General features: G+C 47.8%; 1 protein-coding gene across 3 annotated transcripts; it reads right to left on the bottom strand.

Moving 5' to 3' along the window:
* Positions 1-33,742: 33,742 nt before the first annotated feature.
* On the bottom strand, positions 33,743-69,781 carry ZNF395 (zinc finger protein 395). Of its 3 annotated transcripts, none has more exons than XM_026656339.1 (9): positions 69,527-69,781; positions 60,848-61,107; positions 58,808-58,920; positions 53,962-54,197; positions 53,019-53,119; positions 48,710-48,968; positions 46,055-46,147; positions 45,563-45,666; positions 33,743-41,452 (listed from the first exon to the last, which is right to left on the bottom strand). In XM_026656339.1, exons 1-9 carry the CDS (start codon positions 69,773-69,775, stop codon positions 41,341-41,343), a joined length of 1,527 nt encoding a protein of 508 aa, XP_026512124.1. In that variant the 5' UTR covers positions 69,776-69,781; the 3' UTR covers positions 33,743-41,340. The 3 variants fall into 3 exon arrangements, with proteins under 3 accessions (XP_026512124.1, XP_026512123.1, XP_026512122.1); XM_026656338.2 differs by having other exon boundaries at positions 48,908-48,968; positions 69,527-69,775; XM_026656337.2 differs by having other exon boundaries at positions 60,848-61,083; positions 69,527-69,775.
* Between the last annotated feature and the right edge of the window lie 2,062 nt (positions 69,782-71,843).

Below are 71,843 nucleotides of genomic sequence, written 5' to 3'. Positions count from 1 at the left end.
GTGTGCTCAAAGTACACCGACAGGATTGGATCCCGCTGGCCAGATATGCACTCTCCTGCCTAGTTTGAGAATCCAACTTCATCTTGAGCTAGGGCTCTGAGCAGCTTATTGTCAGCACTAGGTGGCTTTGTGAATGCTGACTGGTGGAAGCTTAGGTACCTAGGGAACTCAGGTACAGCTGTTTTGAGAATGCTAGTGGCACTTAAATTGTGAACTTACATGCCTAAAGACCTTTTCAGATGTGGTCCTAAGTGATTTGTCCAAGTCTGTGGCAGAGCAAGCACCCTAACCATTGAGCAATTCTTCCTCCCTACAGCAGGATGAACCAATACCATGGATCTGACCCCCACCCACTTTAGGACAGCTTGGGTCCATCTCTGCTGGAATCACATATTCAACTCCCAGCAGGGTCAGCTCAGCCTTTTGTCTTTCTGAGGTAAAGTGATAACCAGGAAGATGGCTATGGGAGTCTTTTGGATGAGACTTTAAAGATCCAGTGGGATTTTTACAAGAGTAAAATAAAATTGAAGAACACCATGTCACGTGGTGTGGGTTCACTTCCACCGGCTGTGGTCAAGCTATGCATTATGAAAGTGACTACCTGAGGCAAAGCTCTTCATGAAAGGATTACATGTAAAGACCACAACCAAAGAACTGAAGGTGCCCCAGGCATGGTAGTGACAGGCATGAGAACTAGACACATGTAAATAGATTGAGCCAACGGATCCACTTCAGGCAATGAGGTAGAGTAGTTGAACATTTGCCCACCAATTCTCAGTAAGCAGAAGCACCATTCACACAGAAACACAGCAATTGCCTTGCTGAATCAGTGGCCCCTCTAGTCTGGAATCAAAGGCTTCAGAGAAACATACAAGAATCCATATGATAGACAAGCATTCCATAAATACATACAGATACACACACTATCTAATGTAACTGTGGAGGTTCTCATTAGACATAGAAACGTCCAATCCCTTTTGGAATCCTACTAAGCTCTCGGACATTACAGTGAAGAGATGCTGCAGCTCAAGCCTGAGGTACAATGGCAGATCAATGCTGGTGGAGGGCCGGGCTGGAAAAACAGGAAGCTGTTGCAGATCAGGACTAAGGTGTGGTGACAGAGCTGTGCAGGGGTCTCCAGTACTGCAATAGAAGGAGTGCTTCTGATGAGGACTCCAGTGCATTGGCAGATCTGTGTGGAGGAAGCTTTAGAGTGGCTGCCTAACACTATTAGGCAGATGCTTCTGCTAATACTGCAGCATTTTTATCATCCTGAAGTTGAAATTAATCCACAAGTCTTAAGAAAAGAATTGTTTCCCATTGCCTAAATGAAAAAGGAAATAAAGCAGCCGACAAGCAGGTTGGCAACATAACGAAGAGCTCAATGATTCAGAACGAGTTTATTTTGCATAACCAGCAGCAACTCTTGTCGTCAGCATTCATAAAACAAGCCCTGGAAGTATTTAGTTTTGAATGACGTTCCAGCCTTTTGTCAAACTGCAATTCCTAGTCACACTTGGTAGGTTGAGTGATTGTCATAAAGCCAGCCCAACAGAGAGAGACATGGAAATTAAGCAGTTTGGAGTAATTTATGTTTTACAGACTGAGGGGGTGAAAAGGCCAACAGCCGCCAACTTTGAAGTTGGTCATTTTCTCAAAGGGTGTTAGTTTTATTTGTATAACTAGCTATGACACACTTCAGAAAAGAGCTGCAGGACTTCCACATCACCTTGAGCAGTGACCTTATCTGATCTCACAAGGTTAGTGGAGGTTTGTGAGTTGGTATTTAGAAGGCAAACTCATGCACCACAGGAAGAGGTGATGATGATGATGATTCAATCAGTGGCATTTAAAGCATGTCAAAAGTTTTACGATGGAATCGTTTTCCCCACCAGAAAACATTGATTCAGCAAAACTGAAACATTCCACAGGAACATGCTGTCAAAACGTTTGCCGGAAACCAAGCAGACAGGCTGGCCATTCTGCCTGCTTTCCTGGCCCACCCACCTCTCCAGCAGCTCATCTGGGAGGGAGGCTGCTTGGGTTCATGGGCTCTTAATCAACTACTCAGCTGCCCAACAGGAACAGGCAGGCAGCCAGGAAGCTGGCCAGTGAAGGAACCAGGCAGCCCACCCACCCAGTGGGCTGCCAGGGAGCCAGGGACCCTGCCCACCCCCCAGATGAGTGTCTAGGGAGCCAAAACGTGCCATTTCAGCTCTGCCAAAATGGAAGCAGAGATGGATGATTAATTACTGATTAAGTATGTACAATCCATTCATCAGAAATGGCCCTTAGTTTTCTGTTCATGAACTGTCCACATGCCAATGAGGATTCTCCCAAAATCATCCATTCATAACAGACCAAACGTCATACGCGCACATTTTTGAACTCCTGGGGTTTTGCGAATGGTTCCGAGAAGCATTAATTCAGTGTTCTGGATTCGGTTTGCAGTTGGGTTTTTGGAATCAGATGACATAGTTACAGTGCTATGATTGACTGTCCGAACCTTTACAAACAGAAGCAGCACCTACAGAAATCACTGGTAAATTGACTTGCAAGAAGAGGGTGGGAAAAGATATAGAAAGAAATGAGCAGATCTAGGAAATCTTAGAACATTTTAGATCTTTGTGTTCTCTTTGGCTACATACATGAACCCTGGACTTAAAAATTCTAACAAATTTATTTGAGCTCAAATAAATTTGTTAGTCTCTAAGGTGCCACAAGTACTCCTGTTCTTTTTGCGGATACAGACTAACATGGCTGCTACTCTGAAACCTTAAAAATTCTAGGCAGAGATGGGCGGCAGGGGACAGAGGCAATATATATGGGCTATTATCTAGCGCACTTTGCATTCTTTTTCTCTTAAACATTGACACCAAGTAACCATGTCTATATATTCCATTTGTGAAGAACGCAGCCAGATCCTTGTCTGACTCATTTAATTCACAGAGTGCGAGGGCTCTGGCCAGGGAGTCTCAGGGAGCTGCTGTTTATTCCCACACACAATCTGCCATGTGCATGGATTGAATCCATGGGTGTTCATTTTATGCCATGCTATCATTCGCTTCCGACAGTTACTAACTGTATTTCAGTGTGAAGTGAAGTGTGTACTGACTCATTGGATTGACTTCCAGGGCTCTGCATAGCAGGCTTGGCACTTACCATATATGTTTTAAAGGTGACCTTCAGTCGAGAAAATAATTGGCCTCTGCCCTTTTTCCCTTCTTTTTGGGAGTGTAAAGGTGGCTTCAAAGTCATTTTTAAAATTTCTGTCTGCCTTTACATTAGAAATTCAGGGCCTGTCAATCCTAGAGGATTCTATGGACAACTGGTCAAAAAATGGAGAACATCTCTGTCTCCTGCCCCCCCAAACTCCCTCTTTCCCTTTCCACCTTTTCACAAATATGAATTAATGGGCAGCTCTCTGAATAGTCTCAGAGAGCGAGTCCCTGCAAGTGATGCTAATTTGCTAGTGTCATTTGCCAAAGTGCTAGTAAAGAAACACATAAAAATAACTATTTGCTGAGCTCTAAAGATAAGACAAGTTCTGGGGAAAATTCCACACTTAAAATTCAGTTGTAAACCTAGATGTCATATGCTATCAATTTGTGTTAACGTTACTTTTACAAGAATGATGAGTATCCAGGAAGAGTGGTCACTGCTGAAGGTAGATTTGCTTTAATTTGTTTGAAGTCCTAGGTTTTTATAGTCACAAGAGAAAAGCAATTTTGATGTGTGATCTAGGGCCCAGATCCTCCAGGGTATTTAACCTCTTAAACTTCCATTTTTCCCATTACCTTTGATGATCTCAGCCTAGGAGACTACTATTGTGTGATTTGATCCTGCATTCCTTGGGAACTCCAACCTCCAAGCATTCAAAATGAATGGAGCCAGGCACCCCAGAATCACAAGATTAACCAATTAGAACAGTTTGCTGCCTGCCTTCTGATTCAAGAGGAAGCTTTCCATTCCCGATTTGTGTGAGATCATTTTCAGGTTCAAAATTCAACATTAAGTGTACGCACAAAAATGTGAGTCTCCATGCCGGCTGTTTTTGATAGGAGGCTCCACTTACCCTTTAACCTTTGGGGTGGTGGAGCTGCCATTTTTATCCCTCCCCACTTCCTCTACCTCTCCATCCAGACTGCTTCTTCCCTTCCTGTCTCATTCTCTGCCCTCAGCCCCCAACCCCGGCCCACCAAATGTGCAGTATCACCACTACTGGAGCCAATCAATGGTTCCCACCATTCTGGGACAAAAACCTGCATTTCGCAGATTCTGCATTTGTCTGTGTCCCGTAATAGAAACCATCAACAGCATCTGCCTCTCCTCACTCCTCCACTCCCAGCCTCAGCAGCAGGGGCCATCCAAGCAGGAGATAGGTGTAGGGCCATGGCAGGACAAAGCCACCCTTTAGTATTAGGGTTTACTCATGCAGAGCATAGTGATATTCACATTGATCGGAGAAGTGGGTCTAACACAAGGGTGCAGCAAGTGTTTTGGTCAAAGGGCAAGTTAAAATGGAAGGTACAGTTCCAGACTGGGCCGTAAGGAGGAGCTGCTCACCAGGGCCTCCATCTGTCATGCTTGGAAGTAGGAGAGTGGGGTGGGGGACAGGAGAGCCAGCCCAGGAAGGAAAAAAGAAAAAACACAGTGGGCCCTGCCCGTCCCACTTTTGTTGGGCTGTCAGAGAAGCCCAATCCAGAGTGGGTTCAGGAAGAGCTCTGCACAGAAAGGAGAACCCCACCGAGGGAAGGAAGCACCAGGAACACTTACGGACCACAAGAGTTGCAGTCTCGTCACTGTCAAACTGCTGTGTCCAGTTTCTCAGGCGTTTGAGCCTGTGGTCTCCTCATCTCAAAAAAGATATACTGGCACTAGAAAAGGTTCAGAGAAGGGCAACTAAAATGATTAGGGGTTTGGAACGGGTCCCTGTAGTAGGGTCGCGCCGGGGCTCTACCCTCCGGGACGGAGGGGCGCCACGCCGACTCACTACAGCCCAGACAGTCAAAGCTCAGGCCCCTTTACGCAGGGGCTGAGCGACCCACAGTTCAGGGAGCTCAGGCCCTCAGGCAGGGCTGAGCAAACACTCAGCTAGCTCAGGCCCTTTGGTGCAGGGGCTGAGTAACAACCAACAGTTTAAAGCAGGCCCAGGCCCTGGACCAGGGCGGGGCAGAAACAGTCACAGCTCAGGCCCTTTGGGGCAGGGCTGAGCGAGCAGTCAGTCAAGGAGCTCAGGCCCTTGGATGCAGGGGCTGGGCACACAAGCAGTTAGGGAGCCCAGGTTCCTACCTGAGCGTTGGGTGAGGGGGAAGCCTGCCACCCGTGAGTGGGAGTGGCAGGGGGGGACGCAGGCCCACCCACTCCACTGCGTCCCAGCCCGGGGCCCTAGCAGCGGTTACTGCCGCTGCTGGTCAGTGGGGTGTCCTGACCGAAACACACTGACATCGGCTCACAGGTCTCTGCAGCCTGACCGGGGTCGGCTACCCCTGGGCTACTTCCGTGTTCCCCCTCGGGGCCTACCTCGTTGGCGACACCGGGTTTGGGCCAGTCCAGCAGCATCGGTTCCTTGGGTGCGGGGCTTGGGGGCTGGTCCGGCAGCTCTCCACCAGGGTAGCTGGCCCGGGGCAGGCTTGGCTCCTCCTCGGGGTAGCTGGCCCGGGGCAGGCTTGTCCAGTCCTCCTCGGGGTAGTTGGTCCGGGGCAGGCTTGTCCAGTCCTCCTCAGGGTAGCTGGTCCGGGGCAGGCTTGGCCAGTCCTCCTCGGGGTAGCTGGTCCGGGGCAGGCTTGGCCAGTCCTCCTCGGGGTAGCTGGCGAGAGGTAGGCTCGACCGGCGCGGTGGGGTAGCTCGCGGCCTGCGGCTGTCTCCCAAGCGGGAGCTCGGCCCGGGACATCTGCTCTCTCTGCCGGCCTGGGCTCCACTGAGCTCTGCCGGCGGGCTTTTATACTTCCGGGTCGGGGCCGTGACCTCGGAGGGGCGGGCGCCGGATCCGGTGGCTCCGCCCATGTTGGGGTTGGGGGAAGTTCGGCCCGATGTGGGACGGAGGGGCGCCATACCGGCTCACTACAGTCCCATATGAGGAGAGATTAAAGAGGCTAGGACTTTTCAGCTTGGAAAAGAGGCGACTAAGGGGGGATATGATAGAGGTAAATAAAATCATGAGTGATGTGAAGAAAGTAGATAAGGAAAAGTTATTTACTTATTCCCATAATACAAGAACTAGGGGTCACCAAATGAAATGAATGGGCAGCAGGTTTAAAACAAATAAAAGGAAGTTCTTCTTCACAGAGCACACAGTCAACCTGTGGAACTCCTTGCCTGAGGAGGTTGTGAAGGCTAGGACTATAACAGCATTTAAAAGAGAACTGGATATATTCGTGGAGGTTAAGTCCATTAATGGCTATTAGCCAGGATGGGTAAGGAATGGCGTCCCTAGCCTCTGTTTGTCAGAGGGTGGAGATGGATGGCAGGAGAGAGATCACTTGATCATTACCTGTTAGGTTCACTCCCTCTGGGACACCTGGCATTGGCCACTGTCAGAAGACCGGATACTGGGCTAGATGGACCTTTGGTCTGACCCAGTACGGCCGTTCTTATGTTCTTATGCATTCCTCCCAGCCAATCAGAGCACAGCACCGGGAAGGGGCAGAGGCTGGACATTGGTGTAACATACCCAGCCTTACCAGCCCAGCTCGAGCAATCCGTATGCCTTTAAGAGCAAGTCTGCTGATGTGCATCACCACCACATAGCTTGTAAAAATCAGTTATTGGGCTTGTGGGCATGAGGTGTAGATTAAACACATGATTTTTTCATTGAAAACGTTCTCTCCACCACTCATTCTCCACACTCCCTTGCTGTCCAAGGTCACACTAGTAAATCCTTTCCTCGCTGATGTTAGCTAATTAACTCCATGCCAACTTCTGGCCGCTAGTGCGTCAGAGGCACCCACGTGAGCAAGACAGAAAAGCTGCCAGTGCACGTTAGTTTTCATCCTGATGCTGGATTAGGGAGAGTTCCCTGCAGTACAGGAAAGAGAAGGCATATTTTGCACCTTCTTGTTAACACTTACGTTTAATTTTTCTATCATTTCGTGTTTCTGCAACACAGAGATGGAGCCCTTAGAAAAGGCCTAAGGGAGAGTTTATACCTCTAGATTAATGCAGTTTGCTTAGAATTAAATCACTAAGAGTATGTCTACAAAGAAAAAAAAACGTGCAGCAGCAAGTCTCAGAGCTTGGGTCAACTGACTTGGGCTCATGGGGCTTACGCTGTGGGGCTAGAAATAGCAGTGTAGACTTTCAGGCTCAGGCTGGAGCTCAGGCGCTGAAACCCAGTGAAGGGGGAGGGTCTCAGAGCTCAGGCTCCAGCCTGAGTGGGAATGTCTGCAGAGTTATTTTTAGCCCCGCCCAAATCAGTTGACCCAGGCTCTGAGACTTACTGCTGTGGGTCTTCTTTTGTTGTGTAGATTGTAGACATACCCTTTGATGCAGATCCTCAGTCCCTTGCTGCAGGGCAGGACTCTGGGAACTTGTGAAAGAGATCCCAATCCACCGCTCTTGCATGCTTCAGAGCACAGCTCCATGGGATCACTGCCGCCCCCCCCCAAAAAGACTTATAGGCCAGGGGCTCTCCTGTCTCTCACTTTTAGTCCCTCCTTTATTTTCCATTGTGGTTTCTTTCCTCTTCATTTCTCTTTTCCCACCTGGTTTCATCCCTCAATGTCTTACCCTCAGTCCCCTTCAACTCTTCTCCCTCCCACCTTAACCTCATTGGACTCGCCACACTTCCCATAAAAGACAGAGATTTTTACCAAGCTTTTCTTATCTAGAGACAGCTTTTATATCCAAACATTGAAAGTGTGATTTTCTAGGTGATACAGACTCCACAGTCATGGACAAGTCTTTCAGAGAAGGAACATGAGGTTGGAAATCTAGACTGGTGTGGGAGGTGGGATGGAGAGCTCTCCAGAAATGTAAGACATTGCTCATTTTCCTGTTATGACACAGATCCAGATTTTAAAAGGCAGAAGGGGCCATGATGCTCATCTAGACTGTTCTCCTGTGTGAGACAGGCCACAGAATGTCAGCCAGTTACTTCTGCATTAGATTTGGCCAAAGCAACTCTTCCACAAAGGGACCAAGTCTTGATTTGACATCAAGAGTTGGAGAATCCACCGCTTCTTTTGGTAGCTTGTGTGATGCTGGCAAACCAGGTGCCAGATCTTGCCAAGGCTTTAGGCCTCCACTGAGCATTGGCAAATTCATTGGTGGAAATCAGTCTGTTTTACCTGTGTGTTAATATGGGTTAAGAGGAGTACTGGACTTCGAACAGCGTGTTTACTGTTTAGACTTTATGAAATGCTTGTAAGTTGCTGCATGCATTAATCGCACTTACCATCTAGCATGTGATAAAGAAATTGTAATATTAAAGTTTTTGCTTTTTAACTGTAAAAAATGTTTGCTATGAAACTGTGAACCCAGTCAGGAGTGATCATCTCCTGCCCATCAATAAGCCTATCAAAACTAAATGGGCCATTGTGGGATGTTACAATACCAAGACTTTGTTAATTACACGTATGTGCAAACGGGCTTGTCCCATCAGCTTGAATTCTGGAAGAGGGAAATACAAATAGCTGACAAGAAAAATGTTCATCTCTTTTGCTGTTTGGACTTGGAGTTACGAAACAGAAGCAGAGATCCCCTGGGTCTACTTGGGTTAGCCCTAAAAGACATTCAGAGCTGACAGATTACAATAACTCCATCACCCTTTGAATCCATAGACTAACTCATGTGTGTATGTTTGTTTGCCTGCTTTAACCTTGTAAGAATTCATTTCTTTTCTTAGGCCAGGTCTACACTACAAACTTGTATCAGTATAACTATGTCGCTCAAGGGTGTGAAAAATCCACACCCCATGAGAGGTGGAGCTATACCGACCTAACCCCCAGTGTAAACAGCACTAAACTGATGGGAGAGCTTCTCCTGTCGCCATAGCTACCATCTCTTGGGGAGGCGGATAACTACACCAATAGGAGAAGCTCTCCCCTTGGCATAGTAGTGTCTTCACTGAAGTGCTGCAGCAGTGCGGCTGCACTGATGCCGCTGTAGTGCTGTACATGAAGACAAGCCCTTGGTTATTAAATCCTTAGATAGTTTATTATAGGACTGGCTACAAACAGTGCCTTTGGTGTGAGATCTAAGCTACAAATTGACCTGGGGTAAGTGACTGGTCCTTTGGGACTGGGAGTAACCTGAGTCTTTTGTGATGTTTGGTGTACAGCAACCATCTATCACTAAGACCAGCTTGCCTGGGTGGCAAGATAGACTGGAATGCCCAAGGGGCCTGTCTGTGACTCCATGGTAAGACTGGTCCAGGGCTCTTGGAGTTCACACTTGTTACTGGGTTGGTGGAATCTAATTCTAGAACATACAACCAGTTCGGGATCTCTGTCCTGCTTCTTGACAGTCTGCCCTGAGATTGGCTCTCACAATCATGAGTCACTTCAGACAGCATAATAGTTTGTTCTGGTGCTAATCTGCCTCGCTGCTGGAAATTTGACATGGATGACAGCCAGTTTTAAAGCACAAGACTAGAGACTTTTGTCTTTTACTAAAATCCCTGTGGTTTTAGGCTATTCAGGAGTCACATAGATTGTTCTGTAGGAGGTAGTGAAGGGAGAGTGCCTGGAGACTACCCTGCCGTGGATTGGGGGTCAAAGAGTACAGGTTGTAGTCAGTCATTGGCTGCATGTGTGTTCTTTCTGTGTGCTGCACTAACGCTGGCCAGATTGCCCATACAGCAGGCTCCGATCAAACTGCCCAAAAACACCATAGACTCAGTTCGGTAGTGAAGGCACTCTGCCAGGTTAATTGCCGACGAAGCACGGTCCTAGCTTCCCAGATAAATGTCTACAGCTAGTACGTGCAGGCCGATGACAATGGACTTGGCTCAGTGAATGGAGGGACTTTTCATCCCCCCCTTGGCTGGACAAAGACACCCCCTCTCAGACTCCTCTTTATACACCAATACAAACAAGTTACGTATTGTCCCTCTGACTTGGTTAGTTACCACCCTTTACTTTGTACATGTTGGTTCGATCAAAACATCTCTATCCGTCACCCTGTCATCCTGACCTTATCTTTAAGAGGGGTCAGTGTGTCCCTGTTATCTTCGGGGAGTGTGTTTACACCATAACCTTGTATCGGGGTGTTGTGGTGCTACCCTTCTGGAATGTGTTTATGTGAATATTTAGTGCCTAGAAGTGCTTGTGTTTGTGCAACACCAGCCCTGGTCTTGCCAAGTTCATGTATTGGGCTGTGAACCTGCAAGCAGGCATCTGCTTTGTAACAGGGCCTGACTTTTGCTCAGAGCTTGACTCTTGCTAACTTTGCTTTATCTCAACAGGACCTGACTTTAGTGCAATCCTTAGGCCTTATACCAGGCCTCATGTCTCAGGCTCGCCTTCTACTGTCCGGCATATGGCTGCGAGGACTTGGATTCTAATAATGCATGGGAAATACCCAATGACCACACATGAGAACCTCTTTGACACCTGAGGAACTTGTCACTTTTACTCTTTAGGAACACATATAGTTTACCACATCCACAAAGTATTTTTGCTCCTTGGAATGAGCAGTTAATCAATATTCAAGGCCTTGCTGGATTGTTTCCAATAGGAAGAGAAATTGATTATATGATTCTTTGATCCAATCCTATTTGTTTACAATGAATGTGTACAGAATCCTGTTTCCCAGGACAGTATCATACTCATATGGTGCCCCTTACTACATTGTCTGAGCACCTCAATCTGTAATGTATTTATCCTCACAACACTCTTGGAGATAGGGTAGTGTTGTTATCCCTATTTCATAGATGGGGAACTGAGGCAGAGAGAAGCTAAATAACATGTCCAAAGTCACACAGACGGTGTCTGGAGGAACAGGGATTTTAACACAGGTCTCTCAAGTCCTAGAATAGTGCCCTAACCACTAGGCCCTCCTTCCTCATGCGGGAACAAACAGCAGGCAGTTTCCTTGCTCACAATTTCCAAGCCTGCCTTTCCAGCCAGTCCTGTGCCCGAAGGAGCTCCATCTGTGCTCCTTCTCAGAGCCACATTCACAACTGCTTCTGTGGCTTTCTGTTTACTTTCTCCTGGCTTTCCAGGTGCTTTCTGTCTCTGACACCCACAGACAAACACAGCTGCGATCACTCAGTTCCTGTCTCAGACCTTGTGTTTGCAATCAGTCCCCAGGGAAACCCTTCTTATTTTCTCCAAGTTCTTGCTCAGGCCTTCCCATATGGCCCAGTCCCTTGGGCGGGGGCTTCTGTTGTTTCAGCTGTCTTACTCCATAACGGAGTTTAATTGTTTCTCCTATTTAGCCTGAATGAAAGGCAACTAGCATGACCCTCTGCTTTGATGGCGGTCTGTTATTTCCCATAGATCAAAGACAAGATGACAGCCATTAACCCCTTCCAGCATAACAGTATAATGGAACTGAAGGTACTGCTCCTGAAACTACCAAAAATTATTATGCTTCCCTTCCAGTGTATCATGTAGGGAGCTAAAGAAGTTCTGGCCCATCTCATAGACTTTAAGGTTAGAAGGGACCATCACGATCACCTAGTCTGACCTCCTGCACATTGCAGGCCACAGAACCTCATTCACCCACTCCTGTAATAGGCCCCTTAACCTCTGGCTGAGTTACTGACGTCCTCAAATCATGATTTAAAGAGTTCAGGTTTCAGAGACTCCACCATTTACACGAGTTTAAACCTGCCAGTGACCCATGCCCCTTGCGGCAGAGGAAGGCAAAAAACCCTAGGGTCTCTGCCAATCTGATCCGGGGGAAATTCCTTCCCAAACCCACATATGGTGATCAATTAGACCTTGAGCATGTGGGCAAGACCCACCAGCCAGGGACCTGGGAAAGAATTCTCTGTAATAACTCAGAGACCTCCCCATCTAGGTGTCTCATCACCAGCCACTGGAAATATCTGAGGCTAGCAGTCGCAGATTGGCTATATAGGCAGTCTCATCATACCATCCCCTCCATAAACTTATCAAGCTCAGTCTTGAAGCCAGTTAGTTTTTTTGCCCCCACGGCTCCCCTTGGAAGCCTGTTACAGAGTTTCACTCCTCTGATGGTTAGAAACCTTCTTCTAATTTCAAGCCCAAAAACTTGCTGATGGCCAGTTTATATCTATTTGTTCTTGTGTCCACATTGGCACTTAACTTAAATAACTCCTCTCCCTCCCTTGTATTTATCCCTTTGATGAATTTATAGAGAGCAATCATCTCTCTCTTCAGCCTTCTTTTGGTTAGCTAAACAAGCCAAGTTCTTTGAGTCTCCTCTCATGAAAGGGAGCTTGGGATGTGGTGAAAGATTGGGGAAGGCAATTTGCTAATGTCAATATTTCTTTCCAATTTCTGAAACTCTGCTTGAGTACAGATCAGAGCTTAGTCTTTTCATGACTTGGAGTGAGGGAGGTAGAAAATATACAGTTAAATCTCTGATAGAAGCAGTGTGACAAAATCCTTAATGAAAATTGTTTACTGAATCTCTAGGTGAATGAATACATAGCAGTTTACTTGTAACCCTTGAAGCAAATGGGGGTATTGTCATAACAGATCTTGAAAGAGAATACTTTCCTGGGGTTCCCCACAAGCTTCTGGCAGAGCTCTCAAGACCTTACACTCAACAGCATTTCTTTGTGATAACTTTTGAATACTGCATCCACACAATTCCAAGATTTTAGGGAATGTTCTTGGCATCGATGGCCAGAATCATATTGATTTTGGGGACAATCCGTACATTGAAAGAGGGAAAAGGGGGTACACATGGAGCCACTGTCATCTAGTCATGGCACCTACTAACACCTGGCAGCAAACACCACCCCAGCACATCCTCCCACTAGAGTTTAACATGTTCAAATCCTAAACAAGGGAAATAATTGCTCTCCCCGTGAGGCGGATACTCAGCCAGCAGGGACAGCCAGAGGGAGAAAAGAAAGAAGTGTCTTTCATTCCTTCTTAATGCCCTACCTCCTCAAAGCCTGCTCCAAATGGGGAGGAGAGGGCACCAAATGTCTACTCCTCTCTTCCAATCTGGAGGGAAGAAAGGTGGGGATGTGGGGGGGAGGGGGGGAAGAATGACACACAGATCCCTTGACCTATGGTGTAGACAATGAGGGGCCACGCTAGTGGGCACACAGAACCCGTGGTAGGCAGATTGGAGGACCCTGCCATGGGGGGAAGGAGGGGCACACAGAGCCCCTACCATTGAGGAAAAGGGTATGGGGGCACCCTGCCACTGGAGGAAAGGGGGAAATGGAGAGAAGGGGGGGGGCGTGGGAATTAGGGCACACAGAACCGCTGGGGAGAGAGAATAGGGACCCTAGTATGGGAGGTGCACATAAACCTGGCAGGGGGCTTTGGGAGGAATTTCAGGGACTCCCTGAAATAGAGGGGGATGGGAGGTGGCACACAGGGAGCTTGTGCAGGCGAATGGAGGAATGCAAGGAGTCAGTGGTATGTGTAATGAGCTCAGCTGACACAAGCTACAAAGCATGCAACACTTCCCCCCCCCCCAGTAGTACCTGTTACTGTCACAAGTTCAAATGCAAAATATTACCTGCGTGTACATACAATGCTCCCCCTAGGACTCTTCTCTGGGCAGACTTACCTCTCTCAGTTGCTGTGGGATGGTGTCAGCTCTTTAAAATTGGGAATAAGTGTTAGTTCCACCAACTCCTTCACGCTCCTTTTGGGTCTCTACCACTATAGCCTGCAATTAGTTAAGCCTGCAGCAATTCTAGTCCTCTTTCTTCCTCAGTGGGCTGAGGGAACCTGCTGTCCAAATCCAAACTGTCAAAGTCCTTGAACACAATCCTAACGCTTACAGCAAACCCCGGTGGTCCTTGCACTGCTCCACAGCTGAGTCCTCCTGTCAGTCTGGCTCCCTCTCTTTATAAACTCCTCCTCCTACCCTTGCACTCCCATTGGTTCCACTCTCAGAGAGTGACTCTGGGTGTGTCCTGCCAGGCTGCATGCCCACAATGGAAATCACCTAAATAGCTTCAAACAGCTAATGAGCACTTCCAGTTTCTGGGTGATTCTTGCCCAGCCAGCAGAGTCACCGTATCCAGCTCTGGCAAATCTGTGGGCACACATCATTCCCTGAAACAAAAACAAGAGCAGAAGTATCCTCCCTGCTTTTTCTTCCCTTATTTACACCACTAAATGCTGCAGTACAAGTATGTGAGATAGACACCAATGGACAATGCATCCGGTAATAATTCCTGTTAGGTGGCAGGGCTCCCAGGTGTCATGCACCTGCCTGCAGCTCAGTCGGAATTGCATACACCCTGCTGAGCTGTGAGCAGAAACCCTTTTTGACTGCTGGAGGTCATCAAGCCTGGCTTCATACAGTCAGATTACCTCTCTTCTGGCTGCTTTTCCTGCTACATCTCAGAAGGGAAGGAGGCAGTGGCACCCGCCCGTTGGCTTGTCAGCACACAAACTGAGGGAGTCCAATACTAGCCCCGCAGGCCCCCACGCTGACTCCCACCCCCTCCCAACCCTCAGGAAGAGTCCTTGCCTCCCAGCCAGGGGTGCCATTTCAGATTTTGGTAAACGGGGGCGGGGGCAACTTTAACCGTGATTCTAGGGGCTACTGAAGCACTTGAAAGATCTATTTTTTTTTTTGGCAGATAACTTAGCAATAGCTGACAGGAGCATTGCATCTAATTCCTATATAAAAGGAATAAAATTAAATAAATATTAGACCCACTCAGCTCTAATACTAACATGTGGTTCATCCTCTATCGCCCACTCCCAGCTTCTAGCAAACAAAGGCTAGGGGCACGCAGAACATGTTGCATCCCTGCCCTCCTAGCTAAAAGCCATTGATGGACCTATCCTCCACGAACTTCTTTAGTTCTTATTGGAACCCTGTTATAGTTCTGGCCTTCACAAAGAGTTCCACAGGTTGACTATGAAGAAATACTTCCTTTTGTTTGTTTTAAATCTGCTGCCTATTAATTTCAATGGGTGACCCCTAGTTCTTGTGTTATGCGAAGGAGTAAATAACATTTCCTTATTCCACTTTTCCACATCATTCGTGATTTTATAGACCTATATCATATCCCCCCTCGGTCATCTCTTTTCCAAGCTGAAAAGTCCCAGTCTTTTTAATCTCTCCTCATACGTAAGGTGTTCCATACCCCTAATCATTTCTGTTGCCCTTCTTTGTATCTTTTCCAAATCCAATATATCTTTTTTGAGATGGGGTGACCCCATCTGCATGCAGTATTCAATATGTGGGCGTACCATGGATTTATATAGAGACAATATGCTATTTTCAATCTTATCATCTATCCCTTTCCTAATGAGCCCCAACATTCTGTTCGCTTTTTTGACTGCCGCTGCACATTGAACAGACGTTTTCAGAGAACTATCCACAATGACTCCAAGAGCTCTTTCTTGGCAGGTAACAGCTAATTTAGACCCCATCATTTTGTATGTATAGTTGGGATTATATTTTGCCATGTGCATTACTTTGCATTTATCAACATTGAATTTCATCTGCCATTGTGTTGCCCAGTCACCCAGTTTTGTGAGATCTCTTTGTAGTCAGCTTTGGACTTAACTATCTTAAGTAATTTTGTAACATCTGCAAATTTTGCCGCCTCACTGTTTACCCCTTTTTCCAGATCATTTATGAATATGTGGAACAGCACTGGCCCCTGTACAGACCCCTGGGGGGACACCACTGTTTACCTCTCTCCATTCTCATTTATTCCTACCCTTTGTTTCCTATCTTTTAACTGGAGTGCCCGACAATGCTTTCAGGATCATCTAACAATCCTTAATTTAATTTAATGACAAGCCTTTATAAACAAACTCCCTGCCCCAAAGATGAAGCTGGGAACAGCACAGAACTCATCGGGCTGCATTAGGAGGAGCATTGCCAGCAGATCGAGGGAAGTGATTATTCCCCTCTATTCGGCACGAGTGAGGACACATCTGGAGTATTACATCCAGTTTTGGGCCCCCCACTACAGAAAGGATGTGGACAAATTGGAGAGAGTCCAGCAGAGGGCAACAAAAATGATTAGGGGGCTAGGGCACATGGCTTCGAGGAGAGGCTGAGGGAACTGGGCTTATTTAGTCTGCAGAAGAGAAGAGTGAGGGGGGGATTTGACACTAGCCTTCAACTACCTGAAGGGGAGTTCCAAAGAGGATGGAGCTCGGCTGTTCTCAGTGGTGGCAGATGACAGAACAAGAAGCAATGGTCTCAAGTGGCAGTGGGGGAGGTCTAGGTTGGATATTAGGAAAAACTATTTCACTAGCAGGGTGGTGAAGCACTGGAATGGGTTACCGAGGGAGATGGTGGAATCTCCATCCTTAGAGGTTTTTAAGGCCCGGCTTGACAAAGCCCTGGCTGGGATGATTTAGTGGGGTTGGTCCTGCTTTGAGCAGGGGGTTGGACTAGATGATCTCTTGAGGTCTCTTCCAACCCTAATCTTCCATGATTCTAGGATTCATCACTAAGGCTCAGATTTTGTCACGGATATTTTTAGTAAAAATCATGAACAGGTCATGGGCAATAAACAAAAATTCATGGAAGCCCGTGACCTGTCTGATTTTTTCTAAAAATATCCCAGACAGAATGGGGAGGGAGGAGGGTCCAGCACCAACAGCAGCTGCGGGCTCTGGGGTCCCCTTGTTCCCGCACAGCAGCTGGGAGCTCTGGGGTCCCCCCACTACCCGCTGCGGCTGGGCAGTTGCACGGCACCCCACCGCAGCTGGACAGCTACTGGGAGCCCCACCACCTGTGGCAAGTGGGAGTTCTGGAGGACCCCCACCACCCACAGGGGTTGGGAACTCCAGGGTCTCCCTGCTACCCAGTGGCTAGGAGCAGTGGCTGAGAGCCGCGGGGCTGCCTTCTGACAGCTCCAGCGCCGGGGCATAAAATGTCACAGAGGTCTCTGGAAGTCACAGATTGTGTGATTTCCATGATCTCCGTGCCATAATAGTAGCCTTACTCATCACATATCACACTCAAGCTGTGTTGCAGTTACGAGCTCCATCTGGGGCTAGGGCGTGGGCTGTGAGCAGACCTCAGGTATGAAATTCTGCCGCCCCAAATGGCGCCCCTGCTCCCAGACAGACCAACACCCTGCCCCTCGAGGATACCTCTACTACACAGGTTTCAGAGTGGTAACCGTGTTAGTCTGTATCAGCAAAAACAACAGGGAGTCCTTGTGGCACTTTAGAGACTAACAAATTTATTTGGGCATAAGCTTTCGTGGGCTAGAACCCACTTCATCAGATGCATGGGGTGGAACATACAGGAGCAGGTATAAATACAGGAAAAGATGTGATTTGCCTTACCAAGTGTGAGGTTAGTCTAACGAGACAATTCAATTGACAGCAGGATACCAAGGGAGGAAAAATAACTTTTGAAGTGGTAATGAGAGTGGCCCATTTCAGACAGTTGACAAGAAGGTGTGAGTAACCGTAGGGGGAAATTAGTATTGGGGAAATTAGGTTTAGGTTTTGTAATGACCCAACCACTCCCAGTCTTTATTCAGGCCTAATCTGATGGTGTCCAGTTTGCAAATTAATTCCAGTTCTGCAGTTTCACGTTGGAGGCTGTTTTTGAAGTTTTTTTGTTGAAGAATTGCCACTTTTAGGTCTGTCATTGAGTAACCAGGGAGATTGAAGTGTTCTCCTACTGGTTTTTGAATGTTAAGATTCATGATGTCAGATTTGTCACCTACAGCCCCCAACTAAAACCTCTCCAGGGCATCATCAAGGATCTACAACCTATCCTGAAGGACGATCCCTCACTCTCACAGACCTTGGGGGACTGGCCAGTCCTCGCTTACAGACAGTCCCCACAACCTGAAGCAAATACTCACCAGCAACCACATACCACACAACAAAAACACCAAACCAGGAACCAAACCCTGCAACAAACCCCAATGCCAACTCTGTCCACTTATCTATTCAAGGGACACCATCATACGACCTAACCACATCAGCCACACCATCAGGGGCTCGTTCACCTGCACATCTACCAATGTGATATATGCCATCATGTGCCAGCAATGCCCCTCTGCCATGTACATTGGCCAAACCGGACAGTCTCTACGCAAAAGAATAAATGGACACAAATCTGACATCAGGAATCATCCAGACATCCGGAGAAGCCCCTGTCAGATCCCATTCCCCTGCCTTCCAGAGACACCCTAGCTACCAGCCCCACAGACAGATTTCAGCTCCCCTCCCAGGCATCATTCATCCACCTAACCCAGCACTCCCAGACATCCCAGCACCCCCTACACTGATAGCACCCACCCAGACACCACTGCTACCCTTAGGCAGCACCCAGGCATCCCAGACCTCCAGCATTCATCTAACCAGGCAATTCCAGACTCCTACCAGCACTCCCTCATTCAGATACCTCAGCATCCCTAGACATCTAGCCTGTATTTTGCACAGTTCCATGTCCTACACTCACCACTACTAGAGGAAGGGTCAAAGGGTGTATTGACGATAAACTTCTATTGCAAGTTGCAAGTCATGTAAATTATTTTAAAATATACAATTTCACTAATATTTTTTGCAATCAGTGTGACACAGAGTTGAACAAAACTTGGCGGCTATGTTTGCGTTTGATTCTACTAGGTGTCTTTGCAGAACTGGTACTGCCATCTGGTGGTTTGAAAAGGGCATGATGAATAAGCAGTAAAGATGAAAACTTTGGTGGATAGCACTATCTAGTGGTGTCATGGCAAAACTACTCAGAGTGTAAGAATATATAGAGGCTTAAATGAGATTGGTAATGTTAGAAGGTTAAAGTGTCACCATCAGTGCTGTGCATATTCTGGCTCATTCATTCATTTAGAGAGGGCATTATTAACTATACAACCAAGTTAAAGAAGTATGGATTGGATGAATGGACTATAAGGTGGATAGAAAGCTGGTTAGATTGTCGGGCTCAATTGGTAGCGATCAGCGGCTCAATGTCTAGTTGGCAGCTGGTATCAAGCGGAGTGCCCCAGGGGTCGGTCCTGGGGCCAGTTTTGTTCAACATCTTTATTAATGATCTTGATGATGGGATTAATTGCACCCTGAGCAAGTTCGCAGATGACACTAAGCTGGGGGGAGAGGTAGATATGCTGGAGGGTAGGGAGAGGGTCCAGAGTGACCTAGAGAAATTGGAGGATTGGGCCAAAAGAAATCTGATGAAGTTCAACAACGACAACTGCAGAGTCCTGCACTTAGGACGGAAGAATCCTGTGCACTGCTACAGGCTGGGGACCGACTGGCTAAGCAGCATGTAGCGGGGTGGTAACCCCGCTCCGGTCCAGAGGGGGCTGTGGCTGGAGAAAGCAGCTTTTAGGCTGAGCTGATTGGGGAAGTGGCTGCAGCTGGGGCCATGCCCCAAACAGACTCAGCTGGCCCTATAAAGGCCAGGGCAGCCAGAAGCCCAGCAGTCTCTCTCTGAGTGCAGAGGGAGAAGGGCCTGGTTGCAGGGGCTAGAGACAGTGTACCTGAGTGGAGCAAGGCTGGGGAGCTCCAGCCTGGAAAGCCCCAGGCTGTGGCCTAGTGAAGGCCAAGGGGTACTGGGGGTTGCAGAGGGCAGCCCAGGGCTAGGCCAAGGCAGCAGGTCCAAACCCTCCTTGCCAGTGATGAGTGGCCTATACTGCAGTCTGCCCCAGGGAGTGGGGGCTAGTTGGTGACTGGCAGTGGCCTAGTACTGAGGCAAGGTGGGGATAGTGGGTGGGGGCTCCCCTGGGAGGGGAGACCTAGCGTGTGGTTACAGCCATGGGGCAGCACCCAGAGCAAGGGGCACTGGGGTCCTGGGAGGGACATGGGAGCTGAGAAGGAGAGGACAGGTGGATCACCGGCCTGCAGAGGGCGCTCCAGAGGCTGGAGAGCTAATTCCCTGGGTGACCAGCAGGAGGCGCCGCAGGAGTGAGTTGGACCTTCTTACACAGCAGTTCTGCAGAAAAGGACCTGGGGATTACAGTGGATGAGAAACTGGATATGAGTCAGCAGTGTGCCCTCGTTGCCAAGAAGGCCAACGGCATAGTGGGCTGTATTAGTAGGAGCCATGCCAGCAGATTGAGGGAAGTGATTATTCCCCTCTATTCGACACTGGTGAGGCCACACCTGGAGTATTGCGTCCAGTCTTGGGGCCCCCCCACTACAGAAGGGATGTGGACAAATTGGAGAGAGTCCAGCAGAGGGCAATGAAAATGATTAGGGGGCTGGGGCACATGACTTATGAGGAGAGGCTGAGAGAACTGGGGTTATTTAGTCTGCAGAAGAGAAGAGTGATTCTATGATGCTATGATCCATGGATGTATAAAGAGGGAAGTAGTGAGGTGATTTTATTGCTGTATACAGCATTGGTGAGACCAAGACTGGAAGACTGCGAAGAGTTCTAATGTCTACACATTTTTAAAAAATGTAGGAAAATTGGTCAGGGTGCAGAAAAGAACCACAAAAATGATTCGAGGGCTGGAGAAAGTGCTTTACAGTGGGACTTAAAGAGCTTGATCTTTTTAGCTTATCAAAATGATGGAGAAATAACTTTACTGGGAGAAGATACTGGGTACTAAAGGGCTGTCTAATCTAGTGGAGAGAGGCAAAACAAGAACCAGTGGCTAGAAGCTGAAGTCATACAACTTCGAGTTAGAAATTATGCACAAGATTGTAATAGGGAGGGTGATTAACCATTGAAACTAACTACCAAGGGAAGTGGTGGATTGGCCATCTCTTGATGTCTTCAGATCAAGACTGGAGGCTTTTTGGACCAGATGCTGTAGCTAAACACACGTTATTAGGTTCCCTACAGGGATAAGTAGGTGAAATTTAGTGTCCTGTGACATACAAGAGGTCAGACTGGATGATCTAATGTTCCATTCTGGCTTTAACAACAAGGAGTCTGGTGGTATCTTAAAGACTAACAGATTTATTTGGGCATAAACTTTCGTGGGTAAAAACCTCACTTCTTCGGATGCATAGAGTGAAAGTTACAGATGCAGGCATTATATACTGACACATGGCGAGCAGGGAGTTACTTCGCAAGTGGAGAACCAGTGTTGACAGGGCCAATTCAATCAGGGTGGATGTAGTCCACTCCCAATAATAGATGAAGAGGTGTCAATTCCAGGAGAGGAAAAGCTGCTTCTGTAGTGAGCCAGCCACTCCCAGTCCCTATTCAAGCCCAGATTAATGGTGTTAAATTCTGGCCTTAAACTCTGTGAATCACTATCTTCTTGGGAAATGGTTTGTGCCAAATTTAAAATTCCTACTAGCTTGCCTTCTCTTTCTCATATAGCATGTCTTCCATTTTACTTTCCCCATTGCCCAGATCTGTCGGTTATAATTTGTAATTCACACCTTTACTCCCAATATTCTGAGAAGAAATTTATTCCCCTCGCAGAGATGCTTAGGAAGAGGAATTTGCTAGGTTTTCTTTTTACTCCTTTCTATATTTTTAATACTTTCAAACAGAGAGCCTCCTTGCTCTACCTGCTATTAAAACAGCACAGAGCAGAAGGGAGATAATGTTTGAATCTGTTGTATTTTTGGTCAGTGAGTTCAGAATTAATGAGATGCTTATAAAAAGCACTCATGAGTACAATGAAGTGCAGGAATAGGGAACTGAGTTATTAATTTTTCCTAAAGAATGTGGGTTGAGGAGGGGAAATATAATGACCAATTTATGCTCCAATCATAGGACTGGAAGGGACCTCAAGAGGTCATCTAGTCCAGTCCCCTGCACTCATGGTAGAACTAAGGATTATCTAGACCATCCCTGAGAGGAGTGTGTCTAACCTGCTCTTAAAAATCTCCAATCTTCCACAACCTCCCTAGGGAATTTATTCCAGTGCTTAACTACCCTAACAGTTAGGTTGGACATTAGGAAAAACTTCCTAAACCTCCCTTGCTGCAATTGAAGCCTATTGCTTCTTGTCCTATCCTCAGAGGTTAAGAAGAACAATTTTTCTCCCTGCTCCTTGTAACAACCTTTTTTGTACTTGAAAACTGTTATCCTCTCAGACTTCTTTTCTCCAGCCTAAACAAACCCATTTTTTCTTTTCAGTCTTCCCTCATGGGTCATGTTTTCTAGACCTTTAATCATTTTTATTGCTCTTCTCTAGACTTTCTCCAATGTGTCCACATCTTTCCTGAAATGTGGTGCCCAGAACTGGACACAATATTCCGGTTGAGGCCTAATCAGCATGGAGTAAAGCGGAAGAATTACTTACTGTGTCTTGCTTACAACACTCCTACTAATACAGTGCCATATCTGTAGATATTGTAGAATTCCAGAAGAAACTATACCTTGGGTATCAAACTCTTGGTAAAATGCTAGGGTTGCCAAACCTCCAGGATGGCCTGGAATCTCCAAGAATTAAAGATTAATTTTTAATTAAATATTATGTCATATGATTACATCTCCAGGAATACATCCAACAAAAATTGGCAACCCTAATCTTGGCTCAATAGATGGCTAAATATTAGAGTGACTGGAGTAAGTGAAGGCCCTAATAAAGGCCCAGTATGAGGCCTGAACTTATTGTGACAACACAATAAGAGACTGAAAAATAAAATTAAGACACGCCAAGTTACAAGGTCGAGACTAACGAGACAGATGGGGCATGAGTGTATGAATGGTAAAATAAAGTAACAACATAACAGTGTTTAGCCCACTGGGTTATCTTTAGTCCATGCATTATGCTTTTCCGGGATGATGGGTAAACATCCGCCCCATAAAAAGACAAAAAGTGGGGGAATGTAGTAAGTGAAGGCCCTAATAAAGGCCCAGTATGAGGCCTGAGGCCTGAACTAAAGTAATGGTCAAGACTTTGCTATAACATAAAGCAAAGTTAAGCTGTGTGCCAGAGGCAGTCCCTGCTCACAGAAGCTGGCAAGGAAAGGGCTGATGCTGCAAGAAGAGACATACCTAAAAGGTACTGGACACCAGGTATCAGAACATACACTATACTGGAACATTCCACAGATAACATGGAACAGGCCGACCCATCCCAATGACGGGGGCAAAAGGATAAAATGATGGATAGAGTTGTTTTGATCGAACCAAGCTGTACAAGGTGAGAGGCGGCACCTTGCTACGTAGAGGGGTTGCACCTCAATACGTTGGGAGTGATGTGTAACTTGTTTGTACCTGTGTATAAGAATGTATCCCTGGGGTGGTGTCTTTGTCCGGCCGAGGGGGCAGTGGAAAGTCCCGCCACTGAGCCGGGTCCTTGCCAAGAGGCATCTATTAGTAGTATGCCCAGTAGACTAAGTAATCTACGGGGAACTGCAATTGTGTCCAAGGTCGCAATAAACCTAGTCAACGTGACTTTGCATCTTACTAGACTCTGTGGTTATTGGGGGTTCTCTTCGGGTCTGCTGGGTCAGCTATTTGCGCAAAGCTGGGGCAGCACACAGAGGGAACAGATGCACGCAGCCGAGTGATATCAACATAGGAGAAAGCAGAGCACCACACCGGTAGCATCTGACAACAGTGACTATAACTAAAAAGCCTCACTGTTTTGCATACTTTGAGCCTGCACAAAACATATTCTGGTCTCTTGAGATTTTTTTCCATGTGATGGAGTACAAGTTTGAACTCTTGGATACTCTTTGAATTCTGGGATAGCTTCATGTGCAGGGGGAAAGATTGGTCAGCACACAGACACTGGAGAAAGATGGATCCTCAACCCCTGTTAGAATGGTTGTCAAGTATGAAAGATGGCTGACTAGTACACATTTTTTCAGGCAGGCTAGATGTTCTGGTGATCTCTTCTGGCCTTAAACTCTATAACTATAGACAAAAAAGGATTATATTTGTTATTAGCAGATTATTTCAGGAGTTCTAAATCTCCTACCCACTACCTCGTTTCTCAAAACCACCATCCTGCACTTGTCACTCAGGCCTGTAACCTGGGTGTCATCTTTGACTTGGACCTCTCTCTCTAGGTCAGAGATTTTCAAACTGTTGGGTGTTTCCCCTTAGGGGGGCAAAGAAACATTCAGGGGGGTGAGCAGTGACACCAGGCAGCTCAGGCTTCAGCCCTGTGCAGCGGGGCTTGGTCTTTGGCTTCAGCCCTGCATGGTGGAGTTTGGGAAGGGAGCGCCACCTCCACCCCCTGACTCACCTAAATGAGCCACCCAGCATGTGGGTCAGTGTCAATGCCTCCATGCCCAGCACTGGCTCTGCCCCCCCCCCAGACCATTACACATGCCTTCCCCCACCGTAAAAACCCAAAGTGGGAGGGCCAGCTATTGGGGAGGTGCAATCAAAAATTGTAACTCAAAGCAGGGGCTCAGCTCAAAAAGTTTGAAAACCACTGCTCTTGGTCCTTACTTTTAGGCTATATTTAAGCATTACAGATTCTTTCTGCATAGCATCTCGAAACTATGGCCTTTCCTATCCATCCACACAGCTAAAACTCTCATCCACCTCATGTCTCGATTACTGCAATAACTGAAATTACTTCTCTCTGGACTTTTAAAATGCAATCTTGTCCACTCATATCCATTCAGAATGCTGTGTAAAGATAACTTTCCTAGCCCATCACTTTGATCATGCGACACCCCTCTTTGCATCCTTCCATTGGCTCCCTCTTTATCTATCATATCAAATGTAAGCTACTTGTCCTTCTTTTCAAGGCCCTTCATGACCTGTCTCTACCTTACCTATCATCTCTAGTTCAGTATCAAAAGGTCAACCCTCCCATCTCCATGATGCCAGCTTCCATTATCTGCTTTTTAAATTATCTACTTCTCAGGCCCCCTGGCCCCCGCTCAGGACAGGTGGAGGGTCCGGGCCTCTCCACAGCAGCCTGGGCTCCCTGAGCGAATCTTACTACAGCCTAGGGTGACCATACATCCCATGTTGGCCAGGACAGTCCCCCTTTTTAAGCCCTGCCCCAGATGTCCCAACTTTTTTGGAAAACTGGTCATTTGTCCCATTTGCTCTTGTCATCTGATGATCAGTTAGCAAGAGCAAACGGGACAAATGACCAGATTTGCCAAAAAGGGGCTCGGGGAGGGTGTGAGCAGCGGGGCTTGGGCCAGCTCCATGCAGGGAGAGGCGGAAATCTGGTCACCCTACCACAGCCCAACTCCAGCTTCCGGCCTGGCCAGGAGGAGGGGCAATGGGTGGGGCAACAGTTCCGGCACCATTGGCTCCTCCATTTCTATACAGATTCCAGTGCTTCTGCAGGGGTTCCCAAATTAGCTGTGGACCCTGGGCACAGGCCCCGTGAGCCTGTGCGTTAATCCATCACTGGGTCCAGCAAACTCTTTGCATAGCTGAGCCAAAGCTCCAAACATGACTGCATTGGTCTCTACAATACAAGGCGCCTGGTTTGGATATCTGATGGACATACAGATCAAACAAGAGTGTCTATCTCTTTCTCAATTCCAACCACATCCTTTAGGAATTTTAATTTCACTAGCACACATCCCAGGTCTGGGTACTGGTTATCTCCTAACCCCCAAAGGGCCAATCTAGATACGAGTTGCAGGGACTAATGGGTCTGATGTTGCTGGTAAAAGGGTTTGCAGAGGATAGTGACCTGAGAAGCACTATGTAGAACAGTGGTACGTTCTATTCCCTCAGTATTCACTCCAACCTCAGACTTTGGTCTCCACAGGCCTACAGGCAAGCCTGGCATAGCTAGAGGCAAAGACTCAGCCTTCACATTTTTGAGTTGAGGGAAGGTGTTTATGGGACCCAAGGTTCTCCCTCTGAAGTTTCCCACTGTCTTACTGATGTAGAGGGCCTTAAATATTTCCTCAATCCCTGAACCAACCCACAGGATTTGGACATCCACGTAGGTAGTGCCCATCTTCTCCACACCAATAACAGAAATGCATGGGCTCCAAGAGGTGGGGGTTCTGCCAGCCCCTCTCATTTTCTTGATCCCTGCCTTTCTGGTACAGCTATCTACCTCGTGTTTGCTCTGGGGGCTGAGACACTCGACCTCTTGTCATTAGTTGGGGAGACACTAACGAGTGCTGTTTCACTGTCAGGACAGCTACTTTCTCTTGCAATTCAGCTACCTGTCACTTTCAGGAGGGGTGTTACAGTGAGTGGCTTCCAAAGTACACACTCTCATTTCAGTCCCTTGGGAAGGGTTATTTTCAGAGTCCCAAGTTTCCCACTCCCTGACCTCTCTCATCAGTGTTGTGAAAGATGGGGAATTTCCTCTTACTGTCCTCTAATTGCAACTGGAGCAGCATCAATCCAGCTTGTCGGCACCCTTTAACACTTGCTCCAGCCTGAGGCAATCCAAATCATCCCCGCAACTCCCTTCTTATAGTGGGCCATCTTCAGGAGTCGTTTCATCCATGCAAGGTACTAAGACAACTTCTCTCTGAATTCCTGACAGGTGATCTGGAATTTTAATATAATGTCCTCTCCATTTTCAGTACATCCAACCACACCCTCCAGTTTGAGAGGTATTCAGCTGCAGCTGCCTCTGTGTTACGGGCCCTGAGTGACCTGATAGATTCAGCAGGAGGTCGTCACAGACTTTCCACTAGTTTTTCTTTTTTCTCTTTTGGAGCATGCCCATTCCTGTTCCATCTGAACAGCATGATCTAACCAGGCCTCAAATTCTTCCTCATTCCTAGAGGTAGGTTTTATCCCTGTAAAGGTTCTTAGTCTCTGATAACTGCCAGTTCCAGCTTCCAGGCCTACCACTTATCCCATGACTTGCGTAATGGCCTTCAGGAATGAATCTTCTGTCAGAGGGTGAGAAGATAGGGCAGGACTATATAATGCCCTCAAATCTTCTTCCCTTTTTCCCATTCTCTCGAGCAAACATTGAATTTCTCCTTTGAAAATCATCTCATCCCATGGAGTAGGGGCATAATAGGCATTGTGCCTACAGCTTGTAGAGTCCTCTTCATCCCCTCATCATCCACAATTATTTTGCAGGGTACTATCTGCATGTCAAACATCATGGACCCAGAATATATACTATCTCTGTTCTTTCTCCTGATAGGTTCTGCCATGAAAGGTAACCTGGCTCAAGGCCTTTACTGTAGCCACAGCCTGTACAATCTGTGCCTTAGAGGTACTCTTGCTAAAGCCTCCTACCACCACAGTCTGTTGTGGGTCTACTTCATCCCCTTGACACCACTCTAGGACCTGTCCTTTATCCAAGCTGACTAAGAGAGGGGATAATAGGAAGGCGGGGAGGATTTCCTCTTCACAGGCCCAGAAGTGTCTCCAAGAATGTAAAGGAATTTTATGGGTCACCATATCTTTAAGGGCAGCTAATAATCAACAGGGTTCTCTACCATGTGTCCCTCTGCTTTGGCTGCAGTGGGTTTCAACAGCCTGGGTTCTTAGCCTTTAACTGGTTATGCCTACACCTGCTTAAGGGAGTCAGGAACCCTACCTTACCTAGCTATATGGTTTTAATGAACCCACCTGGTACTTATCTGTATGACTAGCCTGATATTGCATACATATTCTCTTCTGACACCTCCATAATGGATGAACCAACAATCAAGGTACACTTTACTTACAAGGGGAAATATAGAGGAAGCATGTAAAGCAAAGGGGAAGATGGATTTGGAGTGGGTACATCAGTAACACCATACAACCTGCAAGTAACAAAAAAAACCCAGGTGAATTTCCTTGGATTCACGATTATTCCACACTAGTGGGCCCTGTAATGCGGAGGAACCTGTGTACCTTGATGAGGTGCTGCAGGCCTGAAGGTGCTTGAGAGTGGCAAGGTAATGAGGGTGCTGATTCGCCCAGTGGGCTAAACTCTCTGTGGCAGCAATAAATGTTCCAGTAGAAAAAGTCCCAATGGCATAGGGGGCCTCCTCAGTGTTTCCAAGACCAGTTGCTCTCTCCCAGAGGAATTCCGCAACACCCCAGGCAGGGGGGTGACAGGGGATCGCCCGCAAACCTCTCAGGCAGGGAGAGACAGACAGTCAGGGGATCAACCGCGCTCCGCTCAGACAAGGAGAGACAGTCGGAGGATTGCCCACGCTCCCCTCAGGCAGGGAGAGACAGTCAGGGGATCACCCCTACTCCTCTCAGGCAGGGAGAGACAGGGGATCGCCCACACCCCTCAGGTGGGCAGAGATAGTTAGGGGATCGCTCACAGTCCCCTCAGGCAGGGAGAGACAGTCAGGGGATTGCCCATGTCCCCCTCAGGCGGGGAGAGACAGTCAGGGGATCACCATCACTCCCCTCAGGTGGGGAGAGACAGTTAGGGGATCACCCCCACTCCCCTCAGGCAGGGAGACAGTCAGGGAATCGTCGGTGTCCTCCTCAAGCTGGGAGAGACAGTCAGGGGATCATCCATGCCCCCCTCAGGCAGGGGGAGACAGGAGATTGCTCACACTCCCTCAGGAAGAGCTCTCCTCCTCTCATCCCCCCCCCCTCCAATTGGCTTAGTCAGTCTTCCATCCCTCAGCATTCGTTCAATCACAGGCTCAACCCCCCTTGGTGAGGTGAGCACACTGTAGCCTTCCCCCTCTCTCATCTACCTGGCAACACGCTTGGCTTACTTTTTCATCCAACTCATTAATCTGGGTTAAATGGGATCCTGTGTGTTATCTCATATTCAGAGATAACAGAGGTTTTAAGCAGTTCATTAAGAGCTTGGCCTTTTGAGGACAGGTTAGAAATGAATTCGCTCCTAAATTTTGATCAAACCCAGGAACCGCACACATTTCCATCTAGGTGGCTGTTCACTGGTGCCTGAATACAAGCACCCTTTCTGAAGTCCTGCTGCTACCGTTGCCCTAGAGCCAGAGAATGTGTGCACTAGCTACCTAGGTATGGATTTGTACTAATACTTAGCTCTACAGTCTGGAACACTGAAATGATCTGCAAAGATCCTTCATCTATGAAGTGGAAGCGTTACATTGTTAATTTAACAGCTGTAAAGAGTTCATAGAATTGGGAAGAGGGTGCATTTATTTCATTTTAATTGCACTGTCCTGATAGGAGCCAGTCTCCCAGGTGCTCTAGTATTAGAATAACCACTGCATACAGCACACTTGTTTGCATTTTCTAGAAGAAAGCCTGGAGATGGCCATTCTGGCCCATATTTAAAATGGAAAATATACAGTGGAAGAGTGTGAAGAAATCAAGTAGTCAGATAAAGGATGGATGAGCTAAGATACACTACTCTTGTGGGCTCCCCCAAATTCTCACATCCCATGACATAAATATCAGTATTACTAGTAGCACCTCAAATGCATTCACCCTGCACTAGAAGGAATCAGTGTCACAGAGACAAGAATGTACTCCATGAGGGAAATGTATTGTAATGGTTTAATGCTAAACAAAAGTCAAATTGAATTTGCCATTCACACTCCTCCTAGACCCTCAGTGCAGAGTGAGAGAATCAGCAGTGGCACATTTATCTTTTCAGTGGCTGTCCCTTTCTCCTTCTGCTTCTGTTGGCTCCTTCTAGTATTGCTCTCTCCCTTTCCCTTCCTTCAGTGCATTGCCATTTCCCTCATGCTGTCCCTCTCATACACTTCTGGGGCAAGAATGTCTACCATAGGGTCCTCTGCCTCGACCACTTCCTCCACCTGCAGGCCCAAGTTGCGGGCAATGCGACGGAGGTGTCCACTTTGTCACCATTGGGGATTTCACGCCAGTAATGTGTTGGATGGAAACTTCTATTTTCATTGTCTTTGGGGAACATGAAGTTTTTCACTTGCTGTGGCCCACGCAGTACAAGGAAGTCCCTCAGGCTACTGCTCAAGTGGGTCCACAGTCCTGGATCATCTAGACTTAAGGACCTAAACTCAGCAGCAGCTGTTTCTTGCGCCTCCACCACACTCTTCTCTGATCTACACTTTTCTTCAGGAATGTGCATGGTTACATCCCTTTGAGATGGAGATATGGATGCTGCAGTAGCTGCCAAGTCACCTGCATTCTGACGAACTGGAAGATCAGGCATCTCCTCACCACTCACATCCTCACTGGGGCCGGAAGGCTCATCATGAACATTTGTGTCTATGTATCTCAGGAGAGCTCCTGCCTGCTTAGATAGAAAAGCTTCCTTTGCTTTCTTTCTTTTTCTGAATGCTGCCCCAGAGGGGCGTTTTCTTCTTTCACTTATGACTGCTGTTCTGTGCCAGCTATAGTGGCTCTCAACACTCAGTTGAAGGGGACAAATAAACAGGCTGGTAGCTGGGCCTGAATGAGGGAAGATATCAGCATCTTAAGGGCCTAACTGGCTCCTACTGCTTCGGCTGACTGCCTGTTCTCCTCAAGTGGGTTCGGGGAAGCAGCAGGAAACAGGAAGCTCCCAATCCAGGCTCCTGGGGCTGCTAGAGAGGTACATAAGAGGCTCCATCTCCTCTCTCTCCCTGCAGCTCCTGCTGCTTTCTGTTATTCCCTCTCACCTTTTCTCCTGCCTGCCTGTTATGTCTCTTGTGCCCTCCTTCCTCCAGCACAGCACTCCACCATCTCTGTGCATCTAAAGCAGAATGCATCTAGAATACATATGCACCAGCAGCAGACACAATTTTCTACACTCTGGGTCAGGGGTCGGCAACCTTTCAGAAGCGGTGGGCCGAGTCTTCATTTATTCACTCTAATTTAAGGTTTCACATGCCAGTAATACATTTTAACGTTTTTAGGAGGTCTCTTTCTATAAGTCTATAATATATAACTAAACTATTGTTGTATGTAAAGTAAATAAGGTTTTTAAAATGTTTAAGCAGCTTCATTTAAAATTAAATTAAAATGCAGAGCCCCCCGGACCGGTGGCCAGGACCCGGGCAGCGTGAGTGCTACTGAAAATCGGCACACGTGCCGCCTTCGGCACGCGTGCCATAGGTTGCCTACCCCTGGGTCCTAGAGGCGTCCCCCCCCGAGTCTGGCAGCTGAGGCGGCCGCCTCAGTTCGCCTCAGGGTAAGGCCAGTCCTGTTGCGCTTGTCTACCTCATGCATTCAGATTCGTGTGAAGTCCATTGCCCTCAGTGTACCCAGAAAAGGGTTTTTGTGGGATTGGGGGGAGGAGTATGCTGCAGAGACAGCACAATGATTCCATGTCCCCTAGTCCCAGTGGAGCCTCTCATCCCTCTTCACTTGCAGAAGGGAGAATAGGCTCCCCTCCCCCCACACACAGTTTTATTCAGTATGAACTATGTATTACTCAGGCCAGGAGCCACATAAAAGAGATGAGGGCAGATAGGGATGAAATAGCCAAATTACAGATGGGTTCATCATCATGAATGGGATTATTGTAGTGCCCAGGCGCCTTAGCCAAGGAACGGGTCCCTGTTTTGCTAAGTGCTGCATGAACACGTAACATAAAGCTGGTCTCTGCCATTAAATTCTGTCCACCTCAGTGCCCCCACTGCTTTGACGGGATCCGCTTCTCATGAAAGGCAACTGGGGTTAGAAATAAAAATGGGGAATTAGCAAGACTGAATCCTTCAGTCCTGGCTGAGCTGCTCACTCAATGTAGGATTTTGAGAAAAACTACCTGACCTTCTTTTGTGACTCCATTCAAGCCAGCTGGCAAAACGGGTACCAAGCAGAACCAAAGCAAAAAAATGGGTGGTAAAGCAGAGGGTGTGTTTATAATGTAGAAAAGTTCAGCCAGATCTAATTTTTCCCAAAGGAAACTGTAAAGTTGCCTTGAACCTCTGTGGAACTCCTTGCCGAAGGATGTTGTGAAGGCCAAGCAGAGACGTCCCTTGGGTGTGGTGAATCGGGGTGACTGCCTCGGGCCCCACGCTTTAGGGGGGGTCCCGCAGGCGGGGAGGTGACGTGGGAGGCGGGCAGACGAGCGGGGTGAGGTGACGAATGGGGAGGCGAATGGCAGACGGGGCAAGGAGCCCCCCTACCAGAACCGCCCCCTCCCCCCAGTGCCTCCTGCCCACCGGTGGGCCTCGCCCATCAGTGCCTCCCGCTCCCTCTCAGCACCTACCGCCTGCTGTGGATCAGATATTTCATGGCGTCAAGAGGTGCTGGGGGGGAGGTGGGAGGAGCGAGGGTGCAGCGTGCTCAGGGGAGAGGGTGGAACTGGACGGGGAAGAGGCGGGGCGGGAAGAGGCAGGGCGGTGGTGGGAAGAGGCGGGGTGAGGGTAGGGCCTTGGGGGAAGGGGTGCTGTGTGGGGGAAGGCCTGGGTGGAGCACCCCCTGGCAGATAGGCACTGAGTTTCTAATGTCCCGGGCCCCGCAGCCTCCTGGGGTTGGCCCTGAGGCCAAGACTGTATCAGGGTTCAAAAAAGAGCTAGATAAGTTCTTGGAAGATCGGGTCCATCAATAGCTATTAGGATGGGCAGGGATGGTGTCCCTAGCCTCTGTTTGCCAGAAGCTGGGAATGGGTGACGGGATGGATCACTTGATTACCTGCTCTGTTCATTCCCTCTGGGGCACCTGACATTGGCCACTGTCAGTAGACAGGATACTGAGCTAGATGGACCTTTGGTCTGACCCAGCATGGCTGCTCTTATGTTCTTAGGGTTTGTTTACAACGTAGAAAGTTCAGCCAGATCTATTTTTTCTTTTCAAAGGAACCGTAAAGTTGCCTTGAACCTGTATGTCAGGGGTGAGGAACGTTTTTTCTATCAGGGGCCACTGACCCACAGAAAAAAAATAAGTCACAGGCCACACACAGCCCCGTGAGGGAGGGGGAGCGCAGAGGCTCGGGGCTTCCCCCCACAGCGGGACGAGCCAGCACTCATACCTTCAGACCCACAGGGGGGTACGGAGGCTCAGGCCTTCCCCTGGGTTGGGGCCAGAAATCAGGGTTCAGGGTGTGGGAGGGGGCTCCGGGCTGGGGCAGGGTGTTGGGGTGTAGGAGGGGATGAGGGCTCCAGCTGGGGGTGTGGGCTCTGGGGTGGGGCTGGGAATGAGGGGTTTGGTGTGCAGGAGTGGGCTCCAGGCTGGGGTTGAGGGGTTTAGAATGTGGGAGCGGGCTCACGGCTGGGGCAGGAGGTTGGGGTGCTGGTGGCAGTGTGGGGTCTGGAAGGGAGTTAGGGTGCGGGATGGGGTTCCCACCTGGGGCAGGGAGCTTGGGGTGGCTCCCTGCCTGCCCCAGCTCCGCGCTGCTCCCAGAAGTGGCTGGCCTGTCCAGCCCCTAGGCGAAGGCGTGACCAGGCAGCTCTGCGGAGCCGGCGCTGGAGGCGGGGGCATCACACAGAGCTTCCCAGGACCCAGAGACATGCTGACTGCTTCCGGGACTTGCTGGTTGCTTCTGGAACTTGTGCGGAGCCGACCGGACTTTTAACAGCCTGGCAACCCTAGCTTCCCCCCCGCAGAATGAGACAGCGCTCATGGCTCCAGCCCTGCAGAGGGGTGCCGAGGCTCAGGGCTTCCAGCCCACGGCGCGGAGACTTACCGTGGACCATAGGTTCCCCACCCCTGCTGTACATAATGGAGGCAATGCAGCTGCCATTCCAGCCTCTTGCCTGCTTTAAAAACTAGGTTAATACAATGTATAAAGAACGAGACTTTTTAGCCAAGCAAAAGTGGTCTCAAGTTAGGATACATCAAGCTGGAAAAAATGTTCCCTTCAGCGCTCTGGGACATGAACATCAGGCTAAACAGTGAAACATGTAATAGCTACTCTAGTCCAGTACACAGTGTTTTCTTGCTTTACCTGTACTTAAACAGAAGGAAGAAAAAAGGACACAGTCTGATATCAGGCAACTTTTCATTTTATTTCTTATAAAATATATTTTATATTGCTGCTGTAAAAATTACATTTCACATTTTTATTTTATTACAATAAAAATAATACTTGGAAGACAGCTGAAAAAAGCTCCAATGAGAGAAATTCACTGATACGGCATATCCCCGTTAAGCTGAATAGCATGCCAAAGAGCAGCTATTGGTGACAAATGTCCCATCCTTTCCACACTTTCTCATATCCCATAACTCCACAAAGAACCAAGTTACACCCTACCCTAGCTTTGTGTATCTACCTGAAGACTTCCCATTACTTTAATCCAGTGGAGGTGTAGAGTGACAAAATGGGGCGGGGGAGTCACCAGGTGCTGAACTTCACACAACACAACTGCTTTGCTTCTTTTAGAGGTCCAATATCCCATCCACAATGAAGGGTCACAACGTGTAGGCTGGACACACTCCAGTTAATGCCTAGCAGAAAGGTTCCTATGTACATACATATACATGCACAAAAAGACAATCAGACCAAACAGAGGCATATGGGAGGTGTTTCTTAGCTGAATTCACAGGTCAGGGCTACCTAATGTTTGGAGGTTGAGGGGGACTTGCTTAAGATTAGAAAAGCTCTAAAGCATGGAGTCTATGCATATATAAGAGTGACAGAAGGAAAAGTAGAGTCTACCAAGTGTGGTTGGAAGCAAGTTAGAAAATTAGGCTGAGAAAAGTGAAGAAAAAACAAAAACTTTTAAAAATCTTGCTGTGTCATTTCTGCCAACAAATAAAAAAAGTGTAATCAAATAAAATTTAAAAAATACCTGCACCAGCTGTTCCAACAAAAAACCACCCACATATAAAACAACCACCATATGGTTAAGAACTATTTTGTCCAGTTAAATCTGTACCGCAAAAGCCCTCAAAATGAAGTGTAAGAATCCCCCATCCCCTTTCAAATCTTTTAAAAAACACTGATAAAAAGATCTTATATAGGAATATTTTGTATTATTATTAAGTGCTCTTCATTTTGGAATCAGGCATTGCAAGATGGTTATGTGTATAAACAAAGGTGCTGCAAGATAGGGGGAAAAAAAGCCAGTGGACAGTATTTAGTGTGTGTTAGTGGTGTAATACTTCTCTCCTGCCTACCTTCCTCCCATCCCACACACGCCTGTGATACCATGGCAATAGCAGATAAATTCTGCATTCCTCTCTGTCCTAAGAGTTTGTGCCGCTTAGCGAGGTTATACTGTATACCACATGATTCTGTAGGTGACTGCTTATTCCAAAGTCATTTACACGTTTTTTAAAAATCACATTTAACAAAAGCAAAATGTTATTTTTTTTTTCAAAACCCAATCTTCTGTCAGCAAAACAATTATCCTTGAAATAAACATATATATAACACATACAAATGTTTGGGTTGAGGACTCTGGATTGTTCAATGCTACAATGCCAGTTATTGAGGGGTGAACCTTAAAGAGGCTCATAGGATTGGTTTGATCAGCACCCGTGAGTCTGGATGCTTATTTTAATTTCCTGAGTGACCCAGATTGACCTTATGAACTGCAGGGTCCTAAGCAAGAGAAGGGCCCAACAGTCCCAGAGAAAGCGAGCGAAGGGTGGGCAGGGTGAGTTGTGTCCTGTTCCTCCAATCTCAGGGCTGGAGAGAGAGAGAGGAGACTACAATCAGTAAACTGCTAAGATGGCTTTATTTGAAGTCTGCAAATTGTTCTAAAAAGGTCATAAAATAGGCTCTCCAATAAGATTTCTGGACCTCTCCACTTCCTGAGAGACACGACAGTCCAGTGATTAAGGTGCTAGGCTGTAACTCAAAAGACTTGGGGGTTCAATTCCTTACTACGCCTCCCATGAGGTAGGGGCTTCTGAAAAATCCCAGTAGGTGCCTATGTCTGGATCTTTAGAAATCTGGTCCTTAGTCTCTCTGGATCAGATGTATGTAAGTGCCTAACTCCCAATGAAATCAATGGGAATTAGATGGTGTCATGGGGTGACTGGGCCCCTTTAAGGGGGAGCTGGTCTGCACCTGGGGTAACTGCCCTGGGCTGGGGCTGATCTGAGAAGTTCAGCAAAGAAGGTTTTAATGAACAGCTGGAGAGCTTGAGTGACCCAACTGGTTACACCTGGAGAGGGCGTGGCCAGATAGGGAGGAGAGGAACTTAGAGGAAATGCAGGGTGGAACTCCTCTTCGGGGGGGAAAGTCTGAAGAAGGACCTTGATATAGATCCCCCAAGTTGTCACACCCCATATCTGTACAATTTATAACTTCTGGTTGATACTACAAAGTTACTATAAAGTGGTTACCATGAAAAATGCTATATCACAAATGTTCCTCCAGCTATGCGTATCCACTATGGGCTAAGCAGGGCTGGATCACATCCTCTTAGTAGACCAGATACAACAGAAGGTCCTTAGAACTTAATAAGTGATAACGCCTTGGAACAGTGGGTGAGTTTAGGCCTAGGGGGAAAACAGTTTTACCCTACCTCTCTGAAGGAAGGAACGAGAAGTGGAGAACAGAAAGGTACCAAACAGAACAAAGATACCTAGGTGTTAATGCTAGACTTTAAAAAACACTGAAGTTGGGTAGGTCAGGAGAAGAGTGAGAGACACACAGGAAGTTTGGGAAGAAGGAAGGAAAGACATGGATCAGTCAAGGTGAAAGTACTAGTCGTTGAGCTGGGGAGAAGACTCCATGTTTCAGAACCCAACGGTCCACAGCAGAAGGACCTGGTTGGTCCCAGAGGCTCTGACGCCAGCCCAAAGAATGCCCTGGTGAAGAAACTGAGGCAGGGAAATGAGCATAGTTTTTTTTATTTTTGTATGGATCTGTGTATTTCTTGTATGATTCAGTAAAGAGCAGCAGCGTTCGAGAACTCTGCGCAAAGTGTCTATTATATGTCACAACTACTATGCGTCCCCTGAGAGGGTTGAACGGTAACCCAGAAGGCTCACACTTTTGGTGCGGTTTTGGGAAGCAGGGTGTTTACGCTACAAGGGGAGTCTGTGGTGTCTCAGCATTGGTTCCAGGCGCTGGGTAGTGGATGGCGAGGTCACAGCTCTCCGGAGGGAGTGTTAGAGGATCTGTGCTCCAAGAGTATGCGTAGGGAATCTCAAGATTGGAACAGTGCCTGGGCTCTGTTCAGACTCTGGAGGCTTAAAACACATCTGGGGATCAAGAAGGTTGGATTTCTCCTCATAGCATCTGGTGAGGTGACCAGATTTGTGACGGGGGAAAGCGGAATAAACTGCAGGTGCCACGATTAACTACAGGCGCGGGCCCCCTAGGGAGGGGGGGCAGGACTTGAGGCCCTGCAGGTCAGTGTCCTGACAATAGGTCAGAGGACTAAAGGGAACTGAAAGAGACTGAAATCTCAAACTCATAAAGCTGGAAGTGAGTTGCTGTTACTGTTTCACTTGTTGTCACTCGGTGAAGAGACTGGAACTGAAGACCCCAGATGGGGCAGAAGACTTTTTGGTTCACTGTGTGTGTTTTAATACTGATGAAGGACATTAAGGACACATGGCCCAAAAGGGGTGGGACTCTAGAGGGAGGTAGCCAGAGGGCCAAGTACCCCACTACACGAGAGAGATGACTCCATCACAAGAGGGTTCTCCAGGACAGATAGACGACAACGCCATAAGGGAGTGCTCTGGGATGGGGAGCCCCATAACAGGCATCTAGCACATTTAGAAATCTGGCTCTCTGTGTCTCAATTCTTTACCTATAAAATAGGAACACTAGCACTACCCTACCTCACAGAGGTGTTGTGAGAAAAAAATACATTAAAGTTTATGAGGTGCTCAGATACTACAGTAATGAGAGATGAAAACCTTAAACAGCAGAGCCAGGAATAAGAGATGAGGCATTTCTCTGGTACCAGAACTGGGAATGAAAAACAACTAATAAAATCAGAATCTGAACTTTTGGGGCCTCAAAAAAGACTTCTATTTGAACTGCAGGCGATGGTTCTAGTCAGTTTTACTTTAACCTTCCATAACTCGAGTGCAAAAAACACAGTAGCACTTGCATGCAAGTAAGCAGCATCCAACATCAAGAGTTCAAACTGGGAGACAAGAGGTTTCCTTTCATAATTTTATCAGTGGGCACAGGTGTCAGCCTTAAAGGAAAACTGCAGTGTAACCCAAAAGATAGCTCTTAAATGCAGTGGTTAAACTATGTATCCAATTCCGCAGCCCTTTCTCATGTGAGTAGTCCCACTGCAGTGCTGAGGTACCTGGGAGTACTCATACAAGCACTGCAAGAGTAGGCCCCTAGTGCCTGAAATACAATAAAGACGGATTATTAATAAACCGAAAGGTGCATTGGCAGGTTAGGATTCAGCAAATTCAAGTCAAGTAAAAACACCTGGAAATTAGACTGTTTTGAAGGTTTGTGGGGTTTTTACATTGTTTTTGATTAATACAAGAAGTTGGTTAAAACCAACCATTAAATCAACTGAAACATTTAAAAATAAATAGAAAATATTTTCGAACGGCCCCATTTTCAACGATGTCCTGTCAGGGTTCAAGTAGTACTCTGGCTGCTGGGAAGCACAATTCTTCACCATGAAAATGGCAGCCCCGACTGACTTTCAACCAACATCAACCCCTTTCTCTGAATGGTACTTCTGAGGCAGAGCAACCACGATGTCTGAAATCTTTTGAAATGTCATTCCTTTACAGTATTTAGTCAAATATAATACCTCCCTGGGGCTTAATAACACCGGTTATGACAAATCACTGCAGTTTTCCTTTAAAGGTCACCTGTTCAGCAACTTGTCTGCTTTCATAATCCACATTTCTCACATTACACTAAGCCAGTGGATCTCAAACTGCTAGCTCTTTATGGTGGTCATCTGAGTAAGAGTCACAGTGGAGGGACTGAAGTGTAAGAGAGGGCCTCTTATGGACTCCTTCCTTCATAAAGTGTCTGAACCGCAGTCACTGAAGGACTCCCATTGTCTTCAATGGACTTTGCATCAGACCCACATGGACCCAGGTAGAGAACCTGACCCTATTGAATCAGACCTAGCTGATTCCATTGGCTCAGACCCCACTGGAGAACCAGTGGACTAGGTTAAAAAAAAAAAAACAAATGGGGAGACACACTCACTTTGTTCCTGCTTCCCATAGGCCAATTTGGCATCCACCAATTTAACAGCAAGCAGAAGACTGGGTTCTAAAACAATATACTGTATATATGTACAAAATTACAAAAAAAATACCAACAAGCACGCCCATATATAACCCCCTTTGACTGCACCACCTGCCCCTTTATCAACCAGGCTCACGTTGATCCGGGAGGAAACAACACCTTCCTGGTCACATGAATTGATTTTACAAAGAAAGTGTAGTCAATCATATGGTCCTTAAAAATACACCAGGCTTGTTTCTGCCTTGCCCATGGGTTGAGGTCTGCAGTTTATGGCCTATGATTATCAAAAACGCAGCAAAAAGTCCAATGACCCCCTTCCCACCCACTCCCATTAATACACAACCCTCAACTCTGACTGCAGCTGAGTTATGCACAACATGGACCACATGGCTGGTGTGTAGCTGCCATTTTGTATTTACAAACAAAACAGACTTCACAGCACCAGGATTCTCTGCACAACAGAGTGTAGCACTTGAATGGCTTTAGTGACAGGGGCATTCCTTGCCCCGTTAAGAGAAACCATGGCTCCTCAGCGACTATGCCAGAGCACTTTTGTGACACCCACTGAGTTCAACATGATCAAAATGGCACACTCTGGGGGCAGTGTCCCAGTCAACCCTCACTGCTACCATCGCATACCGTACTGGGTTCAATGATGGAAACAACCACTGACTCCCCAAGACACAAAATGGGGACGTATAGAACAAAATTCTTTGCCTTTGTGCTCCAAGGCCACACAGTGAGATGGACGGAGACACTGACATTAGCATCCTGGTCGCCAGGGTCCTGTCCATGCAGGGCCAAACTTCCACAGGACAGCTCACTGTGCCATGGGATGCACTCTGCTGCTCCTCACAGCAGCTGCAATGTGTGTGCTGGTATTGTGGCTGGACTGCACTTGCTGCCAAGTGGCTTTTCACAGCTCAGACAGTAGATTGGGCACTTCCTACATGTGGCTGATCAGTCATGAGAGCAAAGACCAAAAACAATAACAATTGGACCGGACTGCTGGTGGTGAATTAAATGGTGCTCTTCTCCAAAATCAGAGGGGCCTCTGGAACCTTTGATCTTTCCCTCCAGCTCTCCCAACCCCTCCCCCCGCAATTCCAGAAAGACTCCTCGGGCTTGATTCTTCTCTTATTTAAACCTGTGCAAGTCAGGAGTAACTCCCCTGAAGTTACACTGCTATAAGTGAGAATCAGGCAAACAGGGACAAATTCTACCCCATGAGGACGGTAAACTGTACACAAAGACAGATCATCAAAACAGAAACATTTGAATCATGTAAAGAGAATATGAATTTTTAAAAAATTAAAGCCAGAAAGCTGGGTTCAGACATCTTTCACAATTCAGAATTTCATAACATACCTATCTATGATGCTCATTCAGCAAATGACATAAGCACGTGCTTATCTTTAAGCATGCAAGTAATCCCAACTCCTTCAGCATGTACTTTAGTCCCACTGATTTCAACAGAATGTAAAAATGTATGTAAGCATTTTGCTGAACTGGGGCCTAAATTTTTGTGTGTCCATCCTTTTTAGTCCTCTTGGGTTAACAATATTGATCCTGCCAACTTTGCAGAAAGCTACATCAGGTTTCAAAATAAAAACCCATTCCCTGTAGTTTAAAGAGACACCGTTAGACCCAAAATTTCTGTTTTTCAAAGAAATAAGCTGTTTTCATGAATCTAAGATAAACAAAAAAAATAGTTTCGTTTAAAAAAAAATTTTTCAATTAAAAGATAAAAATATATGTAGATGTATATTTTAAGATTTCAACATTGCTGATGCAGCTGTATCAGAACACATAAAAACCAGGAAGTGAAACTGACCAGAGACATAGCAAGTCCAGCTTTACTGTCAGAGCGGAGAGCTGTAAAAAGTAAACACAGTATCATTGGTAAAAAGCAAAGGAAAGAACTTTAAATTCCTCCCAGTCCAATAATTTAAGGTGTTACTAGTAAAGCATGAACATCATTTTCCTTTTTTAAACTATGATGGTTATTCTGACCGTGTCCCTTTAAACAACAGCAGACTTCGAGCTTTCTAGCCAGTCAAGTAACAGAGAGAGATGATCCTCACCTCCTTATCCCAGCTACTGACCTGAAAGTTCATTAGACTTTACTGTTGAGCTGGGAGATCAGTAAAAAGTTCTTTGGTCCCTGGACTACCAAATAACAAGTCTCCTGTGAACACCAAGCAACCAGCTCTCTTTCTTTCCCTCCCTATGTTTACTATAAAATGGGAGTTTAGTTTTGTTTTTAAAAACATTTGTAAAAAACCCACAGAAAGTGTAAAAAATTAATAAATCCAGCTGACATACAATATACAGAACTTGGAATTTACATGCAGCTCTTGAGATCTCTGCTGAAGCCACAGGAGATGGATACCTCCAAGTTTGCTGTGCCCTGGTTGCAGCAATGACCAACTTTGGGTGCTCTCGGCTGAGAGAGAGAGAAATTCAATACTCCTGAAACGTTCATGTGCTCAGTCCAGGAATCGCTGGCAGGCCTTTTTCCACCGGCAAGCCGTGCACCACTGATCTCGGTGCTCAATTCCATACACTTTACGGCATTTCTTGGCTTCGCCACGGACTTTTCTGCAGCGTAACAAAAATAACCCAGACGGTGACATGGTTATTAAAGCGTTACAGAGCTCAGGGGAGAAAAGAGCATGTGCGACGCAATGCAAGGTTGAGCTAAACCTGAGGAGGAAGCCCCAGTGTGAACAAAGCATTAGACATTCACAGTAGACAGCAATCCTGCAATAGCAGAGGGATGGACTGAACCCACTGTACGATCTCTTTCCTATGGGGCAGCTTCTAGAATTCTAAGGGCTTGTCTGCACTTGAAATGTTACAACACCGCAGCTGCACCTACACTGCTAGAGCACTTCAGTGTAGACACCACATATGCTGGCAGGAGGGAACCTCCCGTAGGTGTAGGTAATCCACCTCCCTGAGAGGCAGTAGCTAGGTCGACGCAAGAATTCTTCTGTTGACCTAGCACTGCCTACACTGGGGGTTAGGTCAGCTTAACTGTGGCTACGTCTACACTTGCAGATGTAGAGCACTGGGAGTTGAACCAGCCCTCTGAGACAGCAGCAGGGAAAGCGCTGCTGGGTGTTCACACTGCGCTCGTTGTGACTGTGGAGCATGTCCACATTAGCAGTTCTTGCAATGCCACAGAGAGCAGTGCATTGTGGTAGCTATCCCAGTGTGCAAGTGGCTGCAGCGTGCTTTGGAAAGGGTTTGCAAAGCATGGGGGGCAGCATGTGTCAGCATGCTATCTTGTAAGTTCAGACAGTGGCAGGGGGAAGGGGGAAGCCTGACATCGACCCCCACCCCCCGCCCCTCTCTCACACACACATACGCACGCACGCCTCTGCGGCAGGAGCATTCCACAGTAATGGTTTGCTTTTTGTCCCGGAGCAGACAAGCATGCCGGCTGTCAGAAACGGAGCTTTGAAAGGGAATATCCGCATTCCTGCAGCCGAGTTCAAAACAATGACCTGAGTGGCCACTTGACTTCAGGGGATTATGGGACGTTTCCAGAGGCCAATCACAGTGCAGTAATGCAACATGTCATCCACACTGACACCCTGGCACTCAAGCCTGGGAGCAGCAAGCTCTATGCTTCTCGTGGAGGTGTATTACCAGGAGTGCTCCAGCCGTGGGGTCCGGGCACTCTACGTGCCTTGCCAGTGTGGACACCTCAGGAGTTAGGGCGCCCGGGGCTGATTTAATGCGCTCTAACTTGCAAGTGTAAACAAGGCCTGAGTCTCTCAAGGGTGTGGATTTTTCACACCCCTGAGTGACGTAGCTGGGTTGACCTAACTTTTTGCTGTAGACCAGACTTACGTCAAAGTCCAAGGAAAGTGGAAATTCAAACCAAAGGGTTTCCTTCTTTTCAGCAATACTAGTCATCTCCATAGCACCATTATTAGAATTCTAATACAGAGGAAGGCTGGTCTTATTGTTAAGGTACCGGACTGAGATTCATGAGATTGAGGGTCAATTCCCAGCTCTGCCACAGACTCCATGTGTGATCCATGGCAAACCACTTGATCTGTGTTATGAATTCCCCATTTATAAAATGGGGATAACACCACTTCCTTTCTCCCACACTTTATTTCTCTTGTCTATTTAAATCATAAGCTCTTTCGGGCAGGGATTGTCTCTTACTATGTGTATTATAGACAGTGCCTATGTATAATAGGGGTCTTCACTGATCTTAGTTGGGGCAATAATTCAAATACATAATAATACCCGCTTTCATTCTGACGAGTCACAAAGCAGCAGACAAACTTCATATACCTCTACCCCGATATAACATGAATTCGGATATAACGCGGTAAAGCAGCGCTCCGGGGGGGCGGGGCTGCGCACTCCAGCGGATCAAAGCAAGTTCGATATAACACGGTTTCACCTATAACGCGGTAAGATTTTTTGGCTCCCGAGGACAGCGTTATATCGGGGTAAAGGTGTACAGGGTTCAGTCATCCACCATTGAAATGCAGTCACCTCTGGGGTGGAGTGTGGCAGCTACTCTGTACCAGCAGTGCTACACAAGAGTTTTTAGGAGGAGAAATGAAGAACAGTGTCCCCAGTTATTAAGTATTTAGGCAAAGCTATTACATGCAGACAACAAAGAGGAAGAAGTTGCCAAGTGTACAACAGCTTGCTGGATTGAAGGGACACACTGGAACAGATATGAGCCTGACATAAATTAGCAGGGTGGGAAAGTCTGATGGCTTCACCTGAAGGCTAGTCTCCAGAAATCGGAGAACCAAAGCATGATACAGTGGAGGTCCGTTATTTATATACTGCCACACATAGCTTCATGCCAGAGCTGGGGCTGGCAGAAAGTACGTCGTCATTTCCCTTTTTTAAACAGGAACAAGATGGAAGGGGGCAGAGGACAGCAACTGACCCCTCAGGTTTGGGGGCCCAGAGCAACAGGAGCCTTCTGGGACGGGGATAGGAGATACTGAGGCTACTGCAGGAGATTCTCACACAGCTTTTGAAATATGGACGGGTCAGCTCTGGGCTTTGCTGAGGAAGGCCCCAGGGTAATCCTGGACTAGGCAGGAATGCACCTGGTCCCTGAACGGGTGAAGGCTTCTTGAGGTTCTCTCAGGAACATGGGGCAATTCCCCTGCAGGGCACTAACCTACTCAGGGGACCACGAGTGTAGATCCCTGCCCAACGTAGAGTTATGCTGGTGTGACAGCACCAGGCCTATCACCTGGATGCACATTAGACATGTGTGGGCTACTCCGTTAATGTCTTGTACAAGGCTAAAAAGGTTGGGTTGAAGAGACCTATTCAGGCAGAAGCCCCAGCAAGGAGGCTATGCAGGCTGGAAGGGTGATGAGGCTTTAACCAATACAAAATAGCCACAGGAGAAGATTATAAGCCTCTAAAACATTCCCATCAACATCTCACCATCCTAGATCACCCAGTCCCCGAGGATCGATGATTTCTACAGTGCCCAAAAGCATGCTGGGCACATCAGAGGAACATATCAAAAGACAAGGTGCTGATGCCAGTTTCCAAGCTAGCCGGGGACACGACACAGGAAGGACAAGGTCTGTAGTGAGGTCACGGGATGACCCAGTTTGGGTACGTGCACATCTGGAGGTTTCATTACCTATCATTCTTATCATTTTAATTCACGCTTCTTGTAAGCCAGGTGGTCAAGAGAGTTCAAAGGGAGGCTCCCGAGCCAGGAGAGGCTGGTGGCTTGGTTAACAGGGATTGGCAGGGGTTGCATTAGGAAATACAAGGCTGTCCTCCTGTGCAGAGCGGAGGAGATAGAAGGAAACTTGGTAGGAGACAAGGCCAGAGATCTGGGCCAGGACAGAAGTGAGTCAATAATAGTTGGCCCCTGGACAGCACTTTCTCTCTGGGGATATCAAAGAACTCTGAGGACATTATTTGTGTTACCGCAGCTACTCATGGAGCAGCACCCCACAGTGCAAGGCGCTGTACAAACACAGAACAAAGATGGCCGCTGCCACAAACAGCTTAGCCTCACTAAGTTGCTGGGGAAAATATTATTATTATCCTCATTAGTTGGAGATGGGGAAACTGAGGCACAGAGCGGTTAAGTGATTTGCCCAGGATCACAGAGACTCTGTCGCACAGTTGGGAAGAGAACCCAGGTCGTCAGTCCCATGTTTCCCCCAAAAGGACAGTTACAACCATCTTTCATACCACCGAAAGACTTTCAAACAAGAAGTTTTTCCATCTAAAAACTCTCTTCACCTAAAGGCAACAAGGGATGTGGTTAAAAGGAGAGCCTCACTTGATACTTTTACATTCCAAATGCTTTAACTGCTTTTCCTTTTTTGTGTGTATCTTTAATAAAAGGTTAAAAGGATGTTTAAATGGTGTGTCTGCCGTGGTACTAAGTCTCTCTACCAAACTCCGAACCTTGTTTAACACTGTTTAATGTTGGTCAGTGACAGGGTCACGTTAACACCTTTGACTCTTTGGGCCCATACAGTCCACCTAAATTAATACAACACAATCACAGCAGCATCCTTCCTCCCTCACTGTCCCATCTGCAATGGTGTAACCACACCTGACTGTCCTTGTGCAGGATGTGGTATCTGCTCATTACTTCCTATGCTAACACTCTCTCTTCTCCAACAGTACCAGGGCAGCATGGTCCCCACCCTGCTTCCCCTCCCTGCAAACTCTTACCTGGTGCCACTGGGAGCCCTGGGAGGAGACGCGACGATCAGGTGTGACTTCAGCATTGGTGTTGGCTGTTGGTGTTCACTGAAGCTCAGTGATCTGCTTCGAACCTGCACATGAGAATCAATTCCAAATCTATGAGTCATCACACACATCAGACAGAGTTCGCTCGCTGCTGAGGAGGTCTGTCCAGTCAGACGGATCCAGCCCAGCCTCTGTACTCAATAGCCTCTGGAGACTGATTTTATTGCGTGCATAAAGCAGCACAGAGAACCGATATGTTCTTGCATAGCTCAACCACGGGGTGCCGTGTCCTCTGAGCCGGTGGCAATGCACAGATCTCCCCTCAGACAGCACATAAGCTTCAGGGAGTGACAAAGGCTAAACCAGGTTCTCTTTAAAACTCCCACTCCCTATGCCCTCTCACCCCACCCGATCACCCTTTCAAAGGTGCAATTAACCGTGTAAAGAAAAGAGAGCCAAGCAAGCAGGACTCACTGGGGAGAGAGAAGGGATGGTGGAGGTGGCAGCAGCCCAGCTGATGCTGGTGAATATGTGTGGTGACACCGGAATCTGAATTGATGGCAAGGCCTGTAGAAGGAAAGGGGAGCAAAGGTTAGTGGTTTAATGTTAACCCTTCAGAGGCAGTGTTGGTAACTGTAAGGACAGGGGAGCCAGGACTCCTGGGTTCCATCTGACTATCACTGGCTCACTGGGTGAATTGGCCAAACACCTTAACCCCCCGAGCCTCAATACCCCTCCTCCCTGACTTTTGCGCTCTTAACCATGCAGCCTGCATGTTCTCTTAATGGAGTTTTTAAAGGATGTTTCTTAGGTCAATTCCTTAACCTGGAACGATTTCACTAGGTCCCACCAGAACACCTTCTCCAGGACCCTTATAAGGTCTGCGGAAGAGGGCACCTGACCTGCCAGCCACAGGAGCTGTGGGATACCAGCCTTCAGAGCCCCTGCTCCAGCACAGACTCTGCGCTCCACTGGGCAGACACCTAGCACAGCTGCTGGCCTGCTACAGAGCCCAGAGGCAGAGTCCCCCACCCTTAGCAGGGCTACACCTTCAGTTCACTTCTCAGCATGCAGCCTCGGCACCCATATGCGCACAGCAACCCTCCTTACGATTATTTATTTGTACTATGGTAGTGCCCAGAGACCCCAGCCAAGATCAGGGCCTCATTATGGTAGGTACATACATACACATATACAGCAAAAAGCAACCCCAGCGCTGAAGACAGGCACTAAAGAGACAAGACAGAAGGGGAGGAGAGGAAATATTATCCTCATTGTACAGATGGGAACCAAGGCACGCAATTAGGGGTAAAATTCCCAAAAGTGATTTAGAAGCCTAAGTCCCATTTTTACGACAGACTTCGGCTCTGAACGCTAATGGAATTTAAACTCCCAAGTCATTTAGGCACCTTTGAAATTTTTACCCTTATATGACTTGCCCAAGGTCACACGGACTCTGTGGCAGAGTCTAGAACTGAGCCCTGATCTCCCCAGTCCCAGTCTAGTGCCTTGACTACAGGGCAACTCTTCCTCTCCAACCTTAACTGCTCTCTTTCTATGCAAGGGGTACTGCTCACGCACAGCGGACTGCTTTCTTTCCTTCCAAACAAGCTGCCCCAGGGCACTGAGAAACGTTTCCCCCTGAAGCGGATTTCTCCAAGGTAGTTACACACATTTCAATTTCAACCCCCAGCTGATTGGGCTGTGGGGCTAGTCAGAAAAATGTTACAAGATTCCCTGCCCCTCCCACATACCCCCATGTGTATTCCCCGCCCCCCTTACTTCAAACAACAGGATACATTTTTTTTTTCCCACACTTTCCACACAACCCAGTTTCCCTTCAGGCAGAGACCACGCCTGAAAGGTGAAAGTGACTGAAGACAGGGAGCTACAGTGGAAATGCTTATGCCGCCTTAGCTCCAGAACTTGTCCCCTCTGTAACACAGGGATATCCTGGGCTGTAAGGCCTGGTCTACACAGTTTTTCACCAGTATTACTTGGTTGGGTAGGGGGGTGATTTTTTTTTTACCTATGTAGTTATACCAGTACAAGCCCCTGTAACCTGCCCCTAGCGTGCAAATAGATATAAGGTGCCGTATATCAGTAGAGCGTATTCCCCTCCCCATACAGGAATAAGCGACACCAGCCTAAACACGCCTATACTCGTATAACACCATAAGCAATAGGACAGTTGTATCGCTTTAACTAAAAAGATATAAAGAGGTACCCTTGTGTGTGTGTAGAGAAGGCCTAACAGTTTTAGCAGGGAACTGCAAGTGATGCAATTACATCGGCTCCTCATGCTGCCCACGTATTTAAAGGCATTTGAACTGGGACTCCTAATACCCAAGACATGCAAGGATCTGGTATAGTTACATTCTTGTGTTTTATTTGCATACATAGGGACGTGCTGCATACCACCAAGCTGGCTAATTACAGGGTGGCTGGAAACTAGAGTGCTCATAGCAAGAGAATGACTGCGTTATATAGGCTGGCGAAAGAAATCCACTAATCATTTAAACAAAGAGTTACGGATCCACAGCTCCATGGTTATGAGGACTAGCCAGCAGGTAGGACGACACCAAGGCTGCAAATGTTTACAAGACATAATGAAGTTCCTCCCATATGCTGTCTTGCAGTATGAAAATCAGGGAAACACTGGATCAAAACTAAGTAAATTTGAAACCAACAAATCAAAATACTTTATGTCACCTATAGCCAATCTGTGGAACTCACTGCAGCAGGAGGTACAGTCAAATATTGTGGCTGGATTTTAAAACAGAACTGGATCATTTTAGGATCACTAACTTTTGTAGCTATCCAAGCCAAAACAACAAGGAGAATCAGACCATTAGCTGATCAACTGCTGGGTCCAGGAAGGAGGTTTTCTCCTTCCTTCCAACCACTACAGAATACACTATGTGTTATTTTCTCTGATGCATCAGGCACTGGTCACTGCCAGAGGCAGGACCCTGACCTTGATGGACCACTGGTCTGATGTGGTAAGGAAGATTCTATAAGTAACCAGCTGGTTTCTGAGCCTTGTCACTAGATATGAAAACAAATGCCCCCTAAGAATGAGGATGCCAGATGCCACTCCATCATTGTTTCCATAAGTGGCCAACATACCTGATAGGCATGATCAGCCTGGATATGCCAGAAGGAACTGGGGGCAGACTGACTGAGGGCACTGTTTGGGAGGTGAGACTCCAAGGTTGCTTGGTCCAAAGCCAAGGCTTCTGGCTTGGCTAGGGCCTGCTGGATGACAATGGGCGAGGACCCAAAGGTGGGGCTGGTGGCAGACTCCGGAGCAGCTTCTTCTTTCACCTGAACTTCGGTGTAGTAGAAATCTTCCTCCCTCCTCCGCTGGTCAGAGTCTGCGCCATCTCTGTGGTGGTTTAAAAGGGGAAAGGGTATGAGTCAATAACCACGATAAGTAACTCCCCCTTCCAATCAGACCTGTGTGAGTTGCCAGCATGAGGCGGGTGGCAGAACTCAACCAATGAGCTATAAAAATCACAGGTTCAAGACCTGCCCCGGTTTCAAGCTCGTTCTCAGAGCTGACAGTGAGAGGCAGTAGGTGGGGTCACCCTTGCGGAGGGTTCTCTTCTTCAGTTATGCTGTTAAACCAAGGGTCTCTTTGGCCCGGCTCGGATTAAAGATTCCACGCACTTTTCCAAGAGACCAGGTGTCCTGGCCAACACTTCCTCTGCCAACAAAGCAAGTTCTGACACTCAAGACAACAGCGAGCTATTGCTCAGTGCAGGAATGCTGACGGGCTTGCCCACACCAGTCGTACTGAAACCCGGAGAGCTGGCTGGTCCCCAAACGGAGATGCAAAGGGCTACGAAATAATCACATAGCAGCACCAGCACATGCTGACCCAGTAAAACATTGTAACGCAACATCAGCATGCAGTTCTGGCAATATTCTGTGACCCCCCGTTCATACCATCTACCTTTCCTGCCACCAGATCCAGTGTTGTTAGCTGCTTTTGGGAAATGAATATTTTTCCTTTCTCTCTTTCCTGGCTGCATAAAGATTCAGTTACTTCGGTTCCTTTGCTCAGCATCGCCTGTGTTGTGTCACGTACATCAGAAAGTACGGAAGACGTGTCAAGCAAACCTTTGGACTCTAAGGGTACGTCTACACTTACCTCCGGGTCCAACGGCAGGCAATCGGTGTTCTGGGATCGATTTATCGCGTCTTGTCTAGACGTGATACATCGATCCCGGATCGATCCTGGAAGTGCTCGCCGTTGACGCCGGTACTCCAGCTCAGCGAGAGGAGTACGCGGCATCGACGGGGGAGCCTGCCTGCAGCGTCTGGACCCGCGGTAAGTTCGGACTAAGGTACTTCGAATTCAGCTACGTTATTAACGTAGCTGAATTTGCGTACCTTAGTCCGAAGTGGGGGGGTAGTGTGGACCAGGCCTAAGGGTACATCTACACAGCATTTTAGAGCCTGCTGGAGTGAGCATCCCAGATCTGGTTGACAGACTCGGGTTAACGGGACTTGTGTGAGAGCTGTATAAATAGCTGTGTGGACAACGCTTTGAAGCTGTGGCTGGGGCTGAAACAGCAACTTCAAAGCGGTGTGGACACCGCTATTTTGTTAACCTGGGCTGGGAGGCTTGCTCCTGAGGGCTCCAAAATGCTGTCCAGACATACCCTGAAGCTTTAGGGTATCAATGGTCTACAGTCACTGCACCAGTAATATTTAGCACGTATATGGGAAGGTGCTTTATATCTTCAAAGGGATTTAGAAGTATTAACTAGTTAAATAGACATCATCAGCTTCAAAAATCTCACTGCTTACTAATTTTGTTTTATCTGTCATTGTTGCAAATAAAACCCGAGAGGAGTGTAGGAAAGAAATTAGAAAAGAGGTTTTTTCTCTATATTGCCAGCACGTTTATTTTGTGCACCTGACAGTATTTCGTGTTTTGTCACTTTCCCCACGTCCTCTGTATAGTTAGTTTCCCCCATTGTTTGTTTGGAGCTTTCACATGGAAACAAGGCGAGAGAAAAAACATTTCACAAAACAGGAAAATGTGAGGCTGTAAAACCACATTGGCATGGGGGACTGAGTGGCAGCCATAGGTTTTTAGAATGGACAACACCACAAGAAAGGGAAGAATTATCCCCATTTTGCACATGGGGAAACTGAGGCACAAGGGGACGGACAGACTGTGACTTGCCCATGGCCATGGCTTTGAACCCAGGAGTTCCTGGCTCCCAGCCCTATGCTCAGACACAGCTTCTCTTCTGTGATAACTTGTTCAGTACAGCAGGGAGACCATGGAACACAAAAATTAAACTAAAACCAACTTCCATTTGAGGCTGGATTTTTTTTTTTTTTTTTGAAACATTAGCAAAGCAGGAGGTTTGACGGGACGTTAGCTTCCCCTGCGCGTCCTGCTCTTGTGTGATATAAGCCTCTTTCCTCACTGTACCACAGTTGCTGTACAAATGCAGAAGTGTCACACTTTGCGGCTTGTGCTTGTATCAGTTGGACGAGGCAGCAAGGGGCCCCTCTGGCTGGAGGTGCAGCCACTTATTCTTTACTCTGGGCCCTTGATGGACTGGGAGAGAGGCGCTTACAGCTCACTCATGTCCCACCTTTACATTCCTTCGCTTTAGGGAATTTGCAATGCCTGGAGAACCAACCCTGAATTGCCACTAGGGGGCCCCGCCACATCAGAAACAGGCCTTAGGTGAACTGAGCGACTATGCGTCTGACAAAGTGGGTATTCACCCACGAAAGCTTATGCTCCAATATGTCTGTTAGTCTATAAGGTGCCACAGGACTCTGTCACTTTTTACAGATCCGGACTAACACAGCTACCCCTCTGACACTTGATTATAGCAGGGGTTATCAAACTGGGGGTCAGGACCCCTCAGGGGGTCACGAGGTTATTACATGGGGGGTCGCGAGCTGTCAGTCTCCACCCCAAACCACACTTTGCCTCCAGCATTTATAATGGTGTTAAATATATTAAAATGTGTTTTTATTTTATAAAGGGGGGGGTCGCACTCAGAGGCTTGCTATGTGAAAGGGGTCATCAGTACAAAAGTTTGAGAATCACTGGACTATAGTCATTACTTGAGTTCTGTTCAGTTAATTAGCAGCTTAAAGAGGAGCATAAAGCAAAGGGCTTGTTTCCAAGAAATACCAGTTTTAACTGTCTCAGTTCCTACTACCCTGGGGGGGGATGGGGGGGGAAGGACTTTAAAGATACATCCCATCTCCCCTTCTTGATACCCCCCAGTCTCCGTCATTGTTATTTATTTGTATTTTAGCTGTGTCCAAAGGCCCTAAACAGAATTAGGGCCTCCATTGTGCCAAATGTAACGCACTGGTCAGTAACGCATCCCCCTCTGTATGAGCCTGATACAACCTCACTTCCCGCCCAACTCTTAGCTCGGGCTGCAGAGACTCATAATTTTAGCTCTGGAGGCCCCCGGTTCGCTCCCGGGTGTTGGCCAAAGTGGCAGCCATCACACAAACACATGAGACAGTTCCAGTCCCAAAGCGCTTCTGCTTTAAAATAGACAAGACAGAGAGAGGCTGGAGAAAAGGGATGCAATGCATGAGCAGAATGATGGTTGGCAAATCTACCTTTTCTTATTGTATTCTTGGGCGAAGGTGGGGGTGGAAGGCAGGAGGAGAAGAGTTAACAGAGCAAGGGAGCAGGAAACGTGAGGGAAGAGGGACACAGAGAGATGGGGGAGGGAGAAAAGGATGGAAAGATGGAGAAGAGCACAGAAGGGAAGGGCATGGGGTGGGCAACGCAGCCCTGAGCTACCATATCCGGCCCATCCCGGTGGTGTCCGAGAGGGACAGGGCTCGGGGAGGGCTGGAAAGCAGGTTATGGCAGCCACCAGCCATCTGGGCCAGCAGCAATTCTCTAGCCAGGGTAGCTTCCTGCCCTCCCTACTAGTCCAAGCAGCAGGTTTAGTGGAGATCAAGTGCAGCAGCAAATCCTTTGGCATCTGCCCTAAGCGCTGGTGACAGGAACTCTGCACCCACAGCTCTGGAGACTGACGTGCTTTACCCACCAAGCAGCCGCAGTGCGTTAGCCCTGCCCCAACGGGATTCCTCTTCAAGGGTGAGAGGGGAGTTCATTCCCCAGGGCCCCTTCAATCCCTGGCCTCATTGCAGAGACTGCTGACACGTAGGGACAACAATGATGGTGCCTTTGGTGACATGGATAACTGGTGGGCACTGGACTGAGAAGCTCCAAACTCATTTCATACAGGCCAGGGCAGTACCAGTTTGACACCCAATACATCCTCAATTGGGAGACTATGTCCTGCCAAATCGATTCCATCTTTTAATTCTGTGAGCCTGTGAAATTCCTTCTTCCTTCTGCCCCCAGCCCCCCCGCCCCGGCCCTGCTTGGGTTCTGCAGGTTAATCGCCATTCAAGGTCTTACCCAAGGTGCTGGGTTTTGATGTGACGCTTGATCCCGACAATGGATCGCAGGACTTTACCACAGTTTGGCCACAGGCACTTGTACATCACCTTCACCGAGTTCTAGGAGAAAGACAGCCCCATGGCACGGAAAGGTTACTCCCTAGCCCAGCTCAGAAGGGACAGAAACAGCCCCAGAGAATTAAGATTCACTCAGGATCACTGAAAACAGGCTTCATGATGCTGCCCTTTTGTCCCATCCACCCCATTCCCTGGGCGTCCCTGGCCCTCTCAAGGTGCCAGTCCACAGAGGTGCCAAGTTTCAGCCAGACACAAGGAAGACGCCAGGTGTCTGGATTTACATCCCCCCTCCCATCCTGCCCGTTTCTCCCTTTCCGCTCCTCTTTCTCTTGCCCTAAAGTTTACATCAAAGCTGCTTATTGCCCATACATTCCTTCCCCCCTCCCTCCGGCCCCTTTGATGATCAGTGCGCCTGCTCCACCTGGCCCATGTGGACAGAGCGGGGAACTGAGCCGAGAAAGAGCTCGGTGCATGGAACAGAGCACTCCCCTGACCCGCCCCTGGCTCCCTACTCTGGCCATAGATATCAGGCAGAGTGGGAAATGCTGGTGAAGGACAGGAGTGAAGGGCAGCAGGGAGCACTCCGGAGTCACTAGCAGGATCTGGGGAGATGGCAGGCAACTGACCCTTGGACTACTGTCTCTTCTTCCCCGCCAATCCCCTTTGTATCCCTGGGGTCTCTTCCCTTCTCCCATCCCTAGCACCCCTTCTGCTCTGGGATTTCAAGGTGAAGCTTGCCAAGGGTTAGTAAGAGGCACTTTGCTTCCGCTCTCTCCTGCTAGCTTCAGAGACAGGTGAAACTTACAAACACCTTGTCAGTTTCACCGGGCAGTGCAGATCCCATGACTGAGAGTTCCCAGCAAAGTTCCCCCTGCCCCTGGTACCTTTCTCTTTCTTGGGGCAGGCTCATCGAGAAGAAAGGGATCCGAGTCCGTCTCAAAGCCGTCGTCAGCCTGAGGGGAGCTCAAGGCCTCGCTCGAGTACTTGGGGCTGGCTTCAGGGTGCGGAGGCGATGGGGTGGAGATGTCGCTGCCGCCACTCCAGTGCCCGCTGGTGGTGCTGCTGCCGCTGTCTGACACGTCGCCACTCTCCTTCCATGAGTCGCAGGCTGCCTGGGACGCTGAGCCAGGGGAAAAGAGGAGAAGGGAACAGACATTAAAACCAATAGGCACAAACATAGCTCCTGCCTGCGGGATGCGGTAGCTCTGCTCCCAGCCCCCTGCCCCTCTCCAGTTGGTCTGTTCAATGACCTCCATCTTGACCAACACCCAGGATTGAATCACGGACCTCTGAAGCTACAAGCATCCGTCCCCCTACAGCTCGACCAAGCACCAGGGCCTGTAACACTCACATCCTCTGTGGATCAGACATGGTGGGGAGACACATAACGCACTTTCCCCGGGGTTACGTCGCCATTAAGGATGCCGTGGACGCAATCAGACCACAGACCTTTGGCCCAAAACTTAAACCACAGGCCTCAGGCTCAAAACAACATGTGTAACATTTACCTTCTCCCTACTGCACAGGACTGCGAACCAGGAGCCCTGGATTCTATGCCCAGCTCTCTCAACGCTTCACTGCGTGGCCCTGTGCCTCCCTCTGCCTTTGCGTCTCCTTCCGTAAAATGCAGCTAATGCTGCCTACCTCACAGGATTCGTTTAATCACCGTCATAAAGCGTTTTGAGAGCCCTGGATGGAAGATTTCAGAGAAGAGCAGAGAATCTTCCTCCTCCTCCAACAGTTCTGCAGCTACAGGTTCTAGCCAGGATGGCAACAGGACGGCTGAAATACTACAATAAAGCCTCTCTCACATCATCACTGGCCCAGCCAGAACTGGGAATCTGGTTTGGCATGGAGATTTACTCCCCCAGGAACCAAAAGGCTCCATCGACTTGAAGACAAACTTTTCCCCAGATGGCACAGAAGGCTGATTATATCATAGAATATCAGGATTGGAAGGGACCTCGGGAGGTCATCTAATCCAACAGACCAATCCCCAGACAGATTTTTGCCCCAGATCTCTAAACGGCCCCCTCAAGGATTGAACTCACAACCCTGGGTTTAGCAGGGCAATGCTCAAACCACTGAGCTATCCCTCCCGCCAATGTCTCAATAGACTCTTGCAGCGACTTTTTCAATTAAGGGCACGGAAGCTGCTGGGCTGTTCAGCGAGACACAGCTGCTCTCTAGGGGAATGCACGTTATAATGTAGGACACTGGCACAGCTGCCCTGCATGCACTCTCTCCACGGAAGAGCTTAGCTGTGCCTTTAGTGACGGATGGTCTGAATGCAAGTTCATTTATTCCCGCTTTAACCCGATTTCCGTTTCCAAGCGTTCTGGGCAGGGCTGTGGCAGAGACTCTCAGGCCTAGCCCCTCGAGGGCTTGCCTGTTGCTAATTAGAGCCAAGTCCCCGCGCAGAGAGTGAGCCAGTGGCAGGACATGGCCATTTCCCACAGCTGCAGACGCCTATTTTTAACCACCTACATCCACTTGACTACTTGGAAATGGAGCCGCTGCTAAAAAAAGGAGCCGGACACTCAGTGCTCCCATGCCTGTGGCTCCCAGAATAGGTCTTGCCGATCTATCGTACATGGCAGGGTTATGCTCTCCTCTCTCTCTCGAGGAATGTATATGGCCTCCCAGCTTGGCCAGCTGTTCAGGAAGACCCGCATTAAAGCAGCTGTCCCAAAGCACCCTGCTCACTGAGCCCCATGGCCTCTGAACAGCCAGCACTCCCATGCGCAGACTCTTTTGGAAAGCCAGTCTTCCTCCTCCCTCCCCCCAATTCTCAGTTGGTTCATCCCAATCTGTTAGGCCTGATAATTAGAACAAACAATTCAGAATAAATAAGAGGAGGAGGGGGCCAGCCGAAAGAGCTGTCTCCCAATTAAAACGGGTTCCCGGCGCTCCCAACTCAGGCTTTCCGGGAGGAACTCAAGACATTAAGCTACACTCTCCTCCCTGCCCGCGTGCTGCGCGTGACAACCAGACCCACTTATGCAGGGATTTGTAGCAAAAGCCCAGTAAAGGTCCCTCTGCAGGAGATACCCAGGACATGCGCCGCTGCTGGCCCATACACGCCATGGGACACTTCTGCAGAATGGCCGTGTCCCTGGCCTTTTTCCCCTGTGTAATATTATAAGAAGGATTCGGACCTCATATTCCCCTGACAGACACCAGCATGAGCGAGGTCAGAACCGGACCCTGAACATTTCTCTGAAGTAGGGAGGGGCTTAAAAAAATATGTTACTTTACAAAATTTTTGGATAGAAAATATGAAAAAACAAAATTAACAAACCAAGTAGGGATATTTCAAATAAAAGCCGGTGCTTGTACAATAAAACGCCTTTCAGTCATAGACCATATTTCACAGACCTGGAACCTGGGGCCCAGAGGGTTATGTGACCTGTCTAAGGAGCTGGGAATTAGACCCAAGTCTAATCAAGAAGCTACCAGCTGTCAGCTGCCAGTATCCTGGATCCCTCTCAGTCAGGATGGGCCAGGGCCTGGGTCAGACCGAGCACCTGGTAGATGTCCTCCTCCCACTCACTGACAGGGGAATTCCAGCCAGTCAGTTGGCTGCACCTCTCTGCTGCATTTGACTGACTTGTCATTTAGCACCAGACTCTTCTCCAGCCTCCAAGAAGTTGCGAGGGTGCCTGGAAACACTTGAAAATGGCTCAAGTCCTTCTTCTCAGCCTGAGCTCACAGGGTCGTCACAGACCCCTCCAGCCCCCCGACCCCCATCCCCACAGTCTCAATCCTCTCCCTCATTTTATTCCAGGTCTACAGCATGCTGTTGGGAAAATGCAGGCTGAATGCCAGGTGTGCGCGGGCACGACCCAGCTCTACAGCCAATGCAATCGGCCCCATCTCCCAGCGCTTAGCTACAATCAGCGGCTGGGTGGAAAGCAGCAGGCTCGAACTGAGCCCTGGCAAGACTAAGGCGATGCTGGGAGGAAGAGGGAAGCACTTAAAGAACTTGCTTCCTCTACTTCAAGAGCACCTGCTCTCAGACTGTTACGGCTGTCCCCAGCCTTGTGTCCTTTGAGAGTCTTTGGCTCAGCTGGAGCCCGAAATAGCCACAGCAGCGAACACTTCCCACATCCATCTCTGACGGGCCAGAAGATCCCATCCCATCCCATCGGACACAGCCTGGCAGCGTCCATGCTAACCCAGACATGCGGGACCTTCAGGCTCCATCACCGCTATTCCTTAGATCTAGGAATGACAACTGGAAGAGCTCCAGCTAATACAGCCCATGTGCTTAGTAACAAAGGTCGCCATGTAGAACCCGGCACACCAACTCCCCACAAATATGGAGCTCCGTTTCGAGGTCTCTGTCCTGATATTCCAACCCCCCATAAGACTGGCCCTATCACCCTGGGAGATTGCTCGCCCTCTGCAGGCAGGTTGTCCCATGACAGCGAGATGCCACTGGAGCAATGAAACTGTTGACTTGCACCATGTCTACACTAGGAGCACTTTACCAACAGAGGTACATGCCTACTCCCGATTAAGCCACATAGCAGAGGGGACATGGATTTTATTCGGATAATCGGGAGGGCAGAAGCCATTCGGCCATTCACCAGCAGATTCACCACCCCGCCCCATGGTGTGGGGCTCATCCTCCTCTTCCTCACAGTCCTGGCCAGGAGTCTCTGCTCTGCCCCGCCACGACTGCAGGCTTCCCTGCACCTGGTGCGTGCAGAGATCGGGTGCCACCAGCCCTTTGGCAGCACAGGGAGCCCTCTGCAGCTCCGCTGTCACAGCCCTGCTCACTCACTCTCATGACAGCGGGGAGCAGAGGGCTCCACGCACTGCCACAGGAACCATTCAGCAGCAGCGTGGCCTCCCCCATGGCTGGGGTCTCCTCTTGCTCCCCCTCCTCCTCACAGTCCTGGCTGGGGGTCTGTGAGCTCTTATCCAAACCTCCACATTATCTGAATCCCTTCCTTGTCCCCCAGCATAAGGTAGGTGGGGGGCAAGGAAGGGCTTCGGATAATGCAGAGGTTCGGACAACAGGGTTTCAGGTACATGGCAGCGTACTGTACTCTACTGCCACAGCACTCCCAGTATGGACGCAGCCTCTACCAGCAAAGCTGTGCTTTTACCAGCCTGGTTTATTCCAGCTGCCCCAAACCAGGAAAAGGACAGGTCTGCTAGAACAAGTGCGTCTACACGAGGGGCTTCTGCTGGCACAGCTACGTCAGTCAGGGCACACCCCTCACCAACACAGCCAGGCAGGCAGAGTTCTGTATGTACCCACAGCCATCGAGCCCCCCCCACCCCGATAATTCCTTCACCAGCACATAGACAGAGAACATCTCCAACCACATTCTCGATCCGGAGATACATTAGAATGGATCAGACGACTGACTTCCAGCCCAATGGCTTATCCACTGCAGCACGTGGCCTCTCGAGGTACCTGACCCCAAACGCTGGCTCCAGTCTGCAGCAGAGTTTCATGGCGAAGGTGACATCACCAGCAGAGAGCATGCTGGGACATCAGAGAGTGCAATGAGATGGAAGTGGCAGTCAGACAGCTATCTGCTCACATTGCACTTGGGGCTCCGGTTACCTGGGAAAACTTATTGTTTGAGGTGAGCAGTTTTCCCCTCCTTCTTCAGGGGTACCACCAAAACAATTCAATTCAGCCTCTGGTTGCTGAAATACAGAGGCAGGCAGGTTTGGGACCCCAGCATCCAGCTGCACAGTCGGACTCACCCGGCATGCTGCTTTCGCGGCTGGGCGGGCTCTGCACCACAGGGCTGCAGGACAAGCTAGTCAGCACCATAGCTGCCATCATCTCGTCCATTTCCACAGCAGCATCCAACTTCCTGCACCAGGAGACGGAGAAACATTAAAGACTTCAGTGGGGGAGGGGAGGGCAGATATTCAGGAGACAAGGCGAGGATTCGATGTCAAAGACCCCCTACAATCAAATGGGCCACTGGAGCAAACACAGAGGCCAAAGGTGTAACACTCAGGGCTGATTGGACCCACAGGGGTCTAATGATAATTGTTTACTTTTTTGTACCTCTTTCCTTTCCACAGGATCCCAGCGTGCCTTCCTGTGTATAGAAAGCACATCACTCATGCGAGAGGTTAAGCTGATGGCTGGGGGGAGGACTGGGGAGAAAAATGCTACCTACTACATCCGCCCCGGCAGGAAGGTAGCTTCTGGCAATGAGACAGGAGACCCTCAAGAGAAGATGTTCCCTTGGCGCTGCTTTTTAACAGCAGCTGCAGCTTCTCGGTGGCCTGGCCCTGAGCTCCCCATCTCTGCCAGGACTCGTTCCCCCACCCCACTGCAGCAGCAAGCCAGCCTGGGGATCTCGACTCCGTCTGTTCCCCATCTGGAGTCAGGCCCAGATTCTGAGAGGAATTTAGATGCCTAAAGGTGCCAAGCGGCATCAAGTGGGATTTTCAAAAGTGCCTCCCACTGCATCTTTAACAGCCTAAATACCTTTAAAAATCCAGCCCTGAGTCCTAGGTGTCTGTCCCTCCCCCAAAACCCCAGCAAAGCGAGTGCATGGGTGGGGACACTACTGCCTATTCACAGCACGAGCAATGCTGCTGCTCTAAGACTCATGCTTATGAAAGGATCAGTGCAGCACAGACCAGGGAAGGGAGAGACTTTTGTATTTAACAGTTTAAGTGGAAGTTGAAATTGAGGATTATTGTAGGCGCATGTGAACAGTGGCTCTGGGGGTAAGAACTGCTCCACAAAACGACTAGGTCCTCTGTTTAAATTCTCATGCATTTACACAACCTCTGTAGCAACATGTTGCCCCTAGCACCACACAGAGGCCAGGGTTCAGAAAACAATCCAGCGGTCTACAGTTAGCTGCAGCTAACTTCCTCTGCCTCCAAGTGGGTCCCTTGGAAGTCACCCATGCAAGCACTGATCAGACCCGAACCTGCTTAGCTTCCCAATCCTAAAGTGTTCACATACTGAGGCTGCATGTCTCACCACATGTCTCTTTTCCCCTGTGACCTCTCCCCACTCTGCTGTCCCGGGCCAAACAGAACCGGAGCAATTTCTAACTTGCCACGAGGGAAGTTTGCTTTAGCAGAGAACATTTTTTTTCTCCTAAACCACCATAAAAAAATCCTCTTAATCCTAAATTCAACAGCACTCTGGATAATCCACCCTTTGGAGAGGCTGACACAGCACGTCACATTGACGTGGTCTCATCCCGCGTACGAACACGGCAGAGGTGGGAGATGGCTCATTTCTCATCATACACTGAAACAAACAGCATTTTACTGCTCTGGGTAAACAAACACTAAGGCCCATTCTAGAATTAGCGCCTGTGCTTTATTTTGAGCTTCCAGTGCAATCTTACAGCTCCTCTGCAGACTCCCGATAGATTTTAACTACGCCCATGAGCCCTCCCAAACCAGGGGACTCGGATTCTATTTTAGCCATCGTGACCATGAGCAGAACCAGAAGTCAGCATCTCACATTTTATGTTGCCATGTGCAACTGTTTCCATAAATATGCTTTATACTATAGGATTCTAGGGCATTTTATAAACCATACACAGGGATCATTTCACCCCCACATGGAAATGCAGCCACCTCTGGAGTAGAATCCAGCCGCTGTTTAACAGCTTTCAGCAACACTACATACTAGTTTAGAACAGAAAGAGAGGAGGGATTCTGTAAGCAACCAGTGCACGTGCCCAGCTATTGAACCAGGCAAGATGGAACAGAATCAGTCTCCAAAGCTAAAAGTGCCAACCAGCCGAGGACACATACCTTTTAGGTACATCAATATTCCTAGAAACCGATCTCTGAACTGATCCAGTGGCAGGGCTCTGATCCATCGCAGTGGCAGGGCTATGGTCCATCGGAAGGGTAGGGGGCGGTGATCTTTGCATCTCAGCCAGTCTCACGTCGTCTGTCTTCCAGCAGGTGTGCACTCCCTGCACCTCGAGCAGCACCTGCACCTCGTCATTCAGCTGACTGTGCTGCTCTACCAGGCCAGCGCACTCCTGCCCATTATAGGTGACGTAAACCTACGTGAGGACAAGTCACAGCTGGTCAGGATTACTTTCCATCCTCTAACAAAATCCAGCCAAAGCTCACCTGCTCTGTCTCAGGCACCCTCCTGTACAAGGCCCCGATTGCAAGGATTCTGTCACTGGGAATGGCATAAAGCCAGGGTTTTTCTATCCACCCCAGTTCAGCACCCCTATTTTACACCACTGCTCTAAGTGAAACAGTATTAGCAATCTCGGGACTTTCTCCATTTGCCTGCTGGGACCCAAGGGGGGTCCCCCCCCCATATATGGTCATGGTTGATGCAACAGCACTGCAGCAAGACATCACTCCATGTGATCAGCAGCGTAATACAGGGACTCCCCAAGGGGGTAAATACAAAGGTGGTGGCATTCCTCAGAGCCCCCATGGAATAAAGAAGAACTGGAATGCTCCCTCTGAACCCAATGGACGTTTTGTTGATTTGAATGGGAGGAAAATTGGGCCCTGGCAGGTCAGATTTCAGCCAAATTTAGGTTTTTGCAACAACAATATTTTACAAAAATTTATTAGACACATTCCCATGAAAAAAAAATAAACTCAACAACATTGCAGTACTGTGCTGGAGCATGAGACCAGGAAAGGAAAACAGACTAGAGACAAACATGAAACTGACGAGGCTGCTTTCAGTTGCCAGACTGAGTGAAACCTAAAATGCACGACCAGCAGAAATGCTGAAAGTACGTCAGATTTCTTTACTTCTCAATTTCAACGTTTGAAGATGGTATTAGAAACAAGGGAGAGGATTTAATTAAAAAGGATTTTCAACTTGAACAAGGTCCCTTTAAACTCAGCTGGACAAAGGGCTGCGGAATACAGGGTAAAACACAACTTCCAAGAGATTTACAAAGAAATTGTCTGGATCCCTTCATTTCAAGCATAGAATCATGGTAAGGACCAAGCTTGTACGTGTACATTATATGGCTCCATACACACACATCGCTGCCCTCTACTTGCTGCACTCAGAACTGCTCAGCTGTGTGTCAGGCATATAAAAATGCCCCTACTGGGTCAGACCAAAGGTCCATCTAGCCCAGTATCCTGTCTTCCAACAGAGGGAATGAACAGAACAGGTAATCATCGAGTGATCCGCCTGTCACCCATTCCCAGCTTCTGGCAAACAGAGGCTAGGGACACCATTCCTGCCCATCCTGGCTAATAGCCATTGATGGACCTATCCTCCATGAATGTATCTAGTTCTTTTTTTAACCCTGTTATGGTCTTGGCCTTCACAACATCCTCTGGCAAGGAGTTCCACAGGTTGACTGTGTTTATATATTGCTAAAAGGAGATTCTCAATTAGCCCAAGTATCGGGGGGGCCTAAGCCTTTAGGGTGTCTAACCCCTATTATTACCAAGTAGTAGTTCCAACTGGCCATGTTATTCAACGCATCAGTGACAACCATGCTGTCCTACAAGGGCATGGATTTTTCGTAATGTAAAGCCAAACTTCAGTACAAAACAGATAGAGTGAACAGCTGGTGCATTCAGTACAGAAACACACAGAAAAGTAAGTGGAGGATATAAGGCTCGAAGAGACTCCTTAGCAGGGATGGTGACATCTGCCCCTTTAACAGTCAGAGCAGGACTGCAGGAGTGTGGAGACCCCTCCCCCTCCCCCGCCCCATTTACAGGGTGGCATTCTTGTAGAACCTCCACTATACAACCCCAGAGCAAAATTCATGGCAGGCATAGATGAGCACAACTGCATGGAAGTCAATGGAGTTGTACCTGCTTAGGCCAGCAATAAATTTGACCCTTGTAGCCTAATTTCCGGGGGGGCGGGGGGGGGGGAGGAGGAGGGGAGGCACGGACATGACTATTTTTCCCAGAACGCCCCCTCCCCCACACCTAGAATAAACAGAAATTAAATCTTGCCTCTGCAAGTTGGAGGGGACGCCAGCACAGAGGAAGGAAAATGTATTCTAGCCGCCCCTATCAACTATCCTCTTAAATGACTGTGCTCTGACCGCCTACCCAACAGACACAGTAAAACATTCCTCCCCAAAAGGAAAGAAACCAGCCCCATCTCCTCCCCATGTCACATCCTTGGGTTCCCCTTATCATTATTTGCATTACGGTAGCGATCAGGGTCCCTTGCACTAGGTGAGCAGAGCCATGAAGTACCAAGACAGTCCCTAACCCAATCAGCTACAATGGGGGGTTATGACAAGACACAGCAGGTGGATGAAACAAAGACAGGCGAGGGAGAAAGGAGGTTTCCTTGGTTAAAAGCGTCAAATCCTCAGAGGAACGGGACTGATCAACCATCTAAGGAAAGGGAGAAAAGAAAACCCAAGAGCTGAGACTTTTCTTCATTTGCGTGGGTGGACAAAACCAATGGAATATGCACCCTCCTTTGCAAGACAGGCAGAGTCTGGCAAAGAAGAGCTTTCATTCATGTCATGACTGGCCCCCATTCTCAGCTTCTCCACAGAGGAAAGGAGAGGAAATATTCAACCTCTTCCTCTTTCTCTCAAGGTCACCCAATGACCTACTAGGCTGCTTCTCTCCCTAACTTCTAAGGGTACGTCTACACTACGAGATTAATTCGAATTTAGATAATTCGAATTTGGGAAACAGATTGTATAAATTCGATTGTGCGCGGCCACACTAAGCACATTAATTCGGTTTTTAACCACATTAATTCGGTGGTGTGCGGCCACACTACCCCATTAATTTTAACCACATTAATTCGGTGGTGTGCGGCCACACTACCCCTAATTCGAATTTACAAAATCGATTTTGGTGCTACTCCGCTCGTCGGGGTGGAGTACAGAAATCGATTTTAAGCACCCTTTAATTCAAAGTAACTGGCTCCGTTGTGTGGATGGGTTAAGGATTAATTCGGATTAACGCAGCTAAATCCGAATTAAAGTCGTAGTGTAGACCAGGCCTAAGAGTCTATTTTTATTAAGGTAAACATATCTGTGCTGAAATATACTACACTTGTGTAGGTTAGTGTTCATAGCTTTTTATAGGGACATGCACTCCTATACCTAAATACCAGAGGTGATGTGTGGACAGGCCTGTATACGATGGATACATAAATGCACAGTGCTCTGAGGCAGAGAGAAAATGTCTCAGCTGACACTGGATGCAGAAACCAAAGCAGAGAGGGCATGTGATTTGCCCAAACTCAAAGAGAGCAGCTGCAGCAGTGTGGGGATTAGGACGCAGGAGCTCCTGACCACTACACCCTGCTTCTCTCCAAGGGTATGTCTATACTTACCTCCGGGTCCGGCGGTAAGCAATCAATCTTCTGGGATCGATTTATCGCGTCTTGTCTAGACGCGATAAATCAATCCCGGATGTGCTCGCTGTCGACGCCGGTACTCCTGCTCCGCGAGAGGAATACGCAGAGTCGACGGGGGAGCCTGCCTGCCGCGTGTGGACCCGCGGTAAGTTCGAACTAAGATACTTCGACTTCTGCTACGTTATTCACGTAGCTGAAGTTGCGTATCTTAGTTCGAAGTGGGGGGTTAGTGTGGACCAGCCCCAAGAGTTTCTTTGCAGATAATAAGGAATGAGGCTCCACAATTAACTACGCCAGCGGGCTCCCCAGACCTAGACAAGCACTGAGCAGCAGAACACGTATGCTCTAGCATCTGCTGAGGCTGCAAAGCAACCAAACACAAAAAAGTCATCTGTCACTGGTATGTAAATACAGCACCCCACTCCCAATGACTGTTTTTATGCTGCTTCTAGTGTGAAGAACAAAAAAGCCCAACACTAATGTGTACTGGAGAAAACAGCCCTCACTGTCATGTGTTTAAAAATGTAGAGCAAAAGGAATCTGGCTTCTCTGTAAGCTTGTAGGACGGTTCTGTGTGCAAGCCAAAAATAATAATAATAATAATAATAATAAAATGAGGGCCTTATTGACACTTTGTTTTAAGAGATCTGCCTTAAGTATGTTTTACAATTCTCTAGGAAGAACTATGGGGCCCTGGTGGCAGATCAGCAGCTGCCCTGCTCCATTTCTGACCGCCACACTCTGAGACCTTTTCCTATTACTTCCTGTCAGGATAGTTAAGCACTGGAACAAGTTGCCTAAGGAAGTTGGGGAATCTCCATCACTGGAGATTTTTAAGAACAGGTCAGACAAACACCGGTCAGGGATGGTCTGGAATAATACTTAGTCCTGCCATGAGTGCAGGGGATTGGACTACGTGACCTATCAAGGTCCCTTCCAGTCCTACATTTCTATGATTCTGTGAACAGTAATCATTCCTATGCCACTGAAGACAGATCCAGTGCTCTGCAAAGCACCCTGCCCCTAAGAGCGTGCAATCTACTGCACTGACCCTCCAAGGGCCTCCATCCCGCTGAGCGCAACCAGAACATAAGAATGGCCCTACTGGGTCAGACCAAAGGTCCATCTAACCCAGTATCCTGTCTTCTGACAGTAGCCACTGCCAGGTGCCCCACAGGGAGTGAACAGAACAGGGAATCATCAAGTGATCCATCCCCTGTCGCTCATTCCCAGCTTCTGGCAAACAGAGGCTAGGGACACCATCCCTACCCATCCTGGCTAATAGCCATTGATGGACCTATCCTCCATGAATTTATCTAGTTCTTTTTTGAACCCTGTTATGGTCTTGGCCTTCACAACATCCTCTGGCAAGGAGTTCCACAGGTTGACTGTGAGTTGTGTGAAGAAATACTTCCTTTTATTGGTTTTAAACGTGCTGCCTATTAATTTCATTTGGTGACCCCTAGTTCTTATGTTATGAAAAGTAGTAAACAACACTTCCTTATCTACTTTCTCTACACCAGTCATGATTTTATAGACCTCAATCATATCTCCCCTTAGCCGTCTTTTCCAAGCTGAAAAGTCTGAGTCTTATTAATCTCTCCTCAGACGGAAGCCGTTCCATACCCCTAATCATTTTTGTTGCCCTATTCTGAACCTTTTCCAATTCCAATACATCTTTTTTGAGATGGGGTGACCACATCTGCACACAGTATTCAAGATGTGGGCATACCATGGATTTATATAGAGGCAACATGATATTTTCTGTCCTATTACTATCCCTTTCTTAATGATTCCCAGCATTCTGTTCGCTTTTTTGACTGCCGCTGCAAATTGAGTGGATGTTTTCAGAGAACTACCCACAATGACTCCAAGATCTCTTTCGTGAGTGGTAACAGCTAATTTAGACCCCATCATTTTATATGTATAGTTGGGATTATGCTTTCCAATGTGCATTACTTTGCATTTATCAACATGAAATTTCATCTGCCATTTTGTTGCCCAGTCACACAGTTTTGAAAGATCCTTTTGTAGCTCTTCACAGTCTGCCTGGGACTTAACTATCTTTAGTAATTTTGTATCATCTGCAAATTTTGCCACCTCACTATTTACCCCTTTTTCCAGATCATTTATGAATATGTTGAATAGGACTGGTCCCAAAACAAACCCCTAGGGGATACCAACTATATACCTCTCTCCAGTATGAAAACTGACCATTTATACCTACCCTTTGTTTCCTATCTTTTAACCAGTTACCAATCCATGAGAGGACCAATCCATGAGAGGACCTTCCCTCTTATCCCGTGGCAGCTTACTTTGCTTAAGAGCCTTTGGTGAGGGACCTTGTCAAAGGCTTTCTGAACATCTAACTACACTATATCCACTGGATACCCTTGGTCCGCATGCTTGTTGACCCCACTCAAAGAATTCTAGTAGATTGGTGAGGCATGATTTCCCTTTACTAAAACCATGTTGACACTTCCTCAACAAATTATGTTCATCTATATGTCTGACAATATTGTTTTTTATTATAGTTTCAACCAGTTTGCCCGGTACTGAAGTCAGGCTTACAGGCCTGTAATTGCCGGGATCACCTCTGAAGCCCTTTTTAAAAATTGGCGTCACATTATCTATCCTCCAGTCATCTGGTACAGAAGCTGATTTAAATGCTAGGTTAAAGACTACAGTTAGTAGTTCTGCAATTTCACATTTGAGTTCCTTCAGAACTCTTAGGTGAATACCATCTGGTCTTAGTGACTTATTGCTATTTATCAATTTGTTCCAAAACCTCCTCTAATGACACCTCAAATTGGGACAGTTCCTCAGATCTGCCACCTAAAAAGAATGGCTCAGGTTTGGGAATCTCCCTCACATCCTCAGCCGTAAAGACCAATGAAAATAATTAATTTAGTTTCTCCACAATGGCCTTATCATCCTTGAGTGCTCCTTTAGCATCTCGATCGCCCAGTAGCCCCACTGGTTGTTTAGCAGGCTTCCTGCTTCTGATGTACTTAAAAAAAAATTCCTATTACTTTGAGTCCTTGGCTAACTGTTCCTCAAATTCTTTTTTGGCCTTCCTAATTGTATTTTTACACTTCATTTGCCAGTGTTTATGCTCCTTTCTATTTTCCTCACTAGGATTTAACTTACACTTTTTAAAGGATGCCTTTTTGCCTCTCACTGCTTCTTTTACTTTGTTGTTTAGCCACGGTGGCTCTTTTTTGGTTTTCTTACTATGTTTTTTAAGTTGGGATATACATTTAAGTTGAGCCTCTATTATGGTGTCTTTAAAAAGTTTCCACACAGTTTACAGGGATTTCACTTTTGGCGCTGTACCCTTTAATTTCTGTTTAACTAACCTCCTCATTTTTGTGAAGTTCCCCTTTCTGAAATTAAATGCTACAGTGTTGGGCCACTGTAGTGTTTCCCCCACCACAGGGATATTAAATTTAATTATATTATGGTCACTATTACCAAGCAGTCCAGCTATATTCACCTCTTGGACCCGATCCTGTGCTCCACTTAGGACTAAATCAAGAATTGCCTCTCCTCTGGCGGGTTCCAGGACCAGCTGCGCCAAGAAGCAATCATTTAAGGTGTCAAGAAAAACTTTATCTCTGCGTCCCGTCCTGAGGTGACATGTACCCAGTCAATATGGGGCTAGTTGAAATCCCCCATTATTATTATTATTGAGTTTTTTATTTTTATGGCCTCTCTAATCTCCCTGAGCATTTCACAGTCACTATCACAATCCTGGTCAGGTGGCTGGTAATATATCCCTACCGCTATATTCTTATTATTAGAGCATGGAATTACTATCCATAGAGATTCTATGGTACAGTTTGATTCATTTACGATTTTTACTTCATTTGATTCTACGCTTCAGGGTGGAGGGTTAATCCCAACTTAGCCTGGGCAGGGCAAGATGCCCCAGAGCTGTGCCTCCTCCTTATCCAAGAGAGACAAGGAAGACAGGTTTGTGACCCTGGCTCTTACAGGACGGGATTCAGAGATAAAGTTTCTTGACACCTTCTTGGTGCAGCTGGTCCTGGAACCCACCAGAGGAGAGGCAATTCTTGATTTAGTCCTAAGTGGAGCACAGGATCTGGTCCAAGAGGTGAATATAGCTGGACCGCTTGGCTGCAAAAAGAAGCCAGTTAGTACCCACTGAGCTGCTGATGGAGACGCTTGTCCACTGGGAACCCGCTAAACTCATTCCACACTGGCTACCCAACAGCTAGCAGATGCTAATGACTCAGTAATTACAGAGCTAGGCCAGATTTGAGCCAGCAACTCAATTGTAATCCCTGAACTAATGCAGTCGGACACTTTGATCCCATTTCCCATCCCCTGAACCACAGAGGGCATGTCTTCACTGCAGAGATAGCCCCGTCCTGGTGGAGCGTTCCCCCTGCAAAGCCCTACCCGTGTCAGACCCATGCAGTTGCATCCACAATGGTGCTATACTAGCCCGTGTGCTGGGCTGGATTTTCTAACAGGATATCCCATGGTTCTCACTGGTACATTAAACTGGCCCAACCCTATGAATTCATTCGCATATTGTGGGAGAACTTGTCTGTCCTTCCTGGGCTCCCGTGCGAGAGTGCCCCGATGGGCCTTACTGGGATCACACCACAGCATTACCAGAAGGCTGGTCACAGCTTCTGGCCAACTGGCAGCATGGGAAATGGATTTCTTGGCCGGCACCTCTGTCCAAATGCTATGGCGGTACAGCAGAATTGGAGCAGGCAAACCGGGAGGGTGAGGGGGCTAAGACCCAGTGCTGAAGAAGGGAGGAGTTCAACAAGAAAGTAGAGCCCAGGTGGCATCGTGGGATAGGACTGGAGGACTAACAGCACCCTGGCAAGCCCACGTTTTCACTGTATAGAGGGTGGGTTGCCCGGTTGGAAAGTGAAATGCTAGCTCAAGCCTAAACCACCCTCAGCGACGCCTGCTCGCTTGTGCTTAGAGCACCCGCAAGCCTGGGCCAGGGGTTCTTCTGTGTGGATGGAAGGGGGAGGGTAACATCTGGCCTACAGGCCAGGCTAGCTCTGCAGTGAAGCCAGACCCACAGAGGACTGCACCCAGGTTCAAGGGATTAACACTGCTGGTCAGCCCGTACAAACAGCCTCCTTACGTACTCTTTGTCCTGGGTGGAACTGTAAGCGGTTCAGGTTTGGGAAGCTGGGCATCGTGCTGCTCTCCTCTCCCTGCTCCTTGCACCGACCACCCTCATACGAAGCCAGGTGGGAAGACACTCTGCTGAGCTCCGCCTGCAATGTGGGGATTTGGGCCGTCCCCAGCATCCTGTCTGCCAAGGAGCTGGGCGTGGAAACGCGGGTGCCCAGCAGGGAGCGCTTCCCCAGGCGCCTGGACAGCACGGTCGCCATCTTGACACTCTGTAAAGGACAAACAGACAGGTGCTGTTACCTCCAGTGCAAAACACACACTGCTCTGCATCTGGAGTGCTGGTGAAAGGTACTGGGCTGAGAGTGCCCCTGAGCTCCTCTAGCAGCACTGTCTAGTGCTCAAAACAGGGGGCTGGGAGTCAGGAGGCCTCATTTCCATGACTGGTTCTGATGGGACACTCACTGAGCCCCCCTGGCCACGTCCCAGCCTCTCTGTGCTTCAGTCTCCCCATCTGTAAAATGGAGATCACAACACTGACCACCCGCCAAATGGAAAGTGCTTTGAGATCCTTGGCTGGAAGGAACGACGCCTCCACACCAAGCACTCATCGCAGCTCATCAGTTTTCACAGCCGTTTGAAAAAAATCACATCCCACCCCCCTCGCTGTTATTTCTCAACCTCTTCACTGAGCCTGGACTGACTCTGCTTCCCTCCCGTCCTGCACACAGTGGAAGGAGGTCCCATGGTTAGAGCACCGAGTGGATAAAAATCAAGTATTTGGGGGGGGAGGGGGGAAATCAGATTTATTTATGTAAATCAAGTTTTTTTAAAAACCTTATTTAAAATTAAATTTGAAATGGTGACAAACCCTAAACTTACCATAAATCTATTTAAATCATTTACATTAATTAAAAAAATACTGTTAAGCAGGACATTTGCTGCCAAGTTTTAAAGAAAGGGAAACCACTGGACTGGGGCAAGCACAGATTAAGCACCTGGAACCGGAGTTTCAAGTGCTAAATCAGCTTTTGACAGCAGTAGCCTCTTCTGCAGGTGCAGCGAGAGAATTATAGCCTCTCAGTTTATTCCACTAATTCATTCAAAGTTAAGAAATCACTTGAGAGTTGAAAAAGCAGGAAAGCTTATTTTTCACTTCCAATCTATGAACACAAGCGGGGTGTAAGAGGATGAGACCTACTAGTTCTAAAATTCTGAAGGATTTTGTGACCTACAATCAATTCAATAACTACAGAAAATACCTCCTTAGTTTTATATTCAAAACACGTTTTGATAAACGTTTTGTCTTATCTATCAGCATATCAAAGGTAGCTGTATTTAACTAACAAATACTTTTTAAATGTTTCTGTACATTTAATTGAATTTTAATTTCCATCCAAACAGAGCCCAACATAAAATCACAAGTAAAAAATTAATCAACGTTTTGTAAAGTAGAAATGCATCATTCACAATTTTCTAACTACTTTAAGACTCTGAATAAACATAAGTTAAGTTATATAACTACTTAAATGTGTATAGATACAATGTATTGTCCGGTTAGCAAAAAGCACCACCAAATTTAGTGTAAAAGCTATAGTCAATTGCAAATCAACATGGTTTAATGGTTATCAACAAATGAGAATCAACCTTTCCTTAGGAAATTAACTAAAAAGTACCAACGCAAAACAAGATTAAAATTGTTGATTTAAATCAAGGTTTTCTGATTTAAATCATTATTAAAGTCAGTGATTTAAATCAATCCACTGTTAGAGCACTAGCCTAGGACTTGCGAGACCTGAGTTCAGTTCTCTGCTCCACGACAGACTTCCCATGTGACCGTGAGCAAGTCAACTAGCCATTCTGTGCCTCAGTTTCCCCATCCACAAAAATGCTGCCCTGCCTCACAGGGTGTTGTGAGGATCCACATATTAAAGACCGTGAAGTGCTCTGAGATCTACTGACGAAAAGCACTATAAATATTATTATTATTATTATTATTATCGGAAGGGTGCACCTCAGGGCTGAGCAGCACAAACATGTATATCATCACAGGGGCACACACGAGGGCTGAGACAACACCAATGGATATGGTACTGTGTGGTGGCCTATGAGCACTGAGCTGCAAGCACCAATTTATCTTGTTAAACCAGGAGCAGGAGCCCATGCTCTGGCCACATTGATCATTACACGTCAGTCTCTTTGGGTGGCTGCCAACCCAGGAAGATCAGTAGAGACACTTTTAAACCAATTACATTGTCAGGGACTAATGGGAATGCACCATGGACAAGTTTACAGCTCCAGCAGACAGCTCTGGTTTGCTCTGAGGACATT

The sequence above is a fragment of the Terrapene carolina genome, unplaced genomic scaffold (assembly GCF_002925995.2).
Source record: "Terrapene carolina triunguis isolate 2854851 unplaced genomic scaffold, T_m_triunguis-2.0 Scaffold228, whole genome shotgun sequence".
Taxonomy (NCBI): Eukaryota; Metazoa; Chordata; order Testudines; family Emydidae; genus Terrapene; species Terrapene triunguis.
The sequence above is the reverse complement of the archived record's forward strand: the minus strand, read 5'-3'. Positions and strand labels throughout refer to the sequence as shown.

Excerpts from the sequence above, each read along its gene's own strand:
- ZNF395 (XM_026656339.1), bottom strand. The coding sequence starts at position 69,775 with ATGGCGACCGTGCTGTCCAGGCGCCTGGGGAAGCGCTCCCTGCTGGGC. Across the intron at positions 53,120-53,961 it reads CTGCCCCAAGAAAGAGAAAG|AACTCGGTGAAGGTGATGTA; the intron begins GTACCAGGGGCA and ends TCTTTCTCCTAG. Across the intron at positions 46,148-48,709 it reads AGGCTGATCATGCCTATCAG|GCCTTGCCATCAATTCAGAT; the intron begins GTATGTTGGCCA and ends TTCCTTCTACAG.